At 44.8% G+C, this 72,089-nt stretch overlaps 1 long non-coding RNA gene across 1 annotated transcript; it reads left to right on the top strand.

Moving 5' to 3' along the window:
* The first annotated feature begins 42,138 nt into the window (after positions 1-42,138).
* On the top strand, positions 42,139-52,620 carry LOC146201569 (uncharacterized). The gene is made up of 3 exons (XR_014701657.1): positions 42,139-42,435; positions 47,691-47,859; positions 52,322-52,620. It is a non-coding gene; the product is annotated as an uncharacterized LOC146201569 (long non-coding RNA).
* The last annotated feature ends 19,469 nt before the right edge of the window (positions 52,621-72,089 follow it).

The following is a 72,089-nucleotide window of genomic DNA, read 5'->3' as shown; positions in this document are numbered from 1 at the left end:
GGGGACTTGCAGTACAGACCTCCGCATTTACTATATCCTGCACGAAGATATGCATAATTGTAATAATAGAGACAACTTCCTAAACGGATTCTTTTGGAAATGATTATACGGCATTATGGCGTGGTAAACGAGATTGCACATTTAATGTAGTGACCTGGTGAGCAATCAACGCCAAATACCTTTCATGGATGGCTGCATAAAGGCACTCTCCCGAGTAATTTTGCATGCGAAAGACCTGTAAACGAATACCGCTCAAGCGGCAGCAAAGAAACATCACCGAGGGCCCACGATTTACAACATGGCTCCTTTGGGACGTTAAACACTAAATGCCGAACGGCATCAATACTCCGCCTGAGATGAAAGGAGTAAGGATTTCCAGCATGCACTGCCATTAAGCATAAAACTGAACAGGCGTAATGAAGGTGCTCCACCGAAAAAAAAAAAAAAAAAAAAAAAAACGAGAAGGAAAAGTACCACATCTCAAGAGGAAATTGGCACATTATCTTCGCCTGTCCAAGCAGCCACGCCCAACAGGCCTTTTTACGAGTAATTTTCGAGACCCGCAAGCGAGGGAATTGATATACGTACACAGCTGACTTGTATCTAAAAAAGAATAAAAAAGGAGAGAGAGCGAGAGAGAGACACTCAACAAGCTTCTCTTTAAGAGTTGACGCTATAGCGCCTGTATACACCACCTTTTAATTCAGCAAACAACTTTACATTTTTCCCGTTTAAGTTTGCCTTTGGGGACAAGGAAGGCGCATATCAGTCTCACCTTTCAGTGGATACTTACATTTATCTGAGGTATATACGTGATTGGTTCGAATCCCTGTCGCGAACTGGCCTCCAACTTGTCTAGCAAATCGATGTTAAATGGGAAGTGAAACGGTATTACGTCACACTGAGCGCTGCACAAAGCACAGTTGCGTCACAACTTCGATACGAATTCACGAGCGCATTTGTTCCGACACATTCTTCTCAATTCTGGTTTACGGCGACTGCGAAACCTTTTAGACCCTACGAGCTGTATACGCTTTGCCTAACATTTGCGCATACCCACCCGCACGCGCGATGGGATTTCTAATCGCGAAGCATGAAAAAAAAAAAAAGAAAAAAAGGCTTGTAAAGCGTTCTTTGAAGCATGTCGTAAGCGATAGGAGCCAGGGTTCCTGGGAGATAATTGAAGTAGATTAGGTTAGGAAAGCGGATGTGTACTGATCCAGCATACTATCCATCTTACTGCTTTTCAACGAAGCAAGGTTACATAGTGCGTCCGCCTAATGTCGGCAATTCGGTTGGATGACGTCATCAAGGGAGCTGTGCATGCTAGCATGGATCTCTGTCAGGAAATTATTAGTTGTATTAGCGCTTCTGTCTCTGCCCTAGCGTTTGTCCACTCCTGTGTGATCTGCTATGCGAAACGAACCTGCCCAGTAGTCTGTGACCTTGGTTTGGTTTGTTTTATGGGGCTTTAAAGTCCCAAAGCGACTAAAGATATGAGAGACGCCGTAGTGAAGGGGTTCGAAAATTTATATCACCTAGGGTTCTTTAACGTGCACTGACATCGCACAGCACACGGGCACCTAGCTTTTCGCCTCCGCCGAAAAGCCGTCACCGAGGCTGGGATTCGAACCCGCATCCTAAAGCACAGTAATCTAGCGCCCTAACCACTGCGTAGTCTGTGGCCTTGCACCTTCTTGGTAGATGAACGATAGATAACACGAACAAAAAGTAAACGTTCCACAGCGCTAACAAAGATGAATGTACCGACACGGACCTCTCCGTGTCTATCTGTGCATTCATCATTGGGAGCGCTGTGCAATTATTACTTTTTGTTCAAATGCGCCAACTAGCGCAGCAATTAGTTTTACTTTGTAGAAAACGTACGCGGTTATTATTATTATTTTTTTTTTTGGTGCCTGTTTATCAGACTGCCCATCATTTCTCATTTATACAGTCCGCACTATTTTGCGCTCAATCGAAGCGTCTTTGATTTCCTCTTTGACAACGCAGATTTTGAAAAGTGACGTTCCCGAAGGCGTAAGCATCGTGCGCAAACGTGCATGCGCTTGATAAGTTTAATAAATTATTTCACATTGTTTTTTTTTTTTTTTTTTCAGGTGTATTCTCGAAAGTTACGCGATCGCCATTTCCCGAGCCATGCCATCGGCTGCTAGGCAAACGTTCGTACCACACAACCGTGCCGTGTTAACAGACGTGGGCGAACAGGCCGAACCGAGGAAAACAATTTCCTCGACATCTCTTGGTTTCTGGAACAGCGGAGCGCCAGCGTGATCAGCGGTGCATGAAGGAGAGCCGGTCGGCCCACCTTGGCTTGTCAAACGTGTCGTCATTTCCCAATTTACGCACAACCCCCGCGCAGTGCCCAAACATAATCAAACAGCCGATGACGCACATGCGACGCGCCGTTAAGCGGCGTGCCGGCCATGCGATGGCGTTCCCTGCGGCGTCCGCACGGACCGACTAAGCACGGACCTATGCTCGTATACAGTCTTGGAGCGCGCCCGCTCTGAGATCCGTTGTCGCGTCGAGGAAAGTGGATGTCGCGCACCGCCACGTGGCACGAACATGGCCCTGAGCGCACGCGCGCGCGTCCGCGAGCTCGCGCACTTTCTGCTCAGTCTCTGGCTTCGCCTTCTGCGGTTTCCCTTACCTCTACACTTTCTTCCGTCCCCGGGTTTCGCGGCTTCCTCTGGGCAGTCGCTTGTTGCCTTCAAATGAGCGGCGCGGGTTTCATGCTGGTGGACAGCTTGCCCCCACAGTCATATGTAAAACACGGTAAAAATTACTGCAATGTACTTTAAGAACATGTGACCTGCGCTATCACTTGACCCGTTTTCTCTTCTCTTCCCCTTGCACCGAAAAGAATTTTCCTATGGTCGTAACTGTTTGCGCTTGGAGGTCTCAAGATGCCAATCCTTTCGTGCCGACCGAAATGACTTAAAAATGTGGTAACATAGGCGGAAAAATTTCAGGTATCACACAGAAATAAAGCTCGACATACCGCTTCTAACCGCCAGGACAATTATTAAGCGTGATGTCCCGGTGTTTCCAGTGAAATCAAGCACCCAGTAATTAATTGCAGCTATAGGAGGGCTGCGTTGAAGAGACAAGGATTGGAGCCGTCGAGCTGTCAGTCGTCGTTGCCGCGGTAACCATTACCTTCTTGCAACCACCGAGGTGGCTCTGTCGCTTTGGCGTTAGGCTGTTGATTCCAAGGTAGTGGGTTCGATCCCATTCGCGAAGTCCCTATCTCGACAGAGAGGAAATACTAAAACTCCCGTGGTCTGAAATCGTCAGCTGGAGCTCCTGCTCGATTCGGGGGAAACGCTAACGTAATGCATACCGTGCCACACCGACCGCATCGATCATCTGCATTTATTTGCATTAGCTTTCTTGTTTATGTGAAAAAACAAACAAACAAAAATGAACCACTAAAACAAAGTCTACCAGATGTCAGCCGTGCTTATTGCCGTTCTTCGAAAACTGCAGTAGCGGAAGATGCCGGGTGCGTCACTAAAAATAAAACACAACCTTACGTTTTGTTCGAGCTTGGAGAGCAGTACGGAAACTGAAATGCACTAATAATAGAAAAGTTTTCTGGAATAAAATTACGTACTGTAAAGAACGTAATACAGCGGTGTCGTCCGTCGCGCAATCTTTGCTACGTTGAACAAGCTAATTTGAAAAAACGCCGTGGCATAAATCCGTAAAATGAGTTTAAAGCATCTTAAAAGGCGATTATTGCTGAGAGCTCTCTCTCAAGGAAACCTTAAGGTAACATACACTCACTGATGACAGGAATTGATTGCGGTGAAGGTAATTGAATAGTGTAATCATTGTCATACCGTCACACCCTGGCTGCGTTCGCGGCTGGTTTTGCTGCTATTAAGAATTAAAAAAAACAACATCGTATTATGCAACACATTAAGGGGAACAAACCCCAGGAAATATAGTCGTAATTTAATGGAATGTTGTGAATTAAAAAAATGTTACTGTACATACAGGAGTCGAACACACGTCTTACAATCAGGCACGTGGTGTTAAACCATTATGCCACAGAAACGACGGGTAGTGTGGTCTTAAAATACACTGTTATTTGTCTTCATTAAACGTACTAAAGATGCCGCGACGGACGCAACTGGCATGATCAGAGGATTACTGCAAGCAGTTTTAATCCAGCAAACTGTTTTATTGCGTATGCATTCTAATTTATGCACTGAAATGTATACTCAAAGAAACATATAGCTTTATTGAATTTGTTTTTGTTGTGTTTTATTTTTTAACGACGCCACCCTGCACATCCGTTGCTGCAGTTTTCGGTGAATAGCAATACGCGTCAGCCGTTGGGGTGACGTACTAAATGGCATGCCTTTTCAGCCTCTCTAAATGCGAAGAACTGCAACTGATCAGTTGAATATATATATATATATATATATATATATATATATATATATATATATATATATATATATATATATATATATATATATATATATATATATATATATATATATATATATATATATATATATATATATATATATATATATATATATAACGTGACGACAAGCTGGTGACCACAGAAACAAGAGAGCTGAGAGATGATGTTCGATGACCGTGAGATGGCGTTTAATGATATGGTTCGGGCCTACCGCGAGCCCTCTTGCTCGTGCCACTGCCCGCTTCTTCCTCCTTCCTCGTCCGTAATATTACCCGAAGCCACTGAGCGATCGTCCCGATCGTGGACGAGGAAGTATGTCGATGTTGATGACTCCATGACAAGACTATGAGCGTGACTGGACGGCTGAAGAAGAAGAGGAAGAAGTAAGAAAACTGCTTGCCTCCACGATGATCCGCGGATGATGCCTGGCCCAAGATGCTTTCTGACCACTGGCCTCCAAGATCTGATGGCCGAGACCCAGCCATGCACCGCATGGCATGGACAGGGGGCATGTGCTCACATGTGGCGGCGTCTTGGGGTCTCAGGTCGGCAAATCGGGTCAGTAGGGTAACATGGTCATCTGCTCTCTCGCTGTGTCTTGTGGTCGTGTGGGTCGTGTCTCGCGTCAGTTTCCTTCGTCGTGTTTTGTGGTCGGGGCGGGGGACGGGCCGGAGGAACAGCAATGCCTTGTTGGACCAGCCACGCGATGCCTCATAACCTTCCGCCGAAGACACAAGAAGACGCAGGGCGCCGAAGTTCCGGACCAGGATGAGAGGTGATGATGACGAAGCCGGTACCTCCAACCAAATGTTACGTGGCGACAAGCTGGTGATAACAGGAGAAAGAGAACTGAGAGATGATGTTCGATGACCGTGAGATGACGCTTAATGATATGGTTCAAATATATATATATATATATATATATATATATATATATATATATATATATATATATATATATATATATATATATATATATATATATATATATATATATATATATATTCAATGTGTGACGGAGAGAAGCCAACAGTCGGCGAGGCCAAGGAAAGCATTGGGGATTGTACTGTCTTTTTTAATTTTTTTATTATTATTATTATTTTTTAATTTTTAATTTCATAATCACATAAATTAGTAATGCAATCTGTTTAGGGGAAAGATGATTAAACACAAAGTAGAGGAAAAAACAACTGGCCGATGGTGGGAACCGAACCCACGACCTCCGAATATCGCGTCCGGTGCTCTTCCAACTGAGCTACATAGGCCGCTGTCCCCCCTGCTACTTTCATGGGTATTAATGTTGCCTGTATACAAACCTTGAGAGTGTTCACCAGCGCCACCCTCAACCATAGCGGCGGTCGTGGAACGTCCTGTGTTACCGCGAGCGTCACGTAGAACGTGATCAAGAGCGAGGGCGAAAGCTGTGCTAGAACCCTCTTACGCTACCTATGGCTTCAAAACTGCCAGAACCGAGACCTCCGTAAGCTAAAAGCAGATAAATGAAGGGGAAATGAGGGTGCTCGTTATTATACATGAAGGAAAGAAACCAACAGTCGGTTACAAAAGGGCCAATTTTGACGCTATCAACCGTGCACTATTAGAATTCTACAGCTCTTTCCAGAATTTTTATCATTCTCACACGGTCAATGCCAACTGGGAATATTTTAAGACCACTATGCTAACCCTGAAAAATATGCACATTCCGTCCTTCATTGCAAAACCCGATTCTAACAAAGAATGGTTCAATAGAGAACTTAAAAGGCTTTTTAATAGGAAAAAACGACTGTATCGAACAGCTAACTTGCATAAGCACCCCGAAGCATGGGAACGGTACCATCAGTGCGCATAAATATATAACAAAAAATTGACCTCCGCCAAGGAAAAGATTTTTTCCTCCGATTTACATTTAATCCTCTTAACAAACCCCAATAAATTTTGGCGCATTCTCTCCCCTAAAACACGATCCAATAGAATTGAGCTTCTAGACGTTAACCGTGAACCGATAGACAGTGATATGAGCGCGACAATCTTAAATGACTATTTCTGTTCAGTGTTCTCCCCAGCAGCTGGCAGTCCAAATCATTTTCCAGCCATCTCAACAGTAGCCATGCCCCAAATTACAGTCACTCCGGCAGGCATAGCTAATCTAATCAGTTCACTCAAGACTTCTTCATCGGCTGGTTGCGACCAGATCAACAGTAAACTACTAAAAACACCTGTGCAGTATCATGCCAGATACTGCATCTAATATTTACCCAATCATTAGAATCCGGAGACGTCCCTTACGACTGGAAAATAGCAGGAATTGTCCCGATCTTCAAAAAAGGTGACCGCGCAAATCCTTCCAACTACCGCCCTATTTCTTTAACCAGCATCCCTTCCAAATTACTTGAACATGTTATATCATCCAGCCTAATGAGCCACCTTGATTCCAGAAACTTCTTTTATCCCCATCAACACGGTTTTCGAAAACACTACTCCTGCGAAACTCAACTGGCTGAATTCACTCATAACATCCTTCACTTTATGGACGAAAACTTTCAAATTGACGCCATATTTTTAGATTTATCCAGGGCCTTCGACCGTGTTCCGCACTCATACTTGCTCGCAAAACTTTCCTCTCTAGGTATCCCTGATAACATAATAACCTGGATCAATCAGTTTCTTCTTGGACGCAGACAATTCACATCAAGCAATGGCTACCGCTCATCCCTTTCTGACGTTACATCAGGTGTCCCCCAGGGCGCCGGCTTATCCCCGCTACTCTTCCTCATTTACATAAATAATCTCCCAGCTATTATAGATAATAAACTAAGACTATTTGCGGACGACTGTGTCATCTACAGTACCATTCGTCACCTCGCCGATAGCCACCTACTACAAAAAGACATTGATGCAATAGCCACATGGTGTGACACTTGGCTCATGCCTTTGAACCTGGACAAATGCCAACTCTTGTCGTTCTCTCGCAAACGAACAGTAATTCAGCATTCATACATCATGAACGCTACCCTGGTTGCCGAAACATCGTCCTACAAGTACCTTGGATTACATCTTTCACCTTCGTTATCTTGGGTCAATCACGTCCAAACAATATGCTCTGATGCCTCACGTGTTCTAGGTTATTTACGGCGAAACCTCAAATCAGCATCCCCGGAAGTGAAAAAACCGGCTTATCAAACTTTCGTCCGTCCCAACTAGAATTTGCATCATCAATCTGGCACTCATCTCAAGCCTACCTCACCGCCGAACTCGAAGCCATCCAAAATCGTGCAACCCGCTTCATCACTTCTGAATACTCCAAAGAAATCAGCATTACTGCACTTAAACGCTCTATTTCCCTGCCCACTCTAAAGTCGCGCCGCATCATCTCCCGTCTTTGCCTACTGCACAGCTTCTTTTACCACCCTGCTTCCAGACACCCTTTGCTGCAACCACCGCTCAGAGCATCCAATCGCCTAAGCCACAGCCTACCCGTAGCAGGTATCAGGAGCAGGAACTTCAGCTATGAACAGTTCTTTTTTCCCCAACGCGATTACTCTCTGGAATGCCCTACCTAACGACATAGTTACGTGCGACGATCGCAAATCATTTCTCACAAAACTCGCTAGTCATTTCCAAGATGTGTAAGGATTTCATCTGTGTTACCACCAATCATTCATTGCCTTTCAACTTTACTTGCCGCCGCACGTGCATTTGTTGCTTTTCCGCATGATCCCACTGATACCTTGATGCTCTTTATTTATTTTATTTTTCCTGCCTTTTACAATTTGTAGTGTTTGTGTTAACTGTGCCTGCCTTCATCAAGATTGTATTTACCCCAACTGTAGCCCCTCCTTATGTAATTCCCTCGGGCCCTTAAGGATGAAATAAATGAAATGAAATGAAACGAAAGGCGACATCTTAGTATGACAAATTTCAGTCGGCGATTCAGAGCGCTCTTCGAACCCTCGAACGAGTAATAACCTTGAAACGTCGAGAGATCGCATCACTGCAGTCGAATCGGAATACAAGATATCAATGATCGCCCTTTGAAAAAGCTATTCTCCTTCGTGGGGGAGAAAAAAACTTGCGCCGGATCACCGATTGCGCACTCCTTTAGAATACGTGCTGGCGCTACTGCGAAAAGCTACTCATGAGATCCCTTATGGCGAGAGGCATTGAGGTGATGGCCCAGGGGTCTAAGGCATCGGGAAATAAACTTACTCCTTTAGTACCCGCACTTGTTCGAATCTAGATCGGTGCTATAGTCCAGGGAAATTTCTTTATTCTGGATACCTTTCGGACGAGAAATTTCGAAATGCTCTACAAAGTTCTACCCAATGTCGGTCGTTGGGCTGACCGCAATTTCTGGACAATTCCCGCCTGACATTGCCGAGAATAAGACCTAAAATAATTTAAGGCTCAATAAATGTGCATTATAGCAAAGGCGGTGGAAATGGAATTCTACATTGCGCACTGCCAGGCTGTCCTGCCACTGGGAGGTTTCCGAAGTTAACGATGGGCACACAAAACATAAGCGATACGTTTCATCATTTCGCTCACCAGGTAGTGGACATGTTGCGCGCTTGCCTTCAATTTTCCTCTTTTATTCCGACGGTGAGGTTTTTTGAACCTCAATTTCTTCCGTAAAAAATACGCCTGTGAAAAAAAACAAAAGAGGTGTCGGAAATTTTGTGAGCACAGCTAAGATATAAGATGTGCACTAGCTTGACGAAATTCATCAACATCAGTTCTGGAGCACATTTTCTTCGCCGGTATCGCATTGTGCTCCTAATTTGGCACTTCTTGTGACGAAGCCAACTTTGTGAAAGTGGCAATGATCTACCCTCTTTGAGTGGGGTAGGGTCGAAGCTGGCGCGGATTTTTAGCTTCGAAAGAACACCCAATTGGTAGCGCAATAAAAATCCAATGTTGCACAAGAGATTGCGGCATTCCTAAGAAACTGGGGAGGAGTGCGCTTCCAGGAAAACAGAGAGTCGGCTAAAGCCTGCATACATCGAAGTCCGCTAATCTTCACTTGGGGGAGGAAGAAAGGAGAGGAAAAAGAGGAATGAAATGTTATGATGAGGACGCCGCGTAGCTCGCCGAAGAGCATCTATGAGGAAGCGCATTAACGTCCATCTTAATGCTATGAAATATCGTTTTTCCCTTCCCGAATTGTGCGTGATCATTGGTTTGATTTACTTACCTGTAGCCCACCAAGCAAGGTCAGTAAACAAGACATTCCAGCCTCAGTGGTAGTGGCCATACAAGGTGGACCAAGGCCTCAGTTTGGCAGGGGCGCACGAATTGAGCCTTTATGGCTTGATGTAAGGAGAACAATAATCATCGTCGAATATGTGGCCGTTATTTTTGATAGCGATAGAAGCAAAAAAAAAAATGAATGCCATGGTACAGTAGAGGAGACAGTTCGAATTTCTCGCCGCAGTCATCTCAACATATCACTAGCGGACGTTGCGTTTGCCCTGAGCTTCCTTCTTGCGCAACTGCGCACCACTGTGTCGTTTTTGAGCGGAAAAAATGCGCCGGATTTCCCTCACTGCTGGGGCATTTGGGAAATCTTCCTCCGTTTCAAAACAAGATGTGACACTGTCTTGTCCATGCCTCAGCGCTCGGTCTTGGCACTAACTACCAAACATTGTTAACGTAAAGATTGAAACTAGATTTAGTTGCTTAGCTAGCTCTAATTATTGTCTTTTTTTATATAAACCTGTTTTGTGGTTTGTTTTGTTTGTGTTTTGTTTTTTTTTAATAGCATGTTGCCGAACAGTCTCACATAGGATGATTATGTCATGCTTTTTTGTTGAATAGAAAACACCACCATATGGTCGTAACAAACAATTTGTGAGCAAGAACTCCTATTTGCTCAAAAACCTACGTATGCCGTGCTGTTATAATGTGTCGTTATACATGGAATTATAATCATGGTCTTAAAACAACTGTCAAGAGCATAACCTATGGCAAAGAAGTGGGGCATACAGGTAGAGTGTAAAACTATATAGTATTTATGGTATAGTATGGCATGGTGAACTTGACGTTTCAAAGGTATACACTTGGGCTAGCCTGGTGCTCTCCAACATATACTGATATCACACACCACACGCGCTTTCCTGTATTTCGTCTGAATCTAAATGCAGCCGCCGTGGCCAGGGTTCAATTCTCTATTCTGGAGCTCAGCAGTCAAGCGCCATGCCTGGTATGCTCGAGTGTTGCCAAAATACCACGTGGAAGAACCGAGATATAATAATGTACTCTATTTTTCTATGCGCGTAGAGAAACACTGCAGCTGTAAAACACGAATAGGTGGATATTATGAAGTGGGGCTCAATGGTCTTCATTACTGAACGAATTTGTTTCCATTTTCTTTTTATAAAGTCGGGAAATTGTGTCGTTTTGCATGACGTTTCGTAAATTGTAGATCGCATCCTTATCGCATAACTGCTATCCCCTTAACGTGAGCTTCATTGAACGCCTAGTCAATTTACTAGCACTATACACCCATGGGGCTGATACATGGAGGCTAACCAAGAGGGTTCTACTTAAGTTTAGGACAACCCAGAGGGCTATGGAACGAAAAATGGTAGGGGTAACATCAAGCGATAGGAAGCGTGCAGAGGGGGTCAGATAAGTAACTCAAGTTACCGACATTCTAGTAGACATTAAGAAGAAGAAATGGACATGGGCAGGACATGTAGTGCGAAGAGAGGAAAACCGATGGTCGCTTAGGGTAACAAACTGTATTCCAAGGGAAGGAAAGCATAGCAGGGGGCTGCAGAAAGTTAGGTGGGCGGATGAGGTTAAGAAGTTCGCAGGGGCCAAGTGGATGCAGCTAGAACAGAACCGGGTTAATTGGAGAAATATGGAAGAGGCCTTCGCCCTGCAGTGGGTATAGTCAGACTGATGATGGTGATGATGACATTGTAAGACTGACAAGAAGTTTCTTCTGCTTTGTGTAACCACGTAGCTACTCTTAGCTCTGCTGTCAGCCGCTGTAGCTGCGTGCGTGCATTACAAACATGAGTAGTTGCAGGGATGCTATAGGCAGTGGCGGTATATTTGATCCCGGATATATTTGACCATGATATCTGGAATTTTAGACTGTATCATACACTCACTTTATTACTTTTACAATTTCCTGCATAAGTATAGGAAAGTCGAGCTGTATAGCGAACTCTAGTTTTTCCGGTCGTCTGATATATGGAACTGAACGTCAAGCAGTGCAAATGGCTCTTTTGCTTATAGAACTATTCCTCAGAAACGGTACCGGTGGCCTTTTTTTTTTTTTTTTTCTCAACCACTGGCAGCTTTAGCGCTTCGAAAGCGCGTGACGAAGTGACCGTAGGACATGCTTAATGATGAACCTTCGGTCTCTCGTACGCAACGTTTCATGTTACACTGCTGTTTGGTGGCGAAGCCAAGCTGGCTTACTAAAGCGTAGCGAAGTACCATGCGTGGCGTGCTTCGCTGCCGAAGGCGTTGTAGAAGCCAGATGTACCTTTATTTTAGGGACCGATTATTTTAATCCTCGTGTACTGTTAAGAAGAATGAATATCTCGAGTACTGTTAAGAAGAATGAATATCTCGCGATAGGCACTGGTTAATCTTAATGTGCTGTCCGCTGCAGCTTCGATGAGAAGCAAGTTAGACCTAACAACAGCTCCGAGTGGTGAACTGTGAGCACTTTGGCGAACAGCACGTCGCTGAAGAAGCACGTCACTAACATTGGTGCAAAGGGTTCTTGCTGCGGCGTTACAGGCAAACTTATCTATCGTCAGTTTTTATATATCGAAATATCTATATATCAAACTATTTTACGACCCCTTCGGGTTATATGCGACTTCGGCTGTACTGCAGGTGAGCTTTAACGTTCCATTAACGGAGCATTCTTGCGGAGCCTGAGCGGGTAGCACGTACGCACGCAGCACCTGAATACTTGGGCGTTCTAGTGAGATTCCTATACACGCGGGTAGCAAGAAGACGCTCTCGGCAGCTGGCTGTGTGTGCGCATTCAAAATGGGTATCAATCGTACAGACGTTTTTCGTGTTTTTGAAAGCAGGTGCTGCACAACCACTCGCACTTGTTCGACCCAATGGAGAGCGAATCGTTTCGGAGTCTCCTTTTTTTTTTTCGTTTTTTTTTTTTTTTACGCCCGCCTTACATGGAAGCTGGGCGTATTTTGAGAATTCCTCAAGAATAAAAAAAAATCGGAAAGTATAAATCAAGACATGCCGCGTGTTTTGTTCCGTTAGTATTCAAAATGGTAATGTAGTCGCCGATCACAATGTAAGCTACCTCCCGGATGGTCGTCAAAATGTGGGGGAGTGCGGTAGTGACGTCACGGGCGATCAAGTTCCTTATTTCCTCTGCCTTGGCAGCACCGTACCGTGCGTCATGGGATGCCACCAAATGACGCCGCGCAGGCTTTCCTCTCTGTGCCATTGGCTTCCTTCTTCTAAAGCAAGCGTTTGTGCGTTGGATACGTACCTACTCCTCAGATAATGTCATCAAGACCCCGCTCTCTCCGCTCTTCCTGGCCTTGTCAGTTACGGCCTCCTTTCAAATGATAGTACGCAGTTGATTTATCATCTTTTTCGACAAGTTTAACAGATTCGAACATTATAACCTCGTACAATTCTAAAGCATCTTGAGTTGTTCCTTAGACCGGTTTTTACCTGTTCACCCGAAATGGCGCGCAGTATATGCGTGTGTGGCAGGCAGGTAACTATTATTTTTATTTGTCGGTTAGTTACATTTTACCCGAACTGTTAGTGTTATTATTATCAGCATTAAAGGACAGTGCTTGAATACACACACAATACCCGGTGTGTCTTCCTGAACATGTCTCCCGTCTCTGCTCGGCAGACGAGCACGAGGCGATTTATTCATCAACTCTTTTATGGAGATCAAGCTTGCAATTGCCTGCAAAGGCTTGTTAAGGATGTCTTGCTGCGAAAAAAATAACATTTCCACAAAGTTTGGACATTTTCTCAGAAAGAATTTGGAATTTTTGGCTTTCATATTTTAAGACGTCCCGTTGACAATCAGTACATTCGGAGGTCTTCTATCGACAAGCTTCTAGTTTTTCGCTACTTGTTTCAAACACGCCCTGTCGGTTTTTAGTGACATTCTGACTTATACCTTATGAGAACAGTTCGAGCTTCAGAGACGAAGTTTTGTTACGCATTGAAAGTTTAGGCCAGTTCTACCAATATCTTCAAAATATCACAAAATATACCACGACTGCCTCACAACTATACCCGAAAACGGACCCCATTGGTTTTTATTGAAGATCTTAATTACTCGTTATAAACGCAGGACAAGCCTCAAAAGCAAAATTTTCTCACGAATCGGAAGCTCAGGTCATTCCGTAACATCAACGCTTGCATAAAAGTATCCTCTATTATCCCAGAGTTATCTGATAATTACAAAGCGTATCATAGTCCAGGACTCTATCGATCCAAACACTCCTTCGTAACTGGTGTTTGGCATATTCGACGCTCTCCCGAGTCTCACGCATACGATATACAAGCCATTTCAGGGAACCGTGCCAGTAATTTTTGAAGTATGATTTCTGGGGTATGGTTTCGGGTGCAGACTAGCACGGGTGCTAGAGAAAACAGACGACTCAAGTTCGAGAATGCTTCTTAAATAACTTTCTATTTGTTATGGTTGTATAATTGCTGCTGGCCAATTGTACACTTATATTAGTTCTTAGAATATTGAACACACCTCTAGTATTGCTGCTGTGGTTGAATAATTGTCTTGCGTATACCTGAAAAGGCGCACCGATGCCCACCACTGAAATGCCACTCCATGGTGCACGTCACATGCGACCTTATTTTGCTCCACATCAGAAATTCTAGGCAAATATATTTCGGAAAGGAAGTTTATGAACACTCTCCTAGAGCATATTGTAGCAACTCATCGTCGCAATCTATATATCCAAGGATCCTCTCTTAGGACTGTAGCAGTTTTCGCCCATTTATTGCCAAAAGCGCCCTGCTTTGTTTCTGTCAGCCTTCGCTATGCAGTGCAAGCGCATCACAAAGTTTGATAGCAAGTTTATGCTACGCACAGACATTTTAGACTCTGGTCATTATTACGTTCTTTACATTTTCTCACGATATCCCACACTTGCCTCATGCGATGCCCAAGACAGCTTTCGAAATTCTGAAAACTGATGTAGTTAGCGGTAATGCTGTAGTACAAATTTCTTACTGAAACTGTACCGTTCTTTGTATTAGTATAAAGGTAGCTATTATTGTTAGTTCGCTAGCTTAGCAGCGAACGAGATTGGCGGCGGTGCCAAGAAGACAGCACAACTTGCTTCATCAAGATTGCGTCCTTTTATTACGTTGGTAGAGGAAGAGCGAACACCTCCTGGCATCTCGTGAATATCGACGTCACTGAATTGCACTCACCGTCCTCTGGGCCCAGCCCGTGCATAAGTTACGAACGCATCAACGACCATCACTTGGCGACAGCAGGAAAGCGCTACATTTTCTAGCTTGCACTTCATCAATTTGCTGGTTGAAAATTATTTATATGCTTGGAGACCTTGTTTTTTGTTGTTGCAGCCGCTGCCAAGTTCATTGCAAATATTCTTTCGTTAAAATGAGCCGAGAAATAGTCTATATACGCCAGAATATTGAACAAATGTGGGGTTTCTTGAAAGCGAATTCCGAAAAGAGATCCGAGGAGTACAAAAAGGTCTTGAACTGTTCACCAAGTGCTTTGATTAGCTGACCATTGAGTTAAAAGTGATGGCAGAAGAAAAGGCTGCAAGAAAAGCTGAAAACACTGCACTTTTAACACTATTGCATTAAGGGCCCCCATCTGCTGAAAATAGGGCGTCGGTGTTATAGCAGTGGTTGGCATTGTGAGCAAAATAAAAGTCAGGTGTGGTTGAAAATACGTTTACGCGGCAAGTGGAGCTGTGCATTTGAGAAAGAATCAAAACATAAGAAAACTGGTGATATAAAGGTTGCAACATTATTCAAATGTCATTACGACACGTAGGAATGTATATAGTAAATGAGTGGCGCTTGAGACAAAATTGGAGTAATTAGGCGACAATCAAACCTCTGAGCCTTAGGCATGCTCAGCTAGGCTACTCAGGCACGTTTGTACGGCCTGATTAAAGCGGAGATTTACACGCATGTATTAAGGTTGCTCAGAAAAAGCTTCTAATTTGAAATAAGAGACTGTCCGTGTCTGCGTGTTAAAGTGGAACAGTGGACGGGCTGAGTAAAGCTATGGCATCATAGCGCACCGGTTGTAGAGTTCGATCTGCCTCAAAGGGGTCGAATGTAGGAAAGTCCGTAGTTTAAGCATGCGAATTAGTTTGGCGCTAACATATGAAACAGAGGCGTAATCGATGATTAGAACTACTATGGCTCTCAGCCTTTTCTGCAGTTCACAGCGCATGGTAGGGGCTGAGCAGGATGACGCCATGAATGGTACTATTGCATTTTGTGCACAGAAATTATCTCTTTGGAGGAATAAAAACAGCGATACCGAAAACAAAGTCATCGAAACATGGTCCGATCACACACCGCAGAATGTGCATGAAGGCAGCAGAAAATAATAAAATATTACCGAGCATGACGTCATCACCTTGCTTCTGGGCATTTCACCTTTCAGCTACTTCATCACTTTGAACGCTTGCTCAAAGAAGCTCGGCTTGCTTTACCTACGGGCTATATAGATATGAATTCTTGGATATCGAGCAATTCCCATTAAGTGATCCAGCTGCCAATACATGGCAAAGCTTAAGTGTTCCTGAAAAGTTCGTCAACGCTCTATGTACCCACTCATATAGACACGGACATACACCGGACACTAGGTTTCCTTCACGACGGGGGCTGCTAATAACGCCTTAAAAAGCCTTGCACTTCATTCTTCGCAGCGTGCATAAAAGCACAGAAGGCATTGTTTTATGAATGCATAGAACCGACGAAAACAGGGCTAGGAAACGACCAGGAAATAGTGAAACTGGAGTAATATTCTAAAATGGGAATTTAGAAAAGAAAACAATTCCGGCATCAAAAGAGAAAAGCTTGCAGGCTCTCCTATAGACAAAACAAGAAATGCCATAAACGAACCGAACACAGAAAGCGATGTCAAAGCCTGCCATAAATTATCAGTCCATGATTTCAACCGATCGAACATAATTGTTCAATTCCTCGAGAAAAGAATGATGCGATTCAGTGATTGAAAAATCTTGAAATATGCGCATTGCTACCACAGATATAGATAGATTCCTTAGACGAGTCTCCGGCGTTTGTGAATCATCACTTTGGTCAGCAGCTAAAAAAAAAAAAAGAAAGGACTTGTTGGTGTTACTGTAGAAAGAAAGAAAGAAAGAAAGAAAGAAAGAAAGAAAGAAAGAAAGAAAGAAAGAAAGAAAGAAAGAAAGAAAGAAAGAAAGAAAGAAAGAAAGAAAGAAAGAAAGAAAGAAAGAAAGAAAGAAAGAAAGAAAGAAGACTTGCACGTGTATGGACCGAGGGCGACAAGATATATGCCAGAAAGTCAGCATCTTCACACAACGTGCGCATTGCGTACCTTCAGGACCTGGTTACGGCAAAATGAGCCAGTTGGTCTCTCTTCGCTGCAATGTGAAAACGGGCGACACGTTCCTGACACGATGCTAAGTCGGTGTGCTAAATGTTAAATACGGTAAGAGGATAACCTTGATGCACGTAAATGGCCAAACTATTAACGCTGCCGCGTCATGCCGTTAATCGGGGACCCTACGTGTCCCCCTTTGTTTTTAACCAATAGGTACTTTTATTCCTTTCAATCGTAACAATGCGTTTTGTTTAAAGGTTAAGAAGGTTGCCGCGTGCAGTCAAGACAGATGGGAGATATTTCGCCAAGATAGGAGGTGATCGCTGACCTACTAAATAGCAATTTCTTGCCCTATACAGGCTTGTGTCTGATTAATTCGTAACATTTTGCTTGGCTTATATATTTAAATTCTGGTAATTGTATAGGGGAAATAGGAACAGCTTCTAGTTCTAATAAGATAGCTTTTTATACAGAAAAAGATAATGCCCATTGTTACCAATGTGCCGTGAAATTCACACTTGTACGCCCTTTTCGATGAGTGCTTAAAATTTGAAATATTTATGAACCAATATTTTTGCTCATCAAGGGACGTATTGCTGATAATTTGCAGCAATGCTTATTAAAGGCAGTTAGTGCTGCGCAGTGGCATATTACTGGTTCCCCGTTTGGTTACAGTTAGTTTCAAAGTGGCCACATTCATATTTTCTAAACATATATATTCCTACCTGGAAGTTAGCACTGACGTGGAAGCAATGACGGCACCTTCAGAACTCACCTGCGTTTTACGATCCATCATGTAACGATACGTAAAGCTGTGTTTAGATTTTACTTCCTTGCGGCTGAAATGTGACATGAACAACCTTGATATAACATGACTGCCTATGTTATGCGAACACAAGTTTTGATGTCGAATCACAAATAAGTAAAAAGGAGGTCAGGAGCCTCTCAAGCCGCATTATGGAGTCTGCCGCGGTTCCCGTCATTTTTGGTAAATGAACTTAAAGAAAGAGAAAGACATTATGTGAAACGTCCCAAAAGTTTCCATGAAGGCAACCATTGACTTTACATACGGAAATAAGTTTTTCAGGCGCTCACGAGTAGTGGGAGTGCCACTTTTCCTTTCTTCACATCGGGAGCATGCACTTATAGCTATCATCGGAGGGAGCTGCAGCGCAACGCAGATGTGCACGGCCCCCTCCGTTGAGGTATCACACTTCATTTTTTTTTTCTGTAGCAGTTCGCGCAACGTCTTTACGTAATGTAAATGTTTCGAATATGCGTGAAAAATTATTTCGGTACAGTCACGTAATTCAGTCCCTCGAACTATGCCAAGTTATGAGAGAACGTGCGTGCCATATACGCTTGTAACATGGCCAAGCGACTGGATCGTGAAGCAGAACTTCAATCGTTTTCTTTTTCAGGGACACGCGTATACCCTAAGATTTAGATCACGATATGCTAGCTCATAGGTTGCGACACAAGTAGCAATCATCAAGTGATATATTTTCGAAGTTGTAGAAAATAGTCCTATAAAATTTATTAACATTTTCGACACCGACAAAAATAATAAAATTTTCTGCGGCATTTTTTTAATAGATGCTTACTTCCACCTCCACTCCCACTACTATAGATCAGTGGTTAGAGCTCTGGACTGCTGAGCCCAAGAATACATGATTGAATCCCGGCCACGGCGACGCCTTTGGGTGGAAGCGGAAAGCGAGGCGCCCGTGTTCTTTGCAATATCGAGACCGTCGTCAATGTATTGTTGCTTCTCCAAGAACTGGTTTACACTGCATTTTAAGTTTGGTTTTATTTGGTTTCGTCTCGTCTGGTCTGATGTGGTCGGATCTACCCGAAACTGGTATGGTATGGTATGGTATGGTATGGTACGGTTCGGTTTCTAAGGTTCAACGTCCCGAAGGGACTTATACCATTATGGACACAATAGTGGAGTACTCCGGAAATTTCAACCGCCTTGGACCGTGAAGCTGGTAAAGTTGGCCACTCCATCTGCCGACAGTCTGTCGAGTTTGTTTCCCCGTAGGGCTCAAGCAGTATTCCCCGGCGGTGCGTTTCAAGAGCTCTGTCGCACAAGCGGTGGCCAGCGCCTGCTTCAGGGGGCAAACAATTCCCCCCCCTCCCCCCCCTCTCAGCAAGGCCCAGGCGTTTTCCAGTCGAGGAAAGACGAGCGCCAGGCATTGGCACGTGGCTCAAGGGTGGCCATGAGAGCGCACTCTGCCAGCTACTTGCTCAAGCATACGCACGGACTGGCATCATCCTGGCAAGGCTGCGCCGATCTCCATTTTCTGTCCAACATTTCCTCGCTCTCTTCCTCTCTAGCCGAAGCTAAAATAGGAACTTGTGTGCGTTTGATACCTCTTGCGTCAAGCTTGTTGCAATACTCGATACGCGTACATGTTGACGATGCCAGGCAGCGCTTTGTTTAAACGCTTTAGAGCTAACCTCGCGGCAGAGGGGAAAGTGCGATATCCTGAAGAGTATTATGGTCTGAAAGCGTCCCGTACCGCCTTTACCTAAGGTAACCAGGAAACGGGGTTTGCTTCTTGCCATTTTGCTTCTTACCTAACCTTGCGTAACTACAAAGTTGCGCTTGTGATCAACAATATAATCAGCATTAACTCCCTTCTTCCATTAAGCCTATTTGTCTAGCCTTCGCGTAATACTAGGCACGCATCTAACTGTAATTTTAACCTCACCAAATGTAGAAATGTATATGGTGAGCGACTGATGGAGTTCAATGGTGTTAAAATAGGAAATGAATTGCCGATCGAGGTAAAAGCCGCCGGAAATTTTAAATTGACATGTAAACTGATTTACCAGTCTAATTAAATTCTGCCTGAATTTCTTTCTTCGTGAAATTTACATATGTTGCCTAGTTTTTGAAACATGCTTTACACTGCTATTTATTGTTGCGCACATGCTATTACGTGTGCGCAATAATTTTTGTGAGTGTATCGTGTACTTCGCTTGCACTTTATTGTACTTTGTAACCATATTCTTTCTAATTCTCCCTTTCTTCATGGTAGTACTATTATGCTTATCGATTTTATTTGGTACTCATAATTATGTAGGTATTTTATTTTACTTGCACTTTGTTGTATTCTTGCATATGTATGCAATTGTAGCAGTAATGTTGCGTTTATATAATTATTTTTCCTTTCAATCCTTGATCCGCTATGGCTGGACCTGAGAGTAATATTTGTATTTGGACCGGCCACTAGCCTACTGAGCTATCGGTCCAAACAGTGTTTGTACATATTATTTCATTTTGTCAATAAAGTTCCCTGAAAAAAAAATCAAACTTTACGGCCCAGCTTAAGTGCAAGAAGTCCACATTGGCCGTCACATTTGGCAAACACGGTAGGACGTATCTTGCGACAGCTCAGTGCCGTTGCTGTATAAGCCAGCGGAATGGCGCAGGAAAAAGGAAGCAAAAGGTAGCGCTTTTGGCGAGAACCATGAGAAGATAAACAAATCAACTCATAATGTGCTTAAAAACACACGACTATACGATAAAACTGTAGATACATCGCTTCGACGACAAGCAGGGGTTGAATTTACGGTACGATAGTGAGGGGCAATTCAGTGGCACAGAATAAAATGCGTTGTCTTTAAGGCTCACAACAGCGCCCATTCGATGTAGGTAGAAATTTTGAGGCCCAGTATGTATGTAATTGTCACGTAGATTTCTCACGTCGGCACCTTCCTTCATTTCATCCCATGCTGCACAGAAGAGAGGGCAGTTCATTCAAAGAATGTGATACCGCACACAGCTGCGCCGCACATTGGCCTGTCTTCACTCACTTCACAGTGCACGCCCTAAAACGCTTGACACGCTTAGTCCAAGTGAAAATACATCATCTTAGAAACGAAAGCTCAAAGAGGACAAAAATGCATGCTGGAAAGATGGTGTATACACTTTCACGTTCACCTGCAAGTTTCGATCCGATATGCTTTAAAAGTCACAACCCAATATTTAAGCCTTCACAGAATCACGTCGGGTGATTTAAATTAAACGAACAATTTTCTCTTTGGGTATAGGCGATCAATATTCAGGGGCCAATACTCTTGACCTGGTCGGTATACCCTCAAGGTGCGCTGCATAACGAATTTCTCTCCCTGCGGGTATCGCCATGAGTATGGTAAAGAAACGAGGTTTGTTTCTTTGTCTAAGCACGATCACTTAGATAATCACTTTTATCAGCGTTGCACAGTTATACATACCTGAGCATCAAAAACAGGCAGGAGGCCTTTGTTCCACTGAAGGCTGTCGATGTAGAGATGCAGTACAGTAAGAGCTTGCGCCACATTGTTGGAAGTGTTTGCGAAACGGTGCGTTTCTTGTAAACATTAGGCAATTTGCGCTATACTATGGGCAACCATGTCTTAGTCATTGAGAGATTTTGCGTTGTTTGGCTCGCTAAAGAAGGCGTTCTTAGCTGACACAGTCTGCGAGCAGCATTAGCTGATATTGAAATAAAGGGTGGATGCGTTTTGATTTTTGTTTATTCATGGAGTAGTGTGCGCTCTTAACCTTTTTTTAGTGCAATTGACCGCGCCTGTTGTGAAGCAAAAGCGTGCTATAACTCAAGCATGAAACGTACAGAATCACTTTGAGAGCTAGTTTGGTCGCTCAGAAGACGAAGTCTAGAGCGGTTCCCAACCTTGTGGTCGGTACTTCAAGTTCACAAGCATGAATAGAGATTATCTAGCTTCAGCACAGTGCTGCGATTTCATCTCACTGACATCATCATCATCATCATCATCCTGACTATACCCACTTCAGGGCTAAGGCCTCTCCCATGTTTCTCCAATTAACCCGGTTCTGTGCTAGCTGCATCCACTTGACACCTACAAACTTCTTAACCTCACCCGCCCACCTAACGTTCTGCCGCCCCCTGCTACGCTTTCCTTCCCTTGGAATCCAGTTTGTTACCCTAAGCGACCATCGGTTATCCTCTCTTCGCACTACATGTCCTGCCCATGCCCATTTCTTCTTCTTAATTTCCGCTAGAATGTCAGTAACTTGAGTTATTTCTCTGACCAACTCTGTACGCTTCCTATCTCTTAATGTTACCCCTACCATTTTTCGCTCGACAGCCCTCTGGGTTGTCCTCAACTTAAGTAGAACTCTCTTGGTTAGCCTCCACGTTTCAGCCCCATAGGTGTTTACAGGTAAGATGCAACTGCTATATACTTTCCTCTTGAGCGATACCGGTAAGCTGCTAGTCATAATCTTAGAGTGCTTGCCAAATGCGCCCCGTCCCAATCATACTCTTCTTGTTATTTCCTTTTCATGGTTCGGATCTTCGGTTACTACCTGTCCTAAGTAGACATATTCGCCTACTACTTCCAGTACTTCGCTACCTATTGTAAGCTGCTGTTCCTTCCCGAGGCTGTTGAACATTACCTTAGTCTTCTGCATCTCACTGACATCTCAGCATTGTAACTGTACACAGCCGCCTATGCTACTCAGCAAAGCCGGATGCAACTTCCAGCTCCGCTAGCATAGAATAATGGACAGCGGCTGGCGACCGCAAACCACAACCAATAAGGCGCCGCTGCTGGGATGCCTGACACGCAGCCTCGCGAAGGTCTGTGCCGCTCGTGTGTGTAGAATTTCATCACTCAGAACAACGGCGCTGCATGAAGGACAAGTTCAGCAATTAACAATTTTCTTCTTCTTTTTCTTTTTTGTTTTGCTGCTGATGTGGGCATATAATATATATATATACATATATATATATATATATATATATATATATATATATATATATATATATATATATATATATATATATATATAATCTTTATTTCCATCAGGTGCTATGCAGATGGAGGGCTACGGAAAAAAAGCTGCCACTTGGCGGCTTGACGAGTCGGCAGCCAATATTTAAGGCAGCGTCTAGGCAACACCAGAGGATCAACACGCGATAAACAAATCAACACTTAATCAATGCGGAATAAAAGAAAAGATCCTGAGCCAGGTAAAACAAACACCGTCAGCACAAAAAATAAACAAGCGATAAGCATATCAAGACACTTGTTCTATGCAGAAGAAGAGAAATGCTAGATAAAACAAACACCAGAAAAGATGGTCAGCTTAGACAATCAGCAAACATGTCTCTGAGTTTAACAGTTGAACAGCTAAATAAATCAAAATTCAGTGATTGATAATAGTTCGTAAGAGATGGCAGAGAATAACACAAATGCTCCATACCGGAATTCAAGCGTGGTGCAGCAACCTTCCATTTTTCTCCACGTCTAGTATTATAACACTTCTCATTTGTTTTTAAATGTGCCAAGGCGTCCAGGCTGTGAATATTTTTTTTTCACTTCATATTTATACCGAGCACTCAAACGGTAGCGGTATAGCTTGTGAGCTGTAATAACATGAGCACTGTGAAAAAATTCTGCAGTGGTTGCATTATAACCAGCATTGTACACGTGGCGCAGATACCGTTTGTGCATACGGAATATTTTTTGTGTGTTAGAGAATGTAGTTGTGCCCCAGACAAGTTGGCAGTATTTGACGTGCGAATAAAAAAGAGAATTATAGACCAATAGTTTTGTTTTAGTAGAGAGCATGTATCGGAGACGACCAACTACACCGGTTATCCGAGCAAGTTTGGCTAATACAAAATTCACATGAGTTTCTCAGGACAGATTGGCAGTGAATATCACACCTAGACATTTGAAGTGATCAACAATGTCAACAGGATGAGAGTTTAAAACAATATCGGCATGAGGAGGAACAGGTTTATTTTTCGGCCAGAAGACAACAGCTTTTGTTTTATTTTCGTTAATCTTCATGCAATTGGATGAGGACCATTGCTGCAGTTGGACTATAGTGTCATTACAATCAGAGATGAGTTTATCGATATTATTGCCAGAAAAAATATGCTAGTATCATCTGCGTATATAATAAATTTGGCGTTCTGATTAATGTTACCAATGTCATTAATATACAGGTTAAATAGCAAGGGGCCCAATATGCTGCCTTGCGGAACACCACAAAGCAGTGGCAGGACTCGTGACCGCGAGTTGTTGATTTGGACTACTTGACATCGATGGGATAAATATGATTGTAATAACTGTAGTCCACACCCACGTATACCGTAAAAGTCCAACTTCTGCAGCAGAATGTCATGATTCACCAGGTCGAATGCCTTGGAAAAATCTACAAATAGGCCGACTACTATTTCCTTGCTTTCGAACTGCGTTAAAATATACTCTTTCTGGTGAAGCAGGGCTAACTCTGTAGACATATTCTTCCTAAACCCAAACTGGTGTTTCGTTATTAATTCGCAGTGATCAGCAAAATTTGCAAGCCTGCAGTGTATTATTTTTTCGAGAGGCTTAGAAAATATAGGTAAGATAGACACCGGACGGTAATTGCCCAATTCATTTCTGCTTCCCTTTTTAAAAAGCACGACTACTTTTGCAGTTTGCATTTTCACCGGAAATGTCGATGTCGTCAGACATTTATTAAAGATATGCATTAGAACTGGTGCTATGACATCTGCGACATACTTTACGGGTTTTATTTGAATTTCATCGATATCCCTACTGCTGCTGTTCTTTAAATTTTTTTATTGTTGAAATTACTTCCCGTACACTCACTGGCTGTAGAAATATTGATTTTTCATTCCGCGTGCTGATATACCGATACGCATTTGAGGAGCTGCCTGGCGTACTCATGCTTGTAAAGAAATTATTGAAAGCATCAGCCAGTTCCGCCTCGTGCAAAACTTTGCCATTAATCGTTAGTTTAGAAATGCAGCTGCGTTGGTTATCGCGACGCAGTAGCGATAACCAACGTAGGCTTCCTTGAATTTGATGTTGGTTGCCGCGCCTTCCATGTAATACTGAGATCGCCAAGGATGGGAGCGGAAAATAAGTATTGGGGAGAGGAATAAGCCTGCGGCTTTGTTTTGCCTGCAAAATAAAGCTTCATGGTAAATGAAGTTGCGAGGATGTCACATCGAAACACTATATTTTGTATTCTCTGTTGTGTGGATATGTATGCCTACCTCGAGTGTCTCCACCTCAGGTTCGAACAAACACTCGATGATCATACTGGCACCATTAAATCAATAAACTTCGCTAAGTTGCGCCTGTAGTGCTTCCTGTGCGAAGCTGCTACACCGAAAGCTATGGCCGTATCACAGGAGACCGCCGTCTGTACCTATAGGCCTGCATGCGTTGGCAGTGCGGGCTTGAAGTACTCAAGTTTTGAAGAACGCCAGGTTTTCTGGTCGTGAAGTAAGGCCAAGTGCGTCAAGTGTATCCGAACAGTATAGTCGTCCTTATCTTTCAGAGTCACTTTCAGGCACGTATCCAAAAATATAGGCGTAGTTGGGGGGGGGGGGGGGGGGGGGGGGGGCAGAGGGAGGGGCAGAAGTGAGGTTAGAGGGGGCCGAGGATTCTCAATAAGTTTAGCCCCACACTTCTGTCTACCGATTCCGAGGGCAGTGCTTTTGTTGGGAACCTGCTGCTTTGCTGTGTCTTGAGCCCTGTGTCTTGAGCACGTCCACAGTCGCTGGTGCCATAGAACGCGGCTGCACGTGACACAAAAGCCTTAAGGGCACGGGGTTGACACCAACTTTTGAAATTTATCCATGTTAGCGTGAGTGAATATTAAGGCGAAAGCCCTTAAGCTCTCATCGTCGTCAGCAGGAGCTGTTGGCAGAGGGTGTCACACTTTCGAGAGCGACAGCTAAAAATAAATTATTAAACCTTGTCTCCACCGGGAATCAAACCTCCATTACGTTGGATCCCCAGCCTAGCGCTTTACCAACGGCGCCACGCCCCGGATCGAGAAACGCTCTTCATAATTCCGCTTGTCTACCGTGAGGATGATAGCGGGATTCCGCGAGTGTCAGATAGTACGCCTTTCCTATCCTGTAAACGAATTATAGAACTCCAGTCAACTTTGAAACGTTCAATGAAATGCTGGTTGTGTCCGACAAAGGGCGCGCGATGTACCGTCATGACAGGTCATCACGCCACCAGGCAATTCATGCAATACAAATCGGACCCCGCCGGGCGTCCGATTCATGCGTCCGTGCGGCGCCTTTATTTTGCCGCTTCCTCGAACGCTGCACCACACAGCAAACAGAAGCAGGTCCACGTGCCTAGCAGGCGTTAGTACAGCAGGCATTAGCGACGTTTGAAATTGATTTACAAGATAGAAAACGCGCAGTATCTGTCACAATTCTCCGCGGACACAGGTGCCATGCACGCCTTAAAGGAAGGGAGGAAGGTGGGAGTGTAGGTTCCCTAATGGAGGGCTTTGATCCACCGCGCTATAATGGATATCAGCTCAGTGCACTTTAGTGGTCCAAAGTGCCCTCTAGAATTTGTTTATGTGCGGCTGATATTCGTTTCACTTGTTTTTCCTTATCTTCTTTTTCACTCTCTTGAGGAGCAGCATGTCAGGCTTCTTACAAGGCAAACATCTTCCGCTTTCATTAAAATGCCTTTCTTCCACCATGTTTTTTCCGAAAAAAAAAAAGAAATAAGAATTCCTGACTACATGCTTGCAGCTCTGGCAAGCTGACAGCGCGCATTACCTTCCTAGACATCTTTGCTAACGGGCAGGTGTCTTGAAGAGGCCAAGTTTTAAAACAGGCTCAGCCAGATAGTGCTTTTCTTGCAAAAAAAAAAAAAAAGAAAAAAAAGAAACGGCAGTTAAACTCGATGTTGCCAAAGTTACTCTCCTGTCTCAAGATAGGGCCGAATTTGGTGCTTCGAAGAGATTAACAGCGCGATCTAAAAAAAAAAAGGATAAATAATTACAAGCTCAGATACGGTGCAAGGTAGATAGGAAAGAGGCACAGGTCAGGCTTCGAATGTTATCCTGATTTCGGGATTGTTTGCAATATCTTGTATATCTTAAACGCGTGAGCAATTGGCGTGAAATTCAGTAGACTACCGTAGAATAAGCCTTTGTGCGCCGAGGAAGTGCTCAACGCTATATATATATATATATATATATATATATATATATATATATATATATATATATATATATATATATATATATATATATATATATATATATATATATATATTCTTTTCCTGACAGAGTTATTACGTGTAATGGCGCGTGACAGCGATGCTTTTGAGAAAACGTCAGGGAATTTTTTTTTTTTTTTAAGGTGATAAGAACACCGGCCAAAAATATGGTTGGGAAAACCGAACTAAGGCTTAATTGATAAATAGGCGAATAAATAAATAAATAAATAAATTGTTACCGGTCGCATATCTCGTAAGGAGGCAGCAACTGTTTTCCGCTGACGTTTCCTACACTGCCATTCAGCATCACCTTCCAGAGTGAACCTCATCTTAGATGAAAGTTAAAGGTCCGCCACCTTCGGCGAAGAAGTATTGGTGTTTGTCCGTGCGCGCTTGTGTGTGTACGCATGCTCGGATCGCAGCGGATGGCGGCAACTTCCGGGAACCCTCCGGAGGTGCTTCCTCAACTCACCAGGAGGTGCTTCCTGATGAGTTCACCTCTGGGTTACTGCCAAACATTACGAACCTGAGCGACGCGAAAGTCCGGAGTGAGCCAGAAGGTGTTGGTTGGTTTGTGTGGTTTAACGTCCCAAAGTGACTCAGGCTATGAGAGACGCCGTAGTGGAAGACTCCGGAAAATTCGACCACCTGGGGTTCTTTAACGTGCACTGACATCGCACAGCACACGGGCACCTGGCTTTTCGCCTCCATGGAAAAGCGGCCGCTGAGGCCGGGATTCGATCCCGCGTCCTTGGGAACAGTAGTCGAGCGCCGTAACCACTGCGCCACCCCGGCGGGGTAGAAGGTGTTGGGTGAGACGCATTTAGCGGGTCACGCAAAGGCGATGAAAATAATGTTTTTCTTTTACAGATGTGATATGCAATTAGAAAGATAATTGCGCTCAATAAATGTACGTTGTGTAGTTGGGCCTGTAACTATATACGGACACCGAAGTAAGAAATTGTCGTAAGTTGTATCGCTTTACCAAAACGCTTCCTCTATGCCGGTGTGTTCACCTTGATTCGTCTTTTATGAGGGATAGCATTTTTTAATGTTATCCCTATCTATCTTTATCTATCTTTTGTAAGATAGATAACGACACTGCCAGGGCTATAAGAACCGCCGGCAATCAAAAAGGTGGAAGCAATCGCCAAGAACAACCCTTTGCTGTGTCAGCTCGGCGGCCGCTCGGCGGGCCACATGACCTACAAATTCTCGCCGTCGGCTGCGCCGTGGCGGGCGTCAAGGCAGTCCCGTCTGCCCCGGTCACCGTTTCTCAACCGTCCGATGCTGCCGCTCACAGTAGGCCCTCGACAACAGAGGAGGTCGCCATATCTGCTTACCCAACCGCGCCTGTGTGCACAAGCGAGTTGAGTGAACCTCGGGCGGTTTCGTGCTGCGCCTCTGTGTATAAACCGGCAACACGGGGAGGGGGTCACTAAACGCTCTTGTAGTTCATTGCTCAACAATGCGTATAAAATGTTTCCTTTCGATGGAGATGGTGGCAAAAGCGGTCGCTGCGATCCCTGTAGCGGCCAAGGCGCTAATAATTTCTGCTGTCCGCTGGCCTGCTGGGCCTGCGAATGCGGTCATCTGGAGCAGCCGTAGATAAAGATGAAGAACCGAAGTTGATAGAAGCGACGGCTTCCGTGTATATCTCGTGTCAACACCACCTGCTCTTTTCAAGGCACTTCCGCGGTACGAGTTGTTGTGGCACTGAACGCAGGCGCACTTCATTGTTCAACAGTGCGTGTAAAATGTTTCCTTTCGATTAAGGCGACGGAGAAAGCAGTCGGTGTACTCCATGTAGCGGCCGAGGCATTCATGAGTTGTGCTGTCCGCCAACGCTCTAAGCATGAGAACGCGGTATTTTGGTACAACAATATAGATACATATGAAGAGTCGAAGTTGACAGAAGCTACAGCTTCCTTGTATGTCCCGCGCCAACGTGGATTGTTCTTTTCAGGGTACTTCCGTGCTATCTGCTTTTGTGGAAGCGCGGACGGCAAGTGGAGGCACAGTGTACCTGCTTCGGCTTGACTTAAAAGTGCTGGATGAAAAATAGAAAGCGTCACATCTGTTCTTTTATTGGTTATTTGAGGTGCCTGTGCCTTGGCAGTTTCAAATTAAAAACGTAAATACCAGATTTAAATCAGATGTCAAAATACTAATGCCCGTTTGCGTTAATGCGAAGAGAGATCCAGCGAGAGATATTGTCAAACCACTTCGTGTTCTCACCAGGTGGACCAGCGTGACGGCCACGAACAGAAAGACATCCTTTGTGATGAAACAGCGCAGCGAGACGCAAACGAAGAAGGAACAACACGGAATGCAATAAGGCGCTGGTTTACAAATAGGGGTGTATTGGAATGACCTCTCATTAGTATAGCCAGCACCTTTCGTGCAAAAGAAAAGGAAAAATCCAGCAACGAGGTACAGCTACGCAGTGACAATCGCGCAACATCCCCAACAAGAGAAGCTTAGGTTGAATTAAAAAGCATTTTCTTCGTATTAAATAGAGATGTATTGTACCCTTACGCAAATACATGCATAGAAGATGGGTCTTTTACGAAATAAAAAAATAAGCAAGTCCATATTTTTACGCATAAAGGCAACAAAGACAGTAATCGGAAGGCTCTGAAGCTTGTAGGGTTCTGGCTTCAAGGATATATCAATCTACTGCTGTCACTAAACGGCTGCAGGGAGTCAATGCCCTGCTAGCGTATGCATCTGCCGTCTATGCCTTCTGTGCTATTATGAAGCTGTGTAGTATCAACCTGTCTAATCCTCTAGGCTCACGAACTCTACACATCAGATGCATTTAATGCAAAACCTGAAGTAAGGAGTCAGTTTGTAAATGGCTTCTATTTCAAAACAACACAGCGAGAGGGCACATAATTGATATAATTAGCTACGCTCCGCCGCAATTTAAATAATTTAAAAAGCACGCCTACACCCAAATCTTTGAAATTAACTATATTCGGGACAAGCTAAAGTACCTTCACGATGCAGGTATAAGAGTTTCGCAGGGTCAGTATAAGAGCTGCCACCGCCGTTTCAAAGGAATCACTAATCGATATTTTAATGAAGGGCATTTTCGTTATTGTCACGTGCATGTCGTATTCTTAGATATGCCTACTATGATAGGCCTCGTGAATGAAATAATAAATGATTGAAGACTAGTACCCACAAACTAGATTGTAAACAAATCCAATGAGTGCTCAACATTATCCTTACGCGGGCTACAATCGGAAAATGCAGGCAAATACACGTATTTCATTTGTCGCAGCGGCAGTGTGTATTCACTCACCCAAGTGAGAGAAAATGTATGCAGGGGTTTCGCTTATCCCAAAGCAGCAAATGACAAGAATACCTGGCATCGCGAGCGGGTCAACACGGCGTGTGCTGTTGTATTTCGTCGCATGGCTCGTGAACATCCCAGGGCGATTTCGAAGTCTCAAGCACTAATACACAATGCATGCTGGAAAATAATGTACCCACGCACTTCCACACCTCATTAATTTCTCGGATTCACCTGATTCCGAATATTGTAGTGGCTTACGCTGACCACGCCATCCGAGGCCGGAGGGTGCAGATAGACTGTTTCTCTTTACTACTGCAAGCATACTGCACAGATACCACTTTCAGGGAAAGTTACAGGCTCTGGTCCTCACCATGAAGGCGGGTAACGCGCCAGAGCCCACATACATATTCGTTGTCTCGTTTTTGTAACCACTCACTCGAACACAGCGCAACGTTGCTTGTATTGGCGGCCTGAATAAGGCATAAAGCCTGATGGGTCCTTTGCTTCATCACTTGGAAGGAAGTCCAGACCAAAATATCCAAGCAGGGGGTCCCGAAAGACGCACTGAACCTTCATACTCCCATGAGAACAAGCATATTTTCGCCGGACAAAGCATTTCGGCGTAAAATGCACTGAATAATAGCGTGCGAGCACGAAACGACACGGTCCACAGCAGAAAGATGCTGGCAAGCTATAGGTCGCTAGGTGGTGACTTGGCTCCTAAGATACGGCTCGATTTTTGCCAACCACACTCTTTTTGTCACCGAAGTATAGCACAGTTGGCAGGCCTTCTTGTCTAGGTGGCATTGCCGTGAAACGCCTTCGTGGCTCTTTCGGCTTTCTTTGCCTCCGATGCTTCGGCTTGGGCGTCACGCACTGTGTGGTTTTCACACTGAAGTCGCCTTGCCCTATCTTCGATGGCACGCACTGCAGGGTTTGTAAACCAATGCTGTTGACCTCGAATATCTGCACTGTATGAATGCCATGACGTGCTTTCTGCCACTACGCATCCTGGTCTTGAGCCTACCGTAAAGCTTGTTCATCGGCACGTTACCTAGGGCACGGAAATCTATAATTTCGCTATAAACAAAACATACAACAATAATAGGCAAGCATTTAAGAAGGAAAAGAATTTGAATATAGGTGCTTGCATATAAAAAAAAAATACGCGTCCTGGGTAGTACTTGCTGTTTATTAAGGAAAAAAAAAACACGAAAATTATCGCTTTCATCAACACAAACTTTCAGGCACTGACAACTGAAAGGGGCGAAATGCAGAGGCATCCGTGTGCTGTGCAATGTCAGTGCATGTTAAAAATCTCCAGGTGGTAGAAATTACTTCGTAGCCCTCCACTACTCCACTACGGCACCTCTTTCTCGCCGCTTTCTCTCCCACCTTCCCTCCTCCCTTACGACGCTGTTCAGGTGTCCACAGATGTGTGATAGATACTGCGCCTTTCCTTTCCTGCGAACCAGCTATGTAATGAGGAAAAAAATTGTTGATTTACATTTCCTTTTATTTATAGCATAACGGAGCAATACACGATCGCTTGATCGAGCACGAATTGTTAGCAGTTGTCTAAGCATGGCACAGCGTCATTTTCAAGCTGTCAAACTTGAAGCTCTTTTTGCTTTTGGCAAGCGTAGTTTTGCAGTTCCAAAAGGTTTTTTTTTTCTTTTTTTTCTTTTTTTTTGTGCCACATGATGTTTATGGTTCAAATATAAAAACAAGACAATTAAGGGGGGCACAGGTATCCAAGGAATGTGGCCGTATTGTCGCCGCGTATAGGACATGTCCGATTTAGACAGTTTCAGGGCTTTTTGTGCTATTAATTATTACACTTTTCCAGAAGCACTACAGCCCTCCCTTCCCCTCTCCGAATCGGTGGTCCAACTTTGCCAACAGTCCTGAATGAACAAACTACTGAGATTCAAATTTCACGTTCACCTGCTGCCACATCATCTTTGATGTTTGAAGGACAAGATTGGCTAATTAAACCATCTTATATTACTACATTTTTCCAAAGTACCCATCGAACCTACAAAGTGTAATAGCGCGAAAATGGTGGATGGTAGAGTGCGGGCGGCAGGAAATCACGATTTAAGGAACATTTGTGGGGCGCTGGATAATAATTGATCGATTTGGTATTGAGCCGACACCTTCGGTGACGCGGCGCATGGGATGAACAATCCGAGTGCGGTAAAATCGTATTGTGCATAAAGGTGTCTGTCCGTTTCTATACCTTGCACATGTAGGACGCTGTGAAGACCCTACGTAACCTCCACAACGTTGATTGTGAGGCTGCTGCCTAACACTGAGCGGGAACCACTATTGTGAAGTGCCACCTACAACAGTCACGCACAGGACGCTGTAGGGCTGCGTATTCGGTCTGGTTCGGAGTCCGCCTTGCCGGTGATGTGACACGAAAGCTATCGTTAATGACTTCCCTAAAATAAATGTTTGCTGTGAAAGCTTCAAGCTTCAGAATCCACTGCCGCAAAAGACTGCTCCTGACTCCCTTTCTAGCGGCATGAAAACACAAAATGTTAGGCCCGATGCGCAGCATTTATATGTTTGGAAAATAATTCCTAGCTCACAACTTAGGCGGTGTGTTATACAGGGCCGCTTGTTGTGAAGAAAAAAGTGGTTGCCAACTTTGTAGTCGTTATTTCCGAGAGCGATGGAAGAAGACAAACAGATGACATGGTACTGTACAGAGAGTTCGAATTGGGCGTCGTAGTCGTTGCGACGCGTCGCCAGCGTAAGGACGGCCGTTTCCAGTGAGCTTCCGGTGAGATGAATGAGCTTGGTTTTGGTTCTGCGCGAAAAAAAAAAAAAAAAAAAAAGCGCCGGACTTTCTCACTTGTCGCGGCTTGCAAAAATGAGTTTCACTCCGTTTCAAAAGCTAACGTGTCATTGTCTTATCCCCGGCTTCGAAATCTCCATTGGCATTAATTAGCCACCCCCCTGCGTCTATTCACACAGTGGGGTGGTTTTTAGTTATAATAATTAGAAAGGGTTTTTCAAGTCAGTTACGAAAGCTACTGAAGTACATTGATGAATTAGTCTTTTCATTTCAAAATCGCTATCTTAAAAAACTTTTCGTTGAAAGGCAGAGCATAAATGTGTGCTGATACACCCTGTATATACCAGGAGTGTCGGGGAAGCCGGTCACTATTTTTTGATAATAGGATTTTTGAGGTATGAATACAGCTTCGGTAGTACAGTTGTACCAGTGTTGGCTCAAACCAGAGAACAAGAGAGACTGATAACTTGCAAGCTGGTTCACTAATTTCTTATAATTACCTTTTCAGATGTTGCAGTTTAGGCGTCCAAGTGCAACTGGGGATTTGTAGATGGCTATTACCAACAGCCATATCAGTATTTAGAATTTTAAAAACTGCCCTGCCACGGTGGTGCAACGTGGTTAGGGCGCTCGACTACTGTTCCCAAGGATGCGGGATCGAATCCCGGCCGCGACGGCCGCTTTTCGATGGTTGCAAAAAGCAATGCGCCCGTTTGCTGTGCGATGTCAGTGCAGGTTAAAGAACCCCAGGTGGTCGAAATTTCCGGCGCCCTTCACTAAGGAGCCTCTCATAGCCTGAATCGCTTTGGGACGTTAAATTCACTAAAACAAACAAATACAAACACCAATTTTGAAAACTAAGTTACCCTCGGTACTGTGGCTCAACAAATTTTGGCTATATTTCGTCAAAAGACGCGCGTTCTTGAAAAACCCGCGCTGTAACCACTGATGCCCAGACTGCGAATCAATGGCACAAGTGCGACGTCCTCTGCTCTGCCCCGCCTGGACTGAAGCAGCTATCAGCGGCAGCGCAGGCAGGAAGGCGATGGAGCCAATTGCACCATTGATTGGCGGCGCTGCTGGCAGCGCGTAGAGTACGGGGTTTTTGAGAGCGGGCGTCTTTTGGCGCCAAATAGTCTAAATTTGTTGAGCCCCAGCAAGGAGGGTAATCACGTCTTTTTTTAATTCTAAAAACTGGTATGGTTAAAAATAGCGATCAGCTGCAAACTCTTAATTGCATTAGATATTTAACTATAGTGGTTAAAATGTTAATTGTCAGAACTTCGTTATAACCTTACCAGTAAACAACATTTTAACGTTTTGATTTTGAGCCAACGCTGGTAAAATTGCAGCACAAAAGCCGTCTTCATATCTTCAAAGCATATATTAGAAATAATTTGCCGGCATCCTTGAAACACCTGATATATACTCTACTTTACTGGTGAAGAAACGTATTGATATGTGCTCTCTGGGGAATTTGTTTTTTTTCTTGCGTGTGTGATAATGATATGAAAGAAAAAGAGCATTCGGTCTAATTGTGTCAGCAAAGTTTATAAAAGTGACAATGTTCCAAGTTTTATGGTTGCGTTGAAACGTACAGGCTAATGCGAGCTCGAAATCTTCGTAGTCGAAGAAAAATACATCCAGGAACTTATGAAATTACAATGGTCATGAAGTTTCCTTCAGTAGGTGGCGCATAGCGACTGTGCTGTTTATTATTATTATTATTTTTTTTTTACAAAGCCTGGAAGTGTTCGCTCTCTTTTGGTGACACAATGATGCAGTAAAGAAAGATAGACTCAAATAAAAACGGCACAGGGCGCTTCCTTTTAATGTACGCTGAAGAGAGTGATGTAAGCATGTGGGTAATAAGGTTAGACCTATTTGAGACAAGTGCAAGCTAGCCGCCCTTGCTTCACTACAGATGAGCTGCAAGCGAACATTCTAAGGGCTATTAAATGGAACCGCCGAAATAAAAGAAGGAAAAGCCTCAAATTAATAACACATCGCCAGTAAAAAGCAGCGCAGACAGAGCTAATCAGCAGTTTTGTTTCTAACCGCTAAAATGTCGATTTATCGCAAATGATTTCCGACAGAAATTCATTGTGCGTACAGAGCAATCTTGCCGAGCCTTTGCGCGGTTGTACTCCGTGTTACGCCACGATATATTTAACACTCGAAGAAAGCACACTGTTCTTATTGCGCGTTTCCTGTTTATTTTTTGTCTTCGCTTACTTTTGCAATACATTTACTACATCGGCCTTTCGTTTTCAAACATGAATCTCCCCGCGGAGGAGCTGAGTGCTTCTACAACGAGTCCGATAAACACATCCGCTATATTGCGTTATACCCATACACCGTGTATCCTCAAGCGAGAAAGAAGAAGGCCCGCCACGCAACCGTAGCACGTACACTGCATCTGGGCCAGTGGTTGGTAAATACTGTAGTGTCGCTGACTCGATAAAAACAAGCGCCGCAGTTCGTCGACCCGCTGCACGGCGTGGCCGGCGTGCGACGCTTCTTCGCCGCTCACACGCAGCGCCTTTTAACCCGGTTACCAAACGTCGTCCCTGACACACTGCGGCCGAGACGCTTGCGCAGGCAAGTCGGAAACCAGTTCACCAGTTCCGCACCCCGTTTCCGCGCAGGGCCGACGAACTCGTCGCCAGCTGGCTGCTGCGTCCCGGCACCGTGCTCGCGGTTCGTGCGCACAGTGGGCAGCATTGTGCAGCGTCGGCCGGCGAGTAGCCCAAGGTGACAGAGGCGTGTAGTTCACAGCGTCGCGATTGCGCACTACTCGGCGCCTGGTTTACGGGCGGGTCACTGATCTGGGCCGCCAATTTATTCGCGTATACACTCGGTGCTCCCAAAGACTGTCGGGATTAGTTCGTTTTCTCCTTTGGCGCGAAAGAGCTCCGCAGGATTCGTTTCATCAGCGCAGCAGTATGCGTGCCGGAGGGGGCAAGAGCGAAGAGCCGATCGAGTTTGACGCTTCAACGAGTGACCGCTTGCGGATGATTAAAAGGAAGCGTGTATTGCCTGAGATGACTTTCAGCCGTTTTCGTTGTCTTGACGCTTTCCTAGCTTACGCTGATTAATTAATGCTGGCCGGGGCATCTCCTGACAGCAGTTACCAACTGAACCTCATTTCAGCGAACTCATCCCTAGCGGCATTAACCTCTTGCGATGGTCACGTGGGAGCTACCATCGCCTTTGGATGTGCATCAGCTCCAGTGCTACCGCTTTCGTGGAACGGGACGCTTAGAGGCTGCGTATACGCGGGATGGCACGGGATGGAGGACACGGACAGCAAGGCATATTAGATTAGATCAAACAATACAAATAGCATGGGGAGAGTGGCAAATACCTTCTCTTTCCACCCTCTACTGCGGCGAAGATACGTAGCGTCCCGTCCTATACTGCTCCCCCTTTGTTTCTGAGACCACCAACTCGCAGAGACGCCTGAACCTGCATACCATCCGCTATGGCACTGCCATCCCCCGCTACACGCACACAAAAATCACCCACTATCATATGTCCTTTGCGGCCCGAGTGCATGGTCAGTATTTCTCTTCGGCAGGAGATGAAAGCAGGAATTCCTGTCAATGGCCATTGCTGTAAAACTGAAGAAAACCGCAATGATGCTTACCGGTGCTTAAAAGCTATTAATCTAAAAAGGCTATTTTCCGCTTATGTTCTAGCACCGTGGTCATTTGAGAATTAACATCAGCCAAAGATCCCTTAAATTCGATTAGGGGTTTCATTGATGGAGACCTTGGTGGAGTTCCTGCAAACACGAGGAAGGAAGGAGCGCAAAAAAGAGAAAAGCGTGCGCAATATGTCTTCGCGCGTATTTTGACGTAAGCGCTTGACTCATGCCGTCCCGCAGGCATGCGTTCGCTGGTAAACACGAACAGCCTGCGGGTGCATCGGGCAACCTAGTTGGTCTAGAAAGTGCTGGGTGGTTAGCTCTCTGTTGCGTGTCCAACACTTCTGTGATAGCGCCCAGCGTATGCGGAAGATATTGCTATTGAAGTACTTAAGTAATGTGCGCGATTCAGAGTCTACCACTTATGATTTCAAACATCAGCTTTTACGCAATAAGATATATCAGGTGTGTTTGCTTTATATCATCACGCCAGCGGTTTTGCTCCGCCAAACATTCTGTGCCTTCTGGTAGCGTAATATGAGATAAAAGTGGAGCTGATTGCTTTTTGGCCTACTAAAGGAACATTTTGCTAACCTTGATTTTCAAACTGAATTTTCCCCCTTTATTAGTGGCAGCAGCTGCCTCTGACTTCAGTGTTCCTGCCAACAACAAATCCTGTCCTGTGGCTCTCATATTAAAGGAAGCTATATGCAATGGCACGAGGAAAACGAGTGGGCCGAGGAAATAATTGCTGTAAATTACTGCCTTCAAGGAAACACTTCGAAATCACACATACCCAATAACAGTAAGAACGTTCGAAGACCCTCTCAAGAAAACCAAGCAGAGACAACAACGAAAATTGAAACAAAGCGAAAAGGCTTCAAATACACAGTTATAGCCGTGTCAGATTTGAGCAGGTTTCGAATGCTCTTTATTTTAGTAAGCAATACGCTGATGATGTGGTGTTGGTTTGTTCCGCATGGGTTATATGTTAAGGTTTAGGAAACCCATATCACTGGTCATCGAGAATGTGCGGGACCGCTTTCCAGACTTCAGGACTTAGATTAGGTACAAGACTGGCCTCGTTTGCTTCAGAAATTCTGATAAGAGTATTCTAAATTATACTCATTCTACAAAGTACTTTCGTGCTCCAGATGTCAGTGATGACATACGTAAACTTGACTGCAAAAAGTCAGAAACTTGTGTATGCATTTTAATGCTAAAATATTCTAGACCACTTGCGTTCAGTTTGTCAAGTGTATTCGTATAACTTCGGCATCGGTAAAGGATGAAACTCAATACTTCATTTAGGTCGCGTCATATTAAATTTAAAGGATATACGAAGGTCTGCTTTAAAATGTAGAGCTAGTGGTTCTGATTTGTATGCGTCGTCAAAATAAATCAATAAATTATTGCACAAACAAGCAGCTAATACTTTGCATTTAATATGTATACAGGTATAACACACCACCACAAAGACGCTTGCAGCTGATGCGATGCAATATATATATATATATATATATATATATATATATATATATATATATATATATATATATATATATATATATATATATATATATATATATATATATATATAAATATATGAATTGAACCTCTTCTATGCATACCGATGCCGACGCATCACCTCTTCTCCATTTTCTTTACAGGCCATGGAGCGCAGGCTTATAATCTGCCGTTTTTTAAAGGCTAGTTCAGCCTTGACTCAATCAAAATTCCGGTACCTGCCTTGGACATGCAGCAGCAGTCCGCACAAGGTCGCCGCACAAATCCCATTGCTCCATCCGCTTGATTATCAATGATCTTTTTCGCAACCTGTGTCCATCTCTTCGTCTGCAAACAGGTGTGTCCATTATATCACCACTTCTGTTCGCACTCTGCCCCTATATATGAACATTCTGCAGCGTAGCGTCAAGGAAGGCTGCCGTATCCTAGATAGTGAGCTCAACTAATCAGCTTTGCAGATGATCTGGCTGTCTTCAGCGCAAACAAGCCTAAATTGGATGAAGTTATCACCTATCAAAGCAGTGGAATAGTTTCTAATGCCCAGATGACCCGTTCCAAGAGTTACGCTCTGTGGTTTTGATTGTGGGGATCTACACCAGCTGAATATGCGGGCGTAAATTGGACGTGTATACTGACTGCCCAGGTATCTTGGCTTACTATTAAGTGCTTACAGATACTGTAACAACTATTTGAAAGATTGCGTATTGGCTGCGCAGCGCTATGCCCAAATTTTTGTCCCACATTGTAGTCTGCTAATATTCCTCGACGCTACCGCATGCGACGTATTTCCACATTTTTTTTTTATTTGCAGAGTATTCATTGCGCCAGGACTTTCGTTTATCGGTTTTATATAGTATTTGAATTTTGTTTTTTGTTTTCTTCCATAGTGTCCATGCGACGTGATTACCTTTTCCGACCCTTCAGCGCTGGTGGGCTGAGATTAGTCCATTTTTATGTGTGGTAGATTGTTGCCTGCTTTATGTTTTTTCGTGAAACATCCGACCTAATACTTTTTGCAGACAAATTTACTTGCTGTTTTGCTCAAATTGATGTTACTCTCATTTCGCTGACGGTTCTTGCTTAGAAGGGTTTAGGCATGAAGTGTATTTTGCGGCATGTTTTCTGTCAGTCCGTTTTTCAACACAGTTCTTATTTTCATTGTCGCGAAGACGCTTTTAAAAAGAATTGTTTTAGATGTTTTTCCTTCTCCAATTTGCCTCTCAAAGTATTTATTTGAGATCACCAGGACACGATGTCCTTACGCGGTTGTTAATAATGTTACTTTCACCTTGCACTAAGATTTTCTTCTAGTAGTAACGTATACGGATACGTTGCCCATGAAGGTTTGGCTTAAGTAAAATGATATTTTTGTGTCAGCTGCGAATTACCGCCTCAGCGATAATCCTGAAATAATTGTAAGGACGCAATTTTGTGTTGGGATATCTTGCAGCAAACCTTGAAAAAGCGAATTTATTTGCCTTCCCATATCCTTCGATTTCACAATGAAATATGTTGATGCACCTCTTCATACGTGTTTTTTTTTTTTTTTTTTTTTGTTGTTGTTTAGAGCACACAGGTTACGAAACGCTAGAATGATGGAGCAGCACCAAGCATCAGCAGTTTCGACGAATTCTATTTCTGCCAAATGGTTGCCCTACTATGAGCAGATTGACTCTGATCGACTCTTTAGGCCTGTCTTTTTAAGATGTCTTTAATGGTGTTTCCTAAAACTCTGTAAGTAGTTATTGTAAACATAGTATATTGTCACGCGGCGCTGAGGGGAGGAAGAAAAAAAAGCTGTGGGCCTAAAGGAAACTGGCCATCTTCCCGTGAACGTACCCCCCACAGCTTGAGTCCTCACTTTAACTTTAGCGATGTTTTTCGTGTATTGAATGCATGTTGAAAAAATACTCTTTGTGGCGTATGACAACAAAGAAAAAAAAAATACTTCACGCTATATGCCTTGCGTGCCCGCTTGGCAGAAGAGGACCTGGCTTCGAACTTCCGTAGCGAAAAAAATTATTTTATTGAATTAGTTCTATTTACGGAAATGCTAGTATTAGAGGAACCCGCTCTCTGTTATGGCTTCATTTCGACTCTCGCCGAATTCTTTAGCTTTATTTGAATGTGGTGTCTTTGAAACTCCCACGTGTGGTCATGTGGTTGGGACGTAATGACCCTGTAGATCGGTCGATCGCTGTATACTGCGGCGGCGGCTTTTCAACGGAACCAGCTGTATATGTTACCGCACAAACATTTTTCTAGTTCTGTCGGTATGCCTTGCCAAACTAAATGATTGACATTTGTTTCTATTGAAACCCATTTAATAAGCTTCTTTATTTTTTTTTTACTATTGGTGAGTATTTGTTTTCTTTTTCTATTGGAGTTATTTTCTCGTTTTTTTTTTTTTTTTTGGTAACACTCAATATTACGTTTTTAGCATTTTCGTTTCTTTATTAATGCCGGTTGATGTTACCAGATAATTTATCTTGTAGTCACAAATTTACGGCACTCCGCGACTGAGACCACCACTCTTCGTGAGGTTGTTTCTTGGGCTTCAGTGGGCACGCGTTTTCTATGTGAGTTTAGACGTTTCGACATATGTATAATCTGCTGTGTTCCATGAGGTGATCTTCCCTTTTACATGATAGTCTTTTCACTTGTCTTGTTTTGTTCATTCTCTAAAAATATTGTTTATGACGTTGTCCTGTTACCTTTAAATTTATTAGTTTAGACCCCTGTACATGATGACAGAGTTGGCTTAATAGGGATTGGAAAACTATGGTTAGCAGTCTTTTTAGATAGTTTTCACAGTCTCTGCGAGCAAAGCTTATAAAGAAAGATAATGTAAAACGCAGTGAATGCTTGATGTGCTAAATGAGACCACACCGGCAGAGAACGAAGCAGCGGGCTGGTTAATATACATTATCTCGAAAGAGCAATGCTCTAAACGGACGAAGCACATGGCTCCTGTGTTGTCTTGCCCTGTGTTATTCCGCTCCGTTTACTCTGCGCGCGCACGTGATGAGAGGGGCATGCCCATGCTTGTTTCGCTCTTCTTTATTGCCTGTTCTTTACACCAAACTAAATTCGGTCATAACACACGGATTTAGAAGCTTGGTACTGACGACAAAGTGTCTGAAAGAGCGAAATGCAACACAGCCCACTGTCAGTAATGAAAGGCCATGAAATAAGCTTCCTCGCGCAATGATCGACTGGCAAGTTTTGCTCAGCCTCTAATGCACCACAAAAAATGTATAGGCAGATTATTGCAGATATGCAACAACCATTAAAACAAATAAGGGCAGCTTCTACTCAAAGATGGACTAGACAGCAGCTCGCAGCTACTCAAGGGATTCAAAGGAGAACAACGCGCGAACCTATAGTTAAAAAGTGGAGGCAGTCGGTTAATAACAAAAATCCGGCATGGTACCGGCTTCCCTGAGAGAATAAAAGAGGGCATTCGCGCGGCAAACAATACAGCTAACCTAAGGCGATCATTCGTACTGCAATGGCCATAAGAATATGCTTAAGCGCGTTTTTGAGACACGAAAATGAAAACAAAAAGGGAGAAAAGAAACTCGACAGAAGGAGTAAAAAGCTCAGCAACCAGCACTGCAGAGAACAAACTAATTTTCTTCGCGTTAGCCTGCTTATGTAGCTGCAGTTAACAAGAATGAAGGGAGGCTCATTTTGAGCTCATTCAAGCGGTACCTGAATACAGTTACGGCTACGCTGTTGCAGACACTGTCGTCACTCCATCCAGGCAAGCAGGCGCTAGGCTGAAAAAAAGAAAAAAAGTGGAAAGTAGCCTTCCGGCAGATACCGGTTTAAATCTCAGTCGCGTAATGATGGTCGTAGTAGATGTAGCATTCTGCTCGTTACTGAGCGCGCAAAACAGGCAAGCGAAATGAGCAACAACCTGGAGCTCTTTTTCTTCTTTTCTGTCCTCGTATCCCCCATTCTCCTCGCCCCCTCATCCTGAGATTGCCATCGGAGAGATCTTATACAGATTGGAGCCCGTTTGCGCAACCCACTTCCGAAGGCACGGGAGCATTCTCGCTAATTGGTGCGTACATTTTTTTTTTGTTTTAATTGAGTACGTGTGGAAGATAATCCATAAGCGTTGCGTAACGAGGTCACGAGACCAATGGCTCTGGAATTTGTCTAGCCGCTTCCACTGAAGCTACACAGGCATTTTACGTCGTCCTCCAGACTCGTCTTCCCTTTTGAAAGGGGGGGGGGGGGGGGGATGCCGCCGCACCATCCTCTGCGGCCACCACAGAGACGGCCAGGGAGACCTCTCGTTCGGGTTAAACGAAAATACGCCGGTGTCTGTACGGTGATGGCGCTTTTCCAGCTCCAACGCTAGAATGGCGAGGTAAGACAACACGCCTTGAGCAATGGGCTAGTTATAAACTAGCAGCGAGTGGGGCGTTTTGTGACATTAGGTTTCGCTCTTTCGCGCGCACCGCCTGCGGTGATGGCTTTGCGCCCATAGCGCGAACGGCTAGGGTGCCTTGGATTCCCGGTCACGGCGGCCTGATTGCGATGAAAGCGAAATGAACAAACATTCGTGTGTCGAGATTTCGGCGCGTGTCAGAGAAGTCCAGGTGGTCGAAACTAATCCGGACCATTCATTATGCTGTTCCACATAGCACAGACACAGATAAGTGCTGATACTCGTCGTTAATTATTTGGCTCTAACACCTCCTGAGCGGGCTTGAAAAAATAATGGGTGACGGGAGATACGTATGCGAAGAATGCTCTGCACGGCTCCGCAAAAAAAGCTGATGTTCTCAGAACAACGGTTGTTCTTTTTCGTTTGCGCGCGTGGGAGGAAGCAAAACTTCTATTCGACATGAAGTGCTGATGTGTTCCTGCGTGCCAAAAGCCCAGGGACCCATTTTCTACTGCAATCATGACGGCCACCTTGATTTGCTGTCAAAGTTCTTGCAGGTTGGTGCTGGTGAGAGATGCTTCCGATGAAGGTGTCGAGTGGGGATCAGAGGCTGACTGGGGTGCTGAGGCGCTCAATAGGGGAGCGATACAAGTTTGGCTTGTCCCACAGGACAGGCAGTAGGAATGTTATATTTGAAGGTACGCCGGAGGAAGAGTCCGGGAAGATATTTTAGAATCGCCGCTACCGATAGGCTTCATCCCCATTCAGGTGACGCGATGTGCTGGTGGTCACAGTTTTCTGCTGCGTCGGTAGTTGTTGCGGGGATCGTTAGGCTCCCCTCGGGAAGAAATAAAAGCGAGAAACAGCAGAAAATCTGCTCAATAAAGGACGCTAATATTTGGGGGATATATAATATATTTATAGGGTAATTTCTGGCGGCAATATAACTTTGTCGCGATTATTATCAGCTGGTAGAAATTTCTTGCAGTGTCATAACACTATTCTGTATTTTTCCTTTCTGTAATGTTTTTTTTTCTTTAACTGGAGGCTACGCTTTGGTTCGCTTAAATGAACAGATAGACAGCAGATGTAAATACGCACAGGTATCGAACCTAATGGGAGAACAAATTTGCAGAAAGCTGCCGGCGCTCATGTTCTTTTTTTTCCTTCTGAAGGTGGTCTCGTCTTTGATTTTTGATGTGCATGTCTGGAAAAAACAAACAAAGAAAGGACAGGAGTACATAAGCGTATGGAAACCATTACCTTTTTTCCTTTTAAATTGACACTTGTCTCTATGGAATCTGGGCTACAGCGCTCTTTAACAAGGCGACAGCAGACCAGCAGGTCTGATTTTCATGTAAAAATCTTTTTGATATGCCGTATGAAAACACGTCAGACTCTTCTAATAAAACCACCATATACCCCACCATCTCGACTGCACTGATTTAACGGTGAATACCTGTTCTGCTCATATCCAATTAACTCTGTCTTGGCCCAACTAGGAGCTCCTATTCCCGTAAATTTACTAATATCAACCCATCACATGACTCTCTGTTAGATGTGGGCTTGTTTTGTACATATCCTGCACCCTGTGAGACCATCGGCTACCTTGTCTTGCCGTACGCTTGCCGATTTCCTCTTTTTGGCTTCAGCTGGGATATGATTAATCTGCGCGCTTCTTTACCCACTCCGGTCTCTCCATGACATTGCATCTCCCTTTTTTATCATCTCTTTCACAGCTTGTAAGCAATATAACTGAAATTTCCGTCGCTAGCGAACAACTGCACCCAGAGATGGGCACTGGCAAGACATATAAACCTTCCTCCCGAAGGACTCTGCTGAGCTTCTATTCATGACCTGGAGGTGTTGTCAAACGCACTCCACCTCATCTTCATTAGGCTGGCTATTTGACTCTGATGGGCCAGATCTGCAATTATTTATTACCTTAGACGCACGTATGCTCATTATCGCTTCCAATGCTGCACCGTCTATCGCAAAACGTTGTTCCCATCTATAAAACCGTTGAATATAATTTGCATTTTCTCGTTAAACTATCACGCGAGCGACGAGCGAATGGTTGCGTGACGATTTACAATGAAGTCAAGCGATGAAACTGGGCAGAACGTGTGAGTGCCCAAAACCCTGATCGTGACATTTTGCTCCTCTCCTAATTTTCGAGTGACGCTGTACTGCGTATATATATATATATATATATATATATATATATATATATATATATATATATATATATATATATATATAACAGCAACGTTCTACCTATAGTTATGGACTGCTACTGCTGATAGATTCTTTCCTGTTTAAGAGAGTAAAGAAAATTCTGAAATGGTGGGTACATTGGTGCAGCCTCTACAAACACGACTCACTCACGTCACTCCTTTGAAGCATGGCTCTCCCCATTCGCCGGAGTTACCAATGTCTATTTGAAAACAAAACAAGCGGAATGTTGCCGTAGTAATGCCCACGCGTCTTTCACCTCGATACCAGCGCAGAGGAGAAAAATCTCTGGCATGATGACCCGAAATCTCGTTTTAACGAGAGTGTATCCCTTTGGCCGATGATGTTTACTGGAACCTCCCAAATCTTAATTCAAAACGAAGATTCCGCTGCTCGCCACAATGGTGCTCAGCGTCCGTGAAGTCCCACGCGTCAGCTGCCACTGTGACGACGTCTAGATCATAGATGAGCAAAATGGTCGGGTTGACTGCAGCGTAGGAAGGTGCATGCGCTGGGTACTACGACTCGCAAGGTCATCCTTACTTCCTTACGTCGGACATAACTGCGCGTGCTGCCATAACTGCACGGTGCTTCCTCCGGGCCTTGGTCATTTTGCATCGACAACATTCCAAACCTATCGAAGCGGGGATAACTTCCGGAACCACGTGCCTAAGGCACAGGGTTCGCAGTCGGGATGGTACCACTCTAGATCCTATAAGCTCGAGACGCATGAGAAGCATGGAAGCGAATGTTAGTCTCGCTTCTAAAGGTATGTGAAGCTAACGATGCAAAACGATAAACGCCCAGAAGAAACTGAGTGGGCTGTATATTTTTGACAGAAACTGTAGATAAAAAGAAACATCAAACTGTAAGCGCTTCTTCAACATATATTTTGCAACAGGAGTCGACTTAACGCTTCCCTGCGACAGGAGGGGCGCTTTAAGAGTCTGCGATACATTTAGTATACTGTGCTGCGAAAAAGTGGTGGATAGTCATAAACATGCGCTGTTGTATCGAGAGATATTAATACTGCAGATTTCTTCCTAAATAAAAGACACTTTGAAGAAACTTCTGACTGTGTCTGGCTTTCCTTCATGCCTTCTCTCCCTCCCCTGATAACTATTTTGGGTAGGTAAATGCCAACAAAATACCCCCATAGGGGTGTGGTTAAGCGTTATGGTAGCTTCGTTTACAGCATATGACAAAAAAAAAAATAACCCCTCTCAGGGCACTAGATCCATGATCTCGACACTCACAGATGATCGAGCAAGCATGAAACATTACAGAAAAAGAATCATACTCTGCAACCAGGCTACGAAGATCAGGGTGTCAGTGTCTATAGGCCAGTGCACAGGGCAAGAGAACAGAAAAATCTTTCGCGAATAAGTGTACTTTAGAGGATGATATTTTACAGCATTTAAAACCCGGGAACAAAAAGAACTACAGAATGAAAAAGGAAAGAGTGAAGATATGGACGCGGTAATTAAATAGAAGGGGAAGAGGTTTTAGGATTCGACGAGCTTAAAGGGAACGCATGTATGAAACTTGCAGGTAAATAATTGGAAGTATTTTTGTGCTAGCATACGAATGGCTAATTTAATTGCCGAACAACATGAAGTAGGCGTCTGAATTTTGGCTGGGGCCGCATCGAGCCCGTCATGTAAAGCAGTGCTACGTCTCAAGCGGACAAAGGGTTGTTTGAAGAGAGCAATCCATTTGAAGAAAACCAACGCCATAAATTGCGTAGCTCATGAAGCTTTGCTTGGCAGCATTGTACGACGCACACAAGCATGAGGGCGAAGCCAGCGGAAGTCTGGAAATTTGGTAACAATTATTACGTCCTTCGGAGCTTCTCTGCACTCCTCCGATTTATTGAGGAGAAGCCTGAACTTTGTCAGAGTTTTAATCTCTGATTAGGCCGGCATTTTGAATGCTGGGGTGAAATTATTTCGCCCACGTCGCCTAAAGACTTCGCACATTTGAATCGTTGAATCGTGTCCGCCTGTCGAAAAAATTAATCTCAGCTTATCTTTAAAGAAGGTTTGGTTTATGGTGTTTAACGTCCCATAGCGACTCGGGCTATGAGATACGGTGTACTGGAAGGCTCCGGGAATTTCGGCTAATTTTGATTCTTTAACGTGCGCTGACATCGCATAGCACTCGGGCGCCTACTTCTCGCCTCCATCGAAAGGCGGCAGCCGTGGCCGGGATCCGATCCCGCATCCTAGGGCACAGTAGCCGAACGTGGTAACGAATGCACCACCATGGCGGGGCCTTCAAGAGGGAGGACAGGGATTCAGTGAGGCTTCATAAAGTACAAACAACAACAACAAAAACTACCAGTATCGCCTTAGAGCGAGTTTTGTTAGCACGACGCCAGTAATGGCTAAAAATCGCCCATTTCATAATCAACAAGTACCATTCTCATCACCATTGCTATCAAGGCTGGAAAGGGGGGGGGGGGGGGGGTCGTATGCAGGGAGGTATTTTTTAATAATTAGAGACGTTTATATCAAAACCTGCAAGAACGTCTGTGTGGTCTGTAAAGGGGCTTCATGTAACATGGCGGAAAATGTGTAAATGAATGAGCACAATGAGGGTTATGCAATTATTCACATAATTTACTAATAGACTTCCTTAATTTTTATCATAAACGGAATATTACTTTGGTTGATCCCCTTTTCCAGGGCAGACTCAGCGGGCAGGCTTTGCGCACTTGCGCGGGAACACACGCTCTCCTTGCGAAATTCTTTGCAGTTTGCGAACTGCCGCTAAAAATCTCTGGACCCTGACCTGAACTCCGGCTTCCACCTGGCCTACCCCGACGTGAAAACAACTTTGCTGTGCCGCCTGTTGGTTGGTATAGAATTCACAAACTCTTACTCTTTTGTGATAGGAATGGCAAATAGCCCTGCATGTACAAACTGCGGGTGCGACGAGACTATAGGCTACATTCTTTGATAGTGCCTCGTGTACAGTGAGGAAAGACAGTGTCTATGCCGTGTCCTGGAGCGTCTAGATGGACGCCCACTGGCTGAACTTAAGATTCTTATGTCCCTGGCCACGGCGATCGTCTGCGGCGAAGGCCTCCCAGGCACTGCTCCGCTTTATGAAAAGCACAGACCTGATCGAAAGACTATGATTTTAGTGTTATGTTACGTGATATGACTGTGACGTGATGTGATATGTGTGTGATGTGACTGTACTGACCTCATCCATCCCTCTCTTACCCACCACTTTGATATCCCCTCACCCCTTTCCCCCAGTGCAGGGTAGCCAACCGGTTTCTTTTACCGGTTAACCTCTCTGCCTTTCCTGCTCATCTTCTTCCTCCTTCCTTCCTAAATTGAAGGCCGTCATGGGTGAAGGAAAGCCCTCGTCTTTGAGGTTTCGTAATAGGCAGCGTAATGGAAGTGTCGAGTACCGAATATTCTCTTTGAGAGCTCATTGAATGGGCTCTTCTGCATTGAATACTTACAAATCGGCTTTGCGCTTCGTTGAATCGTCCCCAAATCATATAAACTTCGAAACCCCCAAATACACAAACAGCATCTGTTTTTGATGCATAAAAATGCGAGGGACTCCAATTTATGGAATGCAATAGGCGAAAGCCAACTAACCAGCTTTCAAGCGCATGTTTTTAACACTCGAAATTTTGAGCCGCATTGCCGAATAAGTATGTTTAAAAATAGGGCTCAGCTATGATGTTCATGGTCTGCAATTTCGTAATATAATATCCACTCTTATGAAATAAGGAAGTTGGTTAGTAAACTGTGAGTAATTAATTGCTTGACTACTTACGTTTGTCAACTTACATTTATCAACCTTGCTGTGCAATCCACCTGTAGAGACCGAAAATACCTATTTTACTTTTCTTCTTGTTCAGTTTTGGAAATGACTAATTGACTTTGTCGGCGCTTTTATGATGTCGTGTACTTCATGTAACTTATTATCAGACGCGAATTTTTTTATACCTCCATTTTGCCGAGACAATCCGGCGTGGACAGCATGAAAGTTATTTATCACTGCTAAGGACGCGAACAGTGCGAAAGGAACAGGAAAATGAAGACAACAGACGACAGCAGTTGTTCTTTCTTTGTTCCTGTTTTTTTTTTCGTCTGTTCACCGCCGTTAGGAATGTCGAACCAACTAAGCCAGCTTGTCTTTCTTGTTGCACTTTATTTATTTATTTATTTATTTATTTATTTATTTATTTATTTATTTATTTATTTATTTATTTATTTATTTATTTATTTATTTATTTATTTATTTATTTATTTATTTATTTATTTATTTATTTAATACCTCAAAGGCCCCTGGTATGGGGCATTACATGAGGGATGGGCATGAGAGTTAAACAACAATGGTCTTGATAGCGTTCTTAAAATGGATGGCGTTGATATGATGCACGGCGTCCTGTGGTAGATCATTCCAGTTCCGGGATGACGTGACGAAAAAAGATCGAGAATGAGCGGTAGTTCTTGCTGCTGTTCTAGATGGTCTTATGGTGATTAATACTGTTTGAGAGGCGATAAGCAGGTGCTATGACTGATTCTCCAAAAGATGAATGATAAAACATATGAAAGAGGCACAAGCGAGAAATTTTCCGTCGGGTTTCAAGGCTAGGTAAATTGGCTCTAGATTTTAAAGCAGACACACTAGTGTAGTATGAATAATCAGAATAAGTGAAACGGACAGCACGATTTTGTATTTATTCTAGGGTTAAAGAAAAGTTAGACTGGTGAGGATCCCATATTGATGAAGCATATTCTAGTTTAGGACGGACAAATTTATGTATGCTAATGATTTGATGTATGGGGCGGCAAAACATAGATTGCGCCGTTTGAAACCAAGGGTACGATTAGCCTCGTTAGCGATGTTCATGACATGAGATGACCATGTTAGGCTTTGCGTTACAGTAATATCCAAGTACTTACAGGAAGAGACGGACGACACTTCAGAACCAAAAAGAGCGTATTTAGAAGGAGTATGCATCTGCCGACGATGGAACGAAATCAAACATGTTTTGGAAATACTAAAAGACATTCGCCAACGTTTGCACCAAGCTTCGATTTGGTTAAGATCTTGCTGAAGAATGCCAACGTCAGTACTGTTAGTGATTGGGCGGTAAATTACACAATAGTCAGCAATTCAGCCAATAGTAGAGGAAATATTGGAAGGAAGATCGTTAATATATATCAGGAAAAGCAAGGGTCCCAGGACTGTACCTTGGGGAACACCTGAAATGACCGGGCTACGAGGGGAAGAACAATTGTTAGCATAGACCAATTGCTCTCTGTTAGTCAAAAAGTTAGACAGCATTCCAATACTAACGGGTTAAGATTTAGGCACGATAGCTTTAGAAGTAGTCTTTTGTGTGGTACTTTATCGAAAGTGTTTTAGAAATCAAGGAAGAGAGTGTCAGTATTTATCCTAATCAGTTTCTGTCTGGTAGCTGCAAAAGTACGATAGTTGCCCGTGCTGCAAAATGCATCTTACAGTACGCCTTTAAAGGAAAGAGAGAAAGGGAAAAAGGAAGGAAGGAAGGAAGGAAGGAAGGAAGGAAGGAAGGAAGGAAGGAAGGAAGGAAGGAAGGAAGGAAGGAAGGAAGGAAGGAAGGAAGGAAGGAAGGAAGGAAGGAAGGAAGGAAGGAAGGAAGGAAGGAAGGAAGGAAGGAAGGAAGGAAGGAAGGAAGGAAGGAAGGAAGGAAGGAAGGAAGGAAGGAAGGAAGGAAGGAAGGAAGGAAGGAAGGAAGGAAGGAAGACCGACGGCATGTGGACAGACAAGAAAGACACAGTGTCTATTGCCAAGGTATACAAGAAGAGATAGTGCTATTTTAGATAGTGCTCTTTATTTGCAAAATTCAACCGTTATTGTCCACCCACTATTTCAGTGCACACTGTGAAAAAGGAACCGAGGCTTCACACAGGTTGTAAGACGATATGTGGACAGGGCGAGCGGTAACTTTAGCAATTGAGGTTTGTCAGAAAAAACATCTGTAGCAGCAAAATAGGCATCTGCGCGCTTTTTCCCTTCCGTTTCCTTTCTCTTTCTCTCCTCGTTTCTGTTTTTTATTTCACTTTTTTCTTTTGTAACGCGCAGATGTCCCTTTTGCTGCAACAGGTAGGTTTCTAATAAATCTCAGTTGCTAGTCACCTCTCGTCCTGTCCACATCTCGTCTTACGTCCTGTTTGAAGTCTTGGCTCCTTTTTCCCCCCAACGCTGTCGGACCAATTGGCCCCGAAACTTCCCCTTCTTGAGCTTGATGTACACCTACTTGTGCTTTTTGTCATCTTTGTTCTGGAGCTGCTTTGAAGTTTCTCTTCAAATCACAGCTTCTAATAATTTATATTACCCGAGGCACTTTGTGCGCGTTGAGTGGTATATTTATTCAATAGGCTCCGCAATAAGTCGAAGTTCAAGCCTATTGCAGTAGCGGTTCGAATGCACAGCCTCTCTGTCGTGAACATTGTGACGTCAGGAAAGGTTGGCCGCGCGTGGCGAATGATGATCGTGTTGGAGTAGATCTGTTTTTGATGCTCTCCGCTACGCCTTTTATTATTTTGTCAGTCGTTAGAGCGTTAACTGAAGCGAGAGTTTCCGCCCTGTAGGTCGTCACGCAACACAAGTCAGACGTCAGACCTTTCGTGCCGGCGTGGACTGATGCAACGTTGACATTTCTCGAGCGCAATGAGCTAGCAACAGCGTATAGCTAATTTTGCTACGCTATGTGCGTTATCAAGGACACCGAATCTCTTTCCAGGCCTTGACTACTACTGGGGCGTTGTTTCTGGAATTTTGTTATCTCTTTCGACAGACAGGATGATTTAAATATATACTGGCAGCATGCGCTTGAAGCAGAAAATACGAGGTCTGGTGATGCATTATTCGTTCAATACAGTTGCAAGGCAAATATACAGCGATGAAGATCAAGGTAGCTGAATCTAGCAGTGTTTAAACTGCTGTTGCGTCCAGCGCGTCATTACCTTAACATATCAAACCCAGTTTTCTGAACAATGCCGCCATAGGATCACTGTTAAATTTTCTTGTCAGGACATAGTTGATGCCACCTCTAAGCAGCAATTAGGACACCTCTGCGGGAGGTTTTATGCTGAACAGTAGGGAACTGAACGTTTCTCCTGTGAAGTTCCCAACAGTGGTAATGGAACATTCCTGAATCTTTTTCACGTAGCTGCAAAACTCATTTTGCAGCCAGAGTAGAAGTGCATTGTCTTCTTTCGAGGTCGGCATTTTGCAGCCACTTCTTTTATATGTCGTGTCGCGAATACCGAACAATTTCTTCATCACTTTCATAAAGTTGATCGTCGATGTGGCATCCTTGAAAGTGAAGAGAGGAGAGCTGACTCATAAGCTCTGCTGGAGACGTTCAAGAGCGACAGTCCCCCGCGGAGCCTGGAGCGCAACTCATCACATGGGAAGCCTGGGAGGCCCTGCTGTGCTCTAGGGATCTGGCTGACCAGGCAGTCGTCATATACCGAGCTGCTAGCGTCATGGACATTCGGGGCAGGAACGTTTGAGTGCAGTGGGGCCGTGCGGGGGCCCAGGGACAAGCGAGTGCCAAACACCTTGGATGAAAATAAAGTTTTGTCCATCCATCATGTGGCTAGACACACCGACTTGCCCTGTGGTGTTGAACTTCGTTCTTCTGATCAGCGCAGACGAGTGGCGGCGGCTCCTTGTGGTTGTAGGCGTATCACCGCGCGGAATTTTGCTGAGTGCTGGCAGTCACTTCTTTGAAAAAAGAGCGAGCTAAATTGTTTGACAAGAGCAAGATAATGTCGTTCGGTAATGTCGCAATGTTCTGCCGCCAATTTAGATCAGCCAAAAATTGGTAATTTCTGAACTTTTATGATGGTCGCGAAAGGTCTTCACTATTTTAACAACTGGATAATTGTGCCAATAGTAAAATAGAGCTGTGAACTTGATCGAACAAGAAGTACTATTCAACACTATTCGAAATTCCGAATATTCACACCTGCAAAGGTAGGTCATTAGGTAGGTATATATGGGCATGGGCAGGACATGTAGTGCGAAGAGAGGATAACCGATGGTCGCTGAGGGTAACAAACTGGATTCCAAGGGAAGGAAAGCGTAGCAGGGGGCGGCAGAAAGCTAGGTGGGCGGATGAGGTTAAGAAGTTCGCAGGGGTCAAGTGGATGCAGCTAGCACAGAACCGGGTTAAGTGGAGAAATATAGGAGAGGCCTTCGCCCTGCAGTGGGTATAGTCAGGCTGCTGCTGCTGCTGCTGCTGCTGCTGCTGCTGCTGCTGCTGATGATGATGATGATGATGATGATGATGATGATGATGATGATGATTCGACCTCCGAGAAGTGTCTGTCGGGCCAAAAAAGCGAGGATGATCGCGGAGGAATAAAGGCCGTGTAAAATAAGGAGAATAATGAGGGAGAGGGTGATGTTGGTTGCCAACCCTCCTAGGAAAAGCAAGAAAAGACAGATTAGGAAGAAGGAAATGATGCGGGAAAAATGTAGCTATAGCAAAGGAGGAGCCTGGGAGAACACCCTGCAAATACCAGCCATACTCTCTCTCCCTGGAGCTCAGGCACTGTGCACGTGTGCAAAAAGCTCTAGTTGCGTTTCTCCAATAAATAGTTTTGACCATAACCACACCATCTCACGCAACGGGATATAATTGGCAGCCGCTCGAGCTGTGCGGTCGCCTTCAATTTCCATAATCCTTTCGTTCTGCGCTTCCAGATGGTCGTTACCAGGTGGCTGGCGCCGTGTTCATGCGATTGAGCGATTTGAAAGAACAGTTGGCAGGAAGGTCAGCCTGTGTCGCAAACGGCGGCTTTATGTACTGTTACGACCGTGCATCATCCGCACTTGCGCGCTCTATTGTTCGCCTGTGGGCATGGATAAGTGCTGTGGATATGTGCTGTTGGTACAAGGGCGCTAAGCGAGCCTGTTTCCAGGAATTCTTTTGTGTAGGCCTGTTTTGCTTTGTGGACACCCTGCAAATGCCAAATTGACCCTGTCAAGAGAACGTCTAGAAAAACACAAAGAAATGTCCCCCTGCGGGAAATAGCCGGAAGTGCTTTCGTTCAATTGTTCACCCTTCCCGTCGAGAAGTGCTATCGTCCAGTGAGGAAGGCCTACTGTCCAAAGGAGACGACAGAGTGACACGTCCGCTGACGTACAGGACAAGAAAGGAGCAAGGTGATTATGGCCATTAGAGGATTTCCTGGGAATGCAGGAAAGATTTGCAATTGTTGGAAAGGGACAATGCTGGGAGCCGTATGCGGCGCGCACGTGCACTTGGGTTTCTGAGAAGTAAATCCACTTGCCGGAACCAGCCTATCGATTCTTGGCTGAAGAATAGAAATGTACCTCCTCGCCGTTCCCAAGCTTTTCCCGCCAACAAGTGACCAGGCCCAACGAAACAATGCCGGGCCAGTCAGTGCTTCAGACCATCAGTGCAGTGATGTGTTCGATTGGATGCCGATATCTGAGGGGCGTGCCCTGGATTTGGTTGGTCAGCATCTTCAGAGAGGGGCTGGACATAGGGGGTTTTAAGGACGCTGCAGAGCACGAAATGGCGCTCTGAGCCCTGGGTAAACGGCTCATCCAGACGCTTCTCGCTATGAACTCTTAACGCTTGCTATTTTGCTGATGTACCCTTCTTTTTCATGTAAATAATCATGTAAATAAGTTTTCTCAAAGTGCCATTAAACCTGCTTGTATATATTTTACCAACTTCGAAGATTCAGTCCTTCTTCAACCCCGAGTCTCTGCACGCTACCAAGTGAAGGCCGGGTCGACTTAGTCCCAGCGTCACGACAGTACCCAGGACGAATGCGGCTAAATAAGTCGTTCAGGCTGCTGAAGGGCATAATGACAATAAGGAGTGAGCAAGCGAAGAAAGCTTGCAAATAAAACTTGGAAAAAATTGCTAATGCATTCCTGCTTACACTATCGCAGTGTCTAATTCTATAACCAGTTCAAATTAAATATGACCAAAAGAAAATAGAATTTTCAAGCTTACAATAGACGAGGTTACGCCACCATAAATATAAGTTGCGACGGCACTATGAACGGGTAAAGAAAGACTGCGCTGCATGCTAGGCGCCCAGAATTCAAATTATTTTTACTCGTTCGTAATTCTCCCTTCGTTGGGCCCAAGCTGTAAGCTCACCTAAATAGAGGAGATTTTCGTAAAAACCACAATAGCTACAGATACCGTCTGGTCAAAACCTCTATTACCACTCCTGCCTGCCTATCAGATGGGTGACACGCGGCATGCACTAGAGTATGATCTTTAAGACGTGTAAATGAGCCTTTTTTTTCGTATCCAGTCGCTGCGTTTCTACTCCGTAGAGGGAGCTTGCACGAAGCGTTGCTTGCTGAGAAGTCCGTCATGTTGTCGCTGGCAGCAGACGACGCATTCGCAGCGTGTGAAGCACAAGTAAGTTTACAGAGTCGCGTAGCGCTTGCAAACGGTGCTGGCGCGATGTTGAACTGTGCTGTGGTGGGAAAGGTAGATTTCATCGTAGCGAAACTTGCATAGACTCCATGGGGACCGACTGAGTGAGGCACGAGTTTCTTTTCACCGCCACGCCCCTGAGAATGGTTCTTATTATTAGTGCTGAAAAAAAGCTAACAAAACAGCATGATGTCACAGTGACGTATGTTTGGCGCGGATTTCAAATCTTTTTTTCTCGTAGACACGAAACAAAAGGCCAACGACGGCGAGGACTGAACGACGCTTGGCCAAGTCGGAAAAAAATTAACCTCATAACTGCTGCGTGTTTGGCAGAAAATTTGACAGCCAATTTAAGACGACTCTGTTGAACAGGGTCTATTGAGAGGAGGAAGAAGATGATTAGCCGACCGACTTTCTGAGACCGGTCTCTAAATTTCGGAGTTTTTTCGAAGTTTTATAGTATTCAGTATTGTGGTTTGTGTCCTCAACGTGCGACGACCTGGGGGTCCTGGACACCGGCGGAAGCACTTCAAGCGGCCTCCTAGGCGTTCTGCGCCGTATCCACGCCGACACGAAGCACCACCATCAGCTGAACTCCATGCTGCAGTGATGCCAGCAGTGTCATCGGCTAGTCAAGCGGCCCCTGTAGTGGCGGCAGCAGATCGCGGCCCTGCGAACAAGAAACCACGCGAAGAACAAGACAGCGATGGGCCTTTGGGTGACCACGCAGATGACATGGACCAGGCATCCTTCACGGTTGTCTCCTACAAGAAAAAGAGAGCTACTGGTGTCCCGGTTGTCTTCAGGCCCACTGAGGTAGGAGGCAATCTATGGAAAGCGAACCCAAATATCGTGGCTTCGGCAGTTGTAGCATCGGCTAAAGAAAAAGTTATTAGTCATCGTTTTAACAAGGACGGGAGCTTGATGGTTACAGTATCGACATTGCCTGCAGCCAATCGTTTGCTCACAGTAACTAAGCTAGCTGGAGGGGCTGTAAAGGCCCGGGTACCGTACTCTTACACAGCCAGCTTCGGCAAAATTCAGGACGTACCTGTAACCTACTCTAATGAAGATCTGCAGGAGTATCTATGTGACCAAGGTGTTCTTTCAGCAAGGAGGCTAACAAGTTACATTCCTGAGGAAGGTGGCAAGCTCAAAGAGGTACGCCGTCGCTCTGTTATTTTATAAGTCTCAAAAGATGCACCATTGCCTATAAGCGTCACGCTCGGGTTCTGCAGTTATACCTGTAACTGGGTATGTCGGACCAGCGACACAATGCTACAAATGCCAGAGGCACGGCCACATATTGAAACATTGTACCGGTCCCGTGCGATGCAAAGTGTGTGCAGGCCCCCATTCGCACAAAGAGTGCACCTCGAGAGCACAACCTAAATGCGCAAACTGCGATGGCCCACACCCTGCTTCATACGGAGGGTGTGTTAAAAAGAAAGCTGCTACACTTGCACGCACGGTGGAGCAAGCACAAGAGAAACCGCCCAAGCGTCATGATCCACCACCTAATCCCGACGTGGTTTTTACGAATACGATAGACCTATTTCAAAATCAGCCACCACAACGTGAAAAAACATCTGATGACACATATGTGGCTGCAGCCAAAAAGAAGCGTGGAAAGTCCGTGGGCTGTTCTTCATCAAAACAGCAGCAGCCCTCCGCACAAGGCACAACAAACAACCTCTAGTTCTCAGCCTAAGGCAGAGAAACGTAACAAAAAGATCAGAGAAAAGCAGCAAAGCGGAAGCACTGAACACGAAATCGCATGCCTACTGATCCCTATGCTGTTTGCCGCCATCAAGGCTCTTGTCCACGCTAACCCCACGTCTCGAGGACTCCCAGAAGCAGATGCTGTCCTAGCAATGAAACCGTTGTTGCCGGCCTCTGACGCTTCGCAGGGGCGTAATATCAAACACCTGTAATCATGGCCTCGACAGGAAGAGCTTCACCACAGTTGAGCATCCACAACATCTTTCGCACATGCTCCGTTTTCCAGTGGAACGCTTGTGGTTTACGCTCGAAACTCTCTGATTTTCGGCACCTTGTGCGAGTGTACCACTTCCCTTTCATAGTCATCTCTGAATCGCGCGTGGGGGAAACTTTCAGACTAAACGGATACTATTTTCATCATTCACAGCGACCAGATGACGTCAGCAGATTGTTTATAGGCTTTCGCAAAGATATCCCGGCCTCCTTGGTTGAAGTCCCGCCCCACAATGATAACGAATATGTGTGCGCCGTAACAGTAATTTGGAGACAAGAGTACACTCTTATTGAAGCATACCTTGAGCCAGGCAGGCCTTTCGATGCTTCGAGGCTTGAAAACTGGGTTATAAGGATGCCCAGTCCACATATTATTTGCGGAGACTTCAATGCTCACAACGAAATTGGGGGAAGCTCACGCACATGTGCTTGAGGTGCCAAGCTTGCAGAACTTCTCGCAAAACATTCAATTGAACCGCTAAATGACGGCAGCATAACCTATCTCCGAGGCCTGACGACTGCCAGCAGCATTGACGTGACCTTTGTAACAAGTTCAGCTGCCCACAACTTTGGCTGGTGCACCGAAATGGAAACACGTGGAAGTGACCATTACCCAGTCCTCATATGAGCTGTCTGTGCGCAGAGGCCACCAAAGAAATTTTTCATAAAATCTACAGACTGGGATGCATAGAAAGACGCTGCAAGCAAAGGAATTACTGCTGCAACTCGAAATGAGGAACTAATATTGACAATGGCTTATTGCCTAAGAGAAAGCACACGAATCACAGCTGAAAACGATAGCTCACCCTCTAATGACGATACATTTCAAAGGCTCCGCGCTATTCGCAGGCGAGCTGAAAGGAAAGCTTTGAGCACAAAAAACTTTAAAGACCTTCGCGCCTGCCGACGAGCACAATAACGTTCGACGATACCTGGATAAACTTAGTCGGCAGAGATGGTGTGACTTTTGTTCTACGCTGGATGTGCGCCAACCAGTAGACAAAATTTGGCTGATAGTTCGCCGTATGCGCTCGCCCCTCCAACAGCTTCATCTTTTCACAGCACTATCCCTGCATGAACGAAAATACATTAAAGAAGTCTCTGAAGAATACTGCAGACTACTATCAACGGGGTCAGGGCCTTCCGCATACTCCACAGATGGTCTGTCAGACATCCCCCAGACGGCAGTGCCAGCGATAAACCTACCTTTCACACATGAAGAGCTATCCTCAGCTATCGCGGAATTAAACAGACGGACGTCTCCGGGTCATGATGACGTGACCTATGACGCTATAGCGCCCGCCGACGCTATAAAGCGGAGGCGCTGAAATCAGCGTTACCAGCCGTGTTAGAGCAAAATAAAGATGTACAGCGCGTGCTCGGAGCGTAAGCTCGGCACGGGCTGTTCAGAATGAGAAACCTGCCACTTGCTCTGGTGCTCCGCTGCGACCCTGCAAATTTGCAACAGTGGTGACTCCGGCCTAAGAAATGACAGACCCCAGCAACCTACCGCCCTCAGGCGACCTTCCGCCTGACGCTACCTTGCGCCAACGGGACGTCGCAGCTCTCCAGCTCCGCCTACCAGCATTCTGGCCCAAGTGTCCGCAGATCTGGTTCGCCCAAGTGGAAGCCATCTTCCATCTGCACCATATATCATCTCGGAGGCATGTCGGTTTCGTCATTTACATTCCAACCTGCCTCCTGAACTGGCTCAAGAGGGGGCAGGGCCTTCTGGACCGCACCACGGCGACCCTGCAAATTTGCAACAACGCAATCGCAAAGCTACCTCGCGATTCCCGCCTTCGACTTCTGGAATATTACAATTCTTCCTGGATGTTTGGTGAGGTCCCCACGGAATGGAAGTTGGCGAAAATTGTGGCTGTTTTGAAATCTTCTAAACAACCAACAAGTTACGCATCCTTCCGACCCATCGTCCTACTGAGCTGCGTAGGTAAGCTTATGGAGCGAATGATCGGCAAACGCGTCACCTGGTTCCTCGAGAGCCGAAAAGAGTACCCTCAAGAAATGAATGGGTTTCGCCAAAATAGATCTGTGGCTGATAATGTCATCGCACTTATCTCATCACTTGAAGAATACCTTCATCCTGGGTACATCCTGACAGCCGTTTGCCTTGACATCAAAACTGCTTTTGACTCTGTGTTTCATCATGCTGTTCTCGCAGCCTTGGCTTCGGTGGAAAGTTTTTTTTTTTTTTTTACAACTGGATTGCACACTATTTACAAGAGCGGGAAATTTTTATGACCACTCCACATGGTCCCACTCTCTTTCACGCAGTTAAGAGGGGCGTACCTCAGGGAGCTGTGCTCAGCCCTCTCCTATTCAATATTGCCCTTATACACTTAACAAGAAACCTTCCACGAGGAGTACTCATAACAATATTTGCAGATGATATTAGCATTGTGAGTGCATATCACGTTCGCGTTATACTACGCAACAACGAATTCAGAGAGCGTTACTGCACATCTCAATGTACCTGGCTCCCTGTGATCTACGTCTCTCATCAGAAAAGAGTGCGGCTATGGCTTTCACAAGAAAAAGAATGACTCGATATCCGCTCCTTTTTTGTGGACGGTTACTATATCGTATGTATAATCACACCCATTCCTAGGTACCATGATTGACAGTAACCTTTCTTGGGTGCACCTCAGATTAAAAAACTCCGCGGGAGAATTACTGCAGCGGCACAGGTTTTCAGATTCATTGCGGGAACACGATGGGAAAGCAACTTCCGGTCGATGGTACTGCTTGAAAAGGCGCTTCTATTTACCGATGCTTCAAAGATTACGTCCAACAAGCCAGAAAATTCTTGAAGCCGCGCGGAACAACTGCTTGAGAATATGCCTTGGCCTCCCAAAGGGATCCTCTACATCAGGAACACCTGCAGAAGCAGGATGTCTCCCGCTTGATTTGATTGCCGCCCAAGAAACTATGCGCACCTGTCTCCGACATGTCCTTCAAGGAAAGAAGCACTTCTTAAACCGTGTCCACACAACTCAATGTAACTCTGGTTTTGGTCAAGCTGTACAGCTTCTGCCCCTCCCTACTATTACTCAACCGCGGAATCTACTACCGCCCACCTTTCCCCCATGGACATTATCGTCTCTAAAGGTGAATATGTATGTTTCTGGCATGGATGCGAAGAGCCGCATGCCACAGGCAGCACTTCTGCAAGCCACTCGCGCCTACTTAGCCGATGAATATACACACTACACCCACATATTCACTGACGGTTCAACTATTCAAGACACTTCTTCCTGTGGCCGTTATGTACCCTCAACAAACCATGTCCTGTCTTACCGGCTGCAGCGGAAGACATCATCTACGACAGCTGAGTTCCATGGCATCAAAGAAGCTGTTTCCTATATTCTGCGCCAGATCATCGGCCGATGGGTTATCTTCACGGATTCCGGAGCATCTCTGCAAATCATGTATAATATACTGAAGAAAACCAATAATACGCCTGTTTTCCTTGACATCTGGTACATGCATCATTTGGCTACTGCTGCAGGCCACTGCATAAGATTTTAATGGATACCAGCCCACTGTGGCATTAAAGCCAATGAAAAAGCCGATGAAGCGGCTCGTAAAGGCCAACAACATCAACGATACATTCGGACCTACTTCCCGAAGTCTGATGCATCCAAACTCGCCAAAAAATTCGCTACTGAAGCAAAGTATCGACTTTGGAGCTTACCGACAAGTCACTATCAATTTCTTTACTCGATTGACCCAAATCTAAGGTTAAGACTCCCTCCGAAATTTCCTCGCCAACTAGAAACTCTTTACGACCGACTCCGCCTGAACTGTGCATATACAAATAGCTTGGATACCGTTTTGGTAAAATGAACAATCTGCTTTGTGCTTGAATGTCCCACGTACGCTGACGAGCGCGTGCACTACGAACATAATATGGAAAAGCTGTCCTCAGTGCCTTTAACAATGGACATTGTTTTAAGTCTCTTAGCCTGCCCTAGGCAACAGAGATTCGCAATGATCGTTTTATTTACGTATTTAAAACACATTGGACTTTTAGACCAACTTTAAGTTCACCTTGAATGTTACCCTTCGGCATTTTTCACGTTGTGAACTCTATGAGCACATTTATCGGACTATGCATTTCATAATTTCATTTCATACCATTACTTCACGATGCACATTAGAACACACTTAATTCCGTATTTTATCTCCCTCTTCATTTCTTTTAATCTCCTAACGATTACTTTTCCATCTTTACCTCCTGAATTCCCCTTGCTACGCAGAGTAGCATGTCAGCGAAATATAAACGCCGGCTAAAATATTTGTTCTTCATTAAAGGGTATCTCTCTCTCTCTCTCTCTCTCTCTCTCTCTCTCTCTCAGGGTCTATTCTTAGCCGACTTGTCCAAGCATCGTTTAGTCTCTTTCGTGGTTGGCCTTGCCTCTCTGTTCGAGGAATGTAAAAGCATGCACCTTTACACAGCTAGTTACATCCACACTCATTCTTCAGGCATGCATTGGCCTGATGAGTGACAAATGCGCTGTAGTGCTTGCGCACTACGAAAAACACAAAGGCAGAAATCGAAGAAGCAACAGCAGTTTAATGTCAGCTCTCGGACGTGATCAAGCAGTAACATGGGGCAGTAAATGGAACAGAAGGCCTTATAACAAGATTAAACATACAACTCCAATAATAACACAAAGTAGTCAGTCGCATAAGCAGTACAGCCAAGCTTGAAGATGAAAAAGACACATAACAAAGCGTGTACTATTAAGACATCTTTTTTTGTGTGTGAATAGTTATTTACAAGATAAATTGTGCACAGCTATGTTCCCACAGAATCAGGGCATACAAGGAAAGGACAGCCGGCAAGGAAACGAACGCGCGGGAGTCTCCGCAACAATTAATGACAACACTGTGTTCAAATACACTGTTATATAAAAGCGTATTGTATTGGGTGGAATGATCTGTTTACAAATAGCATTCAGTTTGCACATATCATGCCAGTGCAGTAAGATTCCCATCAACCCAAATATTACGCAACTGAAATACATGCATGCCACAAAACAACCATTCACTAACAACCGCAATAAAACGTCGGGCATCTGAATAGACTCTAGTACTCAGCCTTTGTGCCTGTGTGCTGCCTTTGCATGAGCAGCCACATAACAAACTTTGGTCTCTGTTTGTCTCGCAAGTCAATGAAGCCTAACTCATGTGAAGTAGGAAAACATTTCATATACAGCACCGCTGCACACTGCCAAGAATGTTCTACTTTTTCATCAAGGATGGAACATAGAAAGGGCTTGACCAATATTGTCTCGAGACACAAGTCTCTTCAATAAAAGCCTTAAAAAGGCATTCATATGCACCAAACATAAGCAAGAAGCTGTTCCCACGATGTTCCATTGCCTCTAGCCATGAACATCAGTGCCTTGTCGCAAAAATGGCACTCCTGCATGCCACAGTATTCCCCAAGGTATTCAAACTTATGGAAATCTGTGTTGCAGGACTTTTTCTGAACGTATATCTCATCAAACATTATAGTGCATGCACGCCTTATAGTGCATGCACGCATGCAACGAAGCTATTTGCTTTTTACTAGTTCAAATATTTGAGAAAAAACTTATTTTTAAGGGAACACACCTTCAAACAGAGCTGCAGTGTCCTGACTTAGGTTCGCGTGAAAAACGGTCCAAATTATCTGTAGCCTTCTTGGGATGAAAGCGAAGTTCCAGGGCAAATGCTTTGTTGCAGCTGCTGCAAAGGCAACCACAGCGTTTACCATTGCTGAGCTTCAACCAGTGCAGCAACTGATGACGATGCATATGGGCGTATATCCTTTACTATTTCGACCAAGGTCCTCTGGCAACGACGTCGTTCGAACTGCTGAAGTTTCTGGATTCGCTCTTGAAGCAGTTGGCACTTCTTTAGAGGCTGGGGATGTTCCTGGTGGCAGGACGGCAGCTAGTACAGGAAGCTGCAAGATGCATTATAAACAATTGAAAAAAATTCGGGCCACACAGCATAACACCTGAGATGAAAACCGAGATAAATTCATTGACCGAACCTTGCCGCTACCAGAATATCTCATGTATAGTAAGCATTTATCAAGCCGGTAGCAGACACCTCTGCAAGCTTATGAATAAGCGCAATGAAAGGAAAGTGGATAAATAGAGGGCTGTTTGGTAATCTAGATTTAAGGCATGCGGCCAAAGGAAAGAAGAAGAAGGAAGACTAGGGACGGAACACAGCGCTGTGTTCCCCGTCCCTAGTCTTTCTTCTTCTTTTCTTTGGCCGCGTGCCTTTGCGCTGTGAACGATGTGCCTAAAACTTCTATTACTGTTAGATGTTGACAATTCCCTTAGAACTCGTGTGTTTTATTCAAAGTGCTATTCGAGCACTATAACAAGAAGTGCTATAAAGTGCCGGAGGAGCAAGTGTATTCTATCAATGTATTATAAAACGTAACAAAAGCGAGGACTGAGGAACACCAACGAGGAATTCACGGCATGCTGCTAGGCTCGCAAAGGCGCGTCATTTATCAACAACACTTCTTTTGAACATATTATTTTAATGCAGTCACGTAAATCGCGTGAAACTATGGTCCACGCACCCACCCGTCAATAACAACTCTTCGAGAGAATATAAGCAGTTAATGCTGGTTAATGCGATGCAGTATACGAAATGAGCAGCAAAGTGAGCAGGAGGAATGCTGTGCAGTTCTTAATTTAGGCCCAAATGTTAATTGAGCACTGCCAGGTCTGCGTGTTCTACTTGTAATTGGCTTTTGCTTTGTTTGAAACATCCCCTCCCCAACCCCCCTCCTTCCCGTCTTCCCTATGTAATGCCCAGCACCGGGCCTTTCGGGTATATAAATAAATAAATAAATAAAATGCTACGTGTGCCTATAAATGAATTTAAACGCTCGATTGCTCACTTTCCGAGGTCAATTCTAAAGCGACGCATTCAGACGCCGTTCGAGCAGTGCATGCCTCCGCTTGCCGCGACGGAACGTCGCTCCGGGGAAACTCTGACGCAGCACTTTCGGAGAAGCTTTACACAATACAAGCATTACCGCAATCAACACAACGACGAGCGCCTAGGCCTGACACATTAGAAACTACGTTCATCTTGTGTGCCGCTTCCAAATGGCAAGAAGAAGGCGCGACGATATAGTTACGTGGTGGCAAGCCGATAAGACAGGAGAACAGAGGACAGAAAGAAGATGCTCGATGGTCGTGAGATGACGTTTAATGAATCTGTGAACGGGCCTAGCGCGTGCGCTCCTGCCCGCACCACTGCCCTCTTCTTCCTCCTTCCTCCGTAACATGGCCCGGGGCCGCCGAGCGGTCGTCCCGATCGTAGACGAGGAAGTTTATCGATGATGATTCCATGGCATGATGATGGGCGTGTCTGGATGCTTGAAGAAGAGGAAGAAGTAAGTATAGAACGGCTTGCCGGTACGATGTCTGATGCGTGGATGATCCGCCTCCCCTGGAGCTGTCAAGCATCCGTCACCAGAGTCCATGGGATCGATGGCTCGAGGTCACGTCGGGCAGCTTGGGCGGGGGTGGCGTGTTCGTGTCCATCGGTTCTTTCGGATCATTCGGGTCTTTCGGGTCCTTCGTCTCGATTCTGTTTGGTCTGTCTGTTCTCCTTGTCTTCAGGTCCGGGCTGGGGGCTGGGCGGTGGTAGTTGGACAGGTCTGGGCTTGAAGGGCTGGGGCAAAGCAGCTCGGCGATGTCCTTGGGCCCTCGGTTGATGGTCCCGGCTTACAGATGGCGTCGATGTTCCAAGGCGAGGATGGGGATGACGTACCCAGCACCTCCAACCAAATGTTACGGGGCGGCAAGGGGATGAAGACAGGAGAACAGAGGACAGAAAGAGGATGCTCGATGGTCATGGGATGGCGTTTAATGAATCTGTGAGCGGGCCTATCGCGCGCGCTTCTGCCAGTGCCACTGCCCTCTTCTTCCTCCTTCGTCCATAACAATATGTTTCTTTCATCCGTGTGACAATAAAACGAAGACACCGTTGAACCTCCAGCTCCTCGCACGCAAGCCCATCGCATTCTGGAAAATTCCGCCGGGTTTACAACAGCAAGGAATACCGCTAAAAAATAAGGTAGACTATAATTACTGCACAATAACTATGCCGCGTTCTTAGCTAAATTTCATCAACATAATAACGTAAAAATGTCATTTTGTTTTTGTTTTTTACTCATTAGTTCCAATACTTACAATCCCATTTGAAGATGTCCTTCCAAGCGATTTGTGCCTCTAGCAATGAGTTTCTGTCCCAGTTTCGTTCCAAGTAACGCGACTATGAGATCAGGGGTGTCCCCGTGCGGCCCCAAATACAAAGTGTAGTCGCCCTCGCGTAGCGTGAACGGGTCCATACCACACTGCTTTGCCTTTCCTTCTTAACGCGCCCGATCTTTTGGGCACAGAGTCGACGAATGCGTTTCCGAGTAATCGGCCGACATATTGCACGTACTACGTTGCGGCAGCGCACGAATAACCGCGTGTCTGCTCGGTGGACCATCGAAAACGACAAGGCACTCGGTTGATTTACAGCAGCCTGGCGGCGCTGCGTCGTCTGCTGTCGGAATACACATCATGCAGCGCTTCGTGCAAGCTCCCTATTGGTGCACAATGCAAAAGGCGACCAAGACGTTCTTGATTTCCGGGTGCGGAAGAAAGTTTCGCGGCATTGCCCACATCCACACTGAAGCATTTGTGGGCAGCAAAAGGAGGCACCAATGCGTGCTTGAGAAACATGAGCCCAGAAGTTTCTTCCGCGAAAATCTGTGTATGTGCGTGAGCGCGCTCAAATCCCCAATGAGCCGTCCAGGAAAGAAGGTATACCAAAGTGATCATGCGACACCCTACCGAGAGAGATGCAAGAGGGAGGGTGGGAAAGAAGGTTGCAAGAAACGAAGCCTCAATATTAATCGGTATAGACGGCCAGTACCAAAATTAGAGGCGATTACAGGAGGGATAATGAGGATCATGAGCACCAGCTATATGTATGTATGTATAACTTTATTAAGGAGCCGACGAACGACGGGTTAAAGAGTCGTGACGCTGGCCAAGTGTCGATCCGGGGTTATGTCCTACTCTGCACTCTCTCATTTGGCTTGTTTGTGGTGGGTTGTGAGGCTTGTGCTTTTGAGCACGCCCCGGGCCTGCTGGATGGCCCATAGTTGAATGTCCTTGTTTGTATTTTGCACAGCACTTTGAAGCTATGAAGACGCAGTAACCAGCTCGGGCTTCTGGTCGCGTGTTACAGTTTAGGCCGATGCAAGTGATCGGCAAAAGCTCCCACTCGCGGCGGCTTCATGGCGGCGGGCGCTTCGATCAAACCCCCGCAACTTTCTGCCTAGTCGCTGGTCATTAAGAGGACGTTCCTTGGATTTTGTCAGCGTTCCTGTGCCAAGAGCACCAGGGCGTTCTATTTATTATACATCAAAAGTCCTTGACATAAGGGGTGGGCAAAACATAGGGCAAGATGTTAGATGAGAAGGCTTGGATTATGGGTTTAGATTGTAGACTTGAAGCATGACCGGTTACTAGCGGTGGCAGTACGTCTGATAGGTGATTTTACTCAATGGAAAGTCTTAATCACGTTCTTCAAAGCATCTACGTAATTAGTAATTGGGTGCTATAGGCTGCAATAGTCTGCGTAAAGACGAATATGAGAAGGCGTTTATTAGATGCTCCTTTAATTTGCATTGAGAAGAGAAGAGATCCGGGGACAGTTAATTGGGGCACACTGGAAGGGACTGCAACCATGAAAGAGGAAAGTGAGCATGTGCAAAAAAATTTTGGACGGTTAGTTAGGAACCCTAGGCTCCATACAAAGATAGGTGGATGGATGTTAAAATTTGAAAGCTTAAGTATAAAGCACTAATAGGAGATCTCTTGAAACCCTTTTTCATAATAAAAAAGTAGGGCCTCAAATGTAATATTCTGGTCAATGAGAGACCGAAAGTCAAAGAAAAAATGCAAGCTGATTATCTGATGAACATTCCATGTGAAAAAATTGTTCATTGAAGCGAAAGGAAGAAATTAACGATGGCAGACAATTATCAACGCTCGGGTAGATGAAATGTTCATAGTTTTGAAGCAGATGCACGTGATTGAAATAGATCGATAAGTATGTTGGAGAGGGTATGTGCCCTTTCTTAGATGCAGAAAACAATTCGCTAATCCACCAGCCGGCAGGGACGTATCCAGTTTTTACTGTGGCCGAAATATGAATGATAAGATCGAAATGCATATGTGTTCTCTATGCATTTAAAACGTTGGCATAAATACAGTCAACCCCTACTGATGATGCAATTTTAACTAACTAATAATTTTAGTGATGCTGCTGGGATTCAACATTATGTCCGCCATCTGACGATAGTTGTAAGGAGCTGCATAGGGAAGGCTTTGAAGAGCCCCATGGCTGAATATTGAACAAAATGCATTGTTTAGTACATTAGCGATCCTGAAATGAGTTACGAGAGCGCCATTGAGATCAGAACGGGGTAGACATTAGGACAAATAAGTTTCCAAAATCCCTTACAGTTACTATGCAGCTGGGCTGGGTAAGGGAGTACAACAGAATGTTTGCTTTTGTTAATTTATAATTTGTAAATAAATAAATAAATATTGCTAGGAGCTATCCATATAGATTTGAATACGGTCCTGAAGTCATTGTGTAGCATAAGCAGTGCCTGTTGTTGAAGAGCTGGTGTTTCTAACTTCGATTTCTTCGATGTCCCCGGAATAGCAAGGCGCACACATAGCAGCCGCAGACACCACAGTGGGAACGGAGGTTGTGCTGCCGGAGTGAATTGTTTTGGGATGGATGGCTGGTGCGTTGCTATTATTTTTGCAAATGCAGAATGTAGACTCTGCAGAGGTAACTGCGCAAGGTGAGGCTGTGGAACCTTTGAAATATGTGGTATGTGTATTCGCAAAGAGTCCAGAGCTATATACGTCGAACGCGTGTGGTGTGGTCTTTGGCGAGTGTAGTACTTTCCAATGTTGATGCGCTCCGAGGGAGGCCCAGGATTGTGCGAAGGGCCTGACCTGGACTGCCTAGAGGGTACGCACTTTAGTCTTGCACGTGTCTGAAAGTACGAGCGTACTATACCGTAGGAATTCTAAAAATAGTGCTCTGTACAACTGCAGCATTGACTGTACAGACGAGCCCCATGATTTTCCGCCAAGAAAGAGAAGTATATGAGCGATGTATATTAGCCTTTTTTTTTTTCAATAGTATGTGATACGGGCTCCATTATATATTGTGGTCTATCAGGATCCCTACGATATGATGAGTTTTGTAGTAAGAAATGCTATGCCCATCGATTCATAGCGGATATCGATTCATTGATTTGCGTGTAAATGCTACTAGCACGCACTTTCGGTGAAACGCTGAGACCTTGCTTCTGAATATAAGATAAAGTTATTGTTGTGCCCGTTGAAGTCTTGCACGCACCTGGAGACGCATCTCAGAGGAGGCCGAAATGCAAATGTTATCGTCATGCATTGATATCCGGACAGTGGAAGGGAGGTTCTCTGGGAGGGCGATTCAGTTCAGGCGTTCAGTCGTGTCCGACTCTTCGTGACCCTATGGACCATGTCACGCCACGCTTTCCGGCCTCTCACTATCTTCTTAACATCACATAGCTTCATCTGCAATGCCTCGAGAATGCCATCTAACCATCGCGTTCGCTGCCTACCCCTTCTCCGGCGACCCTCAACCTTTCCCAACATCAAATCTTTCTCCAGCGACTCCTCTCTTCTCATCAGATGACCAAAGTAGCTGAGCTTTAACTTTAGAATTTGACCCTCCAATGAGCAGTCAGGGTTTATGGTCGACAATATCGACTGATTTGATCTTCTGGCAGTCCAAGGAACTCTTAAGAGTCTTCGCCAGCACCACAATTCAAACGCGTCAATTCTTCGGCGGTCAGCCTTTTTCACAGTCCAACTCTCGCATCCATACATCACAACTGGAAAGACCATAGCACGGGTTATACGGATCTTGGTTGGCAGACTAATGTCTCTGCTCTTTACTACTCGGTCAAGGCTAACCATTGCTCTCTTTCCCAGAAGCAGGCGTCTCCTAATTTCATGGCTGCAGTCTCCTTCCGAGGTAATCTTGGCGCCCAAGAACAGAAAATCTGTCACAGCTTCCACTTCTTGTCCATTGATGCTCCAGGACTTGATAGGGCAAGACGCCATGATCTTCGTCTTTTTAATGTTCAGTTTAAGCCCAAACTTCTCACTCTCTTCTTGTACGCGCATCAGAAGTCTCTTGAGTTTCACTTCACTTTCTGCCATTAAAGTGGTATCATCCGCATATCTAAGGTTGTTGATACGTTTTCCAGCAATCTTCACTCCAGCTGAAGACTCGTCCAGACCGGCCTTCCTCATGATGCACTCTGCATATAGGTTAAATAGGCAGGGCGACAGTATGCAGCCTTGCCTCACCCCTTTCTCAATCGGAAACCAATCAGTAAGACCATGCCCAGTTCTGACTGTGGCCTCTTGCCCTTCATAAAGGTTCCTGAGGAGACAGATGAGGTGAATTGGAACTCCCATCTCTTGGAGAGCTTGCCACAATCTGCTGTGATCTACGCAGTCAAACGCTTTCGCATAATCAATAAAGCAGAAGTAAATGGGTTTCTGGAACTCTCTTGCTTTTTCCATGATCCAGCGAAGGTTGGCAATTTGGTCTCTAGTTCCTCTGCCCTTGCGAAACCCAGCTTGCACGTCCGGAAGCTCCCGATCCACATACTGCTGCAGCCTACCTTGCAGGATTTTTAACATCACCTTGCTAGCATGCGAAATAAGCGCGATCGTGCGGTAGTTGGAACAATCTTTGGCACTGCCTTTCTTTGGAATGGGGATATAAACTGACCTCCTCCAATCCTGTGGCCACTGCAGGGTTGTCCAAATCTTTTGACATAATGTATGCAGTGTGTTAACAGCGTCGTGGTTGAGGTTTTGAAGCAACTCAGCTGGAATACCATCAATTCCACTAGCTTTGTTCTTAGCAAGGCTGGCTAAGGCCCATTCAACTTCACTCTTCAGGATGCCCGGCTCGAGATCAGTAATCACAACCGTCCTATGTTGGGTTTGCACATCCGGGTCCTTCTTGTACAGTTCTTCTGTGTATTCCTGCCACCTCTTCTTTATCTCTGAGGCTTCAGTGAGGTCCTTGCCTCGTTTGTCCTTTATCACGCCCAGCTTAGCACAGAAGCTTCCCTTGATATCTTTGATTGTCTTATACAGAGCTCTTGTGTTCCTTAATTGGCTGTTGTCCTCAACTGCTTGGCACTGTATGTTCAGGAAGGCATTCTTATCTCTCCTTGCTATTTTCTGAAAATCCGCATTAAGAACCTTGTATCTTTCTCTTTCCCCCATACCTTTTGCCATCCTCCTTTCCTCAGCTATTTGCAAAGCCTCTTCAGATAGCCAGTTTGCTTTTTTGCATTTCTTTTGCTTTGGAACTACCTTAGTAGCAACTTCTTGTATTATATCACGAACATCAGTCCACATCTCTTCGGGCTCTTTGTCTTCTAGATCTAATTCTTGAAATCGATTCCTCACTTCCACAGCATATTCTAATGGAATCTGATCCAGATCATACCTAAAAGGCCTTCTAGTTTTCTGCATTTTCCTCAATCGAAGCTTAATTTTGGCAACAAGAAGCTGATGATCGGTGCCACAATCGGCCCCAGGCCTTGTTTTTACAGCTTGTATAGCGCTTCTCCATCTCTGCCGGCAAATAATATAATCGATCTGATTCCTGTACAGACCGTCCGGTGAAATCCATGTGTACAGGCGCCTCTTGTGCTGTTGAAAATGAGTATTCGCTATGGTCAGGTTGTTTTCTTGACAGAACTCTACTAGCCTCTGCCCAGCTTCATTTGGCTCACCAAGACCGAACTTGCCTGTAATTCCGGATATTTCTTCACTCCCGACCTTAGCATTCCAGTCTCCTATGAGAAAAACGACGTCTGATGATGGGGTGCGGTCTAAAAGGCATTGTAGGTCCGCATAAAATCTCTCAACGTCAGCTTCTTCAGCAGCAGTGGTCGGTGCATAGACTTGGATAACTGTTATGTTGAAAGGGTGACCTTGGATCCGAAGTGAAATCATTCGGTCGTTTTTGGGGTTGTACCCTAGCACTGCTTTGCCCATTCTTCTGTTTACTATGAGAGCGACCCCATTCCTTCTCTTGGATTCGTGCCCACAATAAAAGACATAATGGTCGCCAGAGTTAAATTCTCCCATTCCGGTCCACTTGAGCTCGCTGATACCCAAAATATCAATGTTCAATCTGTCCATTTCTCGCTTGACGATATCCAGTTTACCTTGCGTCATAGATCTTACATTCCATGTTGCTATGTGATATATCTCCTTGCAACATCGGACTTTCCGGTCGCTTCCCGACACATCCACAACTGAGCGTCCTTTTGGCTTTAGCCCAGCCGCTTCATTCGTCCTGGAGCTACTAGGAATCGCCCTTTGTTCATCCCCAGTAACATATGGGACGCCTTCCAACCTGGGGGGCTCATCTTCCGGCGCCATATTGATAATGGTATTGTGACTGGCCATAGGGTTTT

This window comes from Amblyomma maculatum, chromosome 1 (genome assembly GCF_055883805.1).
Source record: "Amblyomma maculatum isolate TAMU_Amacu chromosome 1, ASM5588380v1, whole genome shotgun sequence".
Taxonomy (NCBI): Eukaryota; Metazoa; Arthropoda; class Arachnida; order Ixodida; family Ixodidae; genus Amblyomma; species Amblyomma maculatum.
This window is presented reverse-complemented; position numbering and strand designations above follow the sequence as displayed.